Source organism: Perca fluviatilis, chromosome 1 (assembly GCF_010015445.1).
Source record: "Perca fluviatilis chromosome 1, GENO_Pfluv_1.0, whole genome shotgun sequence".
NCBI lineage: Eukaryota > Metazoa > Chordata > Actinopteri > Perciformes > Percidae > Perca > Perca fluviatilis.
In genome coordinates, this window is record NC_053112.1 from 4270366 (window position 1) to 4342454 (window position 72089).

The window sequence follows — 72089 nt, forward strand, 5'->3', positions numbered from 1 at the left end:
AGGTGGGAGACTCTGTCCATAGGACAACAATCAGTGATACTGCACAAATCTGGCCTTTATGGAAGAGTGGCAAGAAGAAAGCCATTTTTTAAAGATATCCATAAAAGTGTCGTTTAAAGTTTGCCAAAAAGCCACCTGGGAGACACACCAAACATGTGGAAGAAGGTGCTGTGGTCAGATGAAACCAAAATCGAACTTTTTGGCAACAATGCAAAACATTATGTTTGGCGTAAAAGCAACACAGCTCATCACCCTGAACACACCATCCCCACTGTCAAACATGGTGGTGGCAGCATCATGGTTTGGGCCTGCTTTTCTTCAGCAGGGACAGGGAAGATGGTTAAAATTGATGGGAAGATGGATGGAGCCAAATACAGGACCATTCTGGAAGAAAACCTGATGGAGTCTGCAAAAGACCTGAGACTGGGACGGAGATTTGTCTTCCAACAAGACAATGATCCAAAACATAAAGCAAAATCTACAATGGAATGGTTCACAAATAAACATATCCAGGTGTTAGAATGGCCAAGTCAAAGTCCAGACCTGAATCCAATCGAGAATCTGTGGAAAGAACTGAAAACTGCTGTTCACAAATGCTCTCCATCCAACCTCACTGAGCTCGAGCTGTTTTGCAAGGAGGAATGGGCAAAAATGTGTGTCTCTCGATGTGCAAAACTGATAGAGACATACCCCCCCAAGCGACTTACGGCTGTAATCGCGGCAGAAGAAGGTGGCGCTACAAAGTATTAACTTAAGGGGGCTGAATAATTTTGCGCACCAATATTTCAGTTTTTTATTTGTTTTAAAAGGTTTGAAATATCCAATAAATTTCGTTCCACTTCATGATTGTGTCCCACTTGTTGTTGATTCTTCACAAAAAATTACAGTTTTATATCTTTATGTTTGAGGCCTGAAATGTGACAAAAGGTCGAAAAGTTCAAGGGGGCCGAATACTTTCGCAAGGCACTGTATATATATGTGTGTGTGTGTATATATGTGTGTGTGTGTGTGTATATATATATATGTGTGTGTATATATATATATGTGTGTGTGTATATATATATATGTGTGTGTGTATATATATATATATGTGTGTGTGTATATATATATATATATATATATATATATATATATATATATGTGTGTGTATATGTATGTATGTTAGAATTGTTCCTGATTGTAAAGTAAAGCGAAACAGGGACAATGGGAATGATGGGCCAAAAAGGATAAAGTCATTGGGGGCCTGGGGGCCGCTGGCCTCAGCCTGGTGTGGTCGACTGATTTTTAGGGGACCCCCTCAGTTTGGGCGGGGCCGGGACAAATCTGGGCCAATTTTTCGCTTGCAGCCGTGTTGTTTTCTTCCGAAGTGTCCTGCAAGTATTAATAGGGATTCAAATTCCTGAAAGATTTCCTGATTTAAGCGGTTTGGTACGACACTGTGTTCAGACCATGGTACTACATCAAACACAGATGGATTATTTAATTTAAAGAACACTCCAGTGATTCAGTATTGCACTTCCATTAAGTAGCCTGATAAAGATTATCGAGTGATTTGATGAAAGACAGCAAACCTAGTTCTGTAGGATTGATCAGCAACATGGGTTTTAAATTAGGATCACCAGAGGATTCTCCAGAGTTTAGTGTGTTATTGGAATGAAAAAGATAAACCAAACAAACAACATATGCAGTGGTGTTGATGACGTAGTAATGTGAAATGTTGGTACAGGAACTGACATGAAAAAGACTAACCATAATTACGCTTCCTAATTACGTTACAGACTTACAGACATGTAGCACCCTGACTGTTTCCTCATTCTTCACTTCCTGTTAACTGACTTGATCCAAACACAGCAGCCAGACTGCAGAGTGAGCAGACTTTGACGTTGTCGACACATTTTATTGTTCTCCAACCCTTCAGGTGAGAGTTTTTTTTTTATGCTTCAGATCATCATGTAGATAACTTTGTAGAGACCTGAGACTGGAGTCATGCAGCACTCTTTAGATCTTCAACAGGGGGTCCGGGGCCCCTAGGGTGTCCTCAGAGTTACTGCAGACGGGCAGCCAAATTAGTTCTTTTTAAAAGTTTTTTTCAGTACAGAAAAATACAAGGTGCATCGGAGAGGGACAAGTAGTTCAAATGTATACTATATATGCTATGTATGCTACTGTATATTCTCAGAAGGTGAAGCACTGCTACTTGGGCGGAATGATTTGCTCGCAGCAACTGAGAAGCTCCGTGGTGACGAGCAGAGAGTTCGCCTGGAGTTAATCTATGGCTACTTGCTCTGGATATAGATCCAAACACATCTGTAGCCATCATCAAGTACCATTGTGTTTGCTCAGTGTTGCGCTAATCACTTCGCCCAAGTAGCAGAAGTAGCAGTGCTTTGCCTTCTGAGAATATAGTTCCCAGTATGTTTACGGTTAGAAGATGGCTGTGTGTCATGTGACCTTGTTATCTGTACACGCTGTGACTATACAAATCACATGTAAATAGAAACATGTTGGCGTTATTTTGTCACTTATTGGGAGCAGTAGGCTAGATGGAGCCGGTTACCTCCAGGATCTGTGCTAAGCTAGGCTAGATGGAGCCGGTTACCTCCAGGATCTGTGCTAAGCTAGGCTAGATGGAGCCTGTTACCTCCATGATCTGTGCTAAGCTAGGCTAGATGGAGCCGGTTACCTCCAGGATCTGTGCTAAGCTAGGCTAGATGGAGCCTGTTACCTCCATGATCTGTGCTACGCTAGGCTAGATGGAGCCGGTTACCTCCAGGATCTGTGCTAAGCTAGGCTAGATGGAGTCGGTTACCTCCAGGATCTGTGCTAAGCTAGGCTGGCGGTGGGTGCGCCAGACAGAGTTACGACACATACGGAGATGAGAAGGGTATGTATGGACTTATCTAACTCTGGGGGATATTCTGAATAAGACAAAGTCCCAATAAGTCGGCGTGTTCCTTTAAAGGGCCTGAAAGTACTTTAAAACCATTTTTCTTTTGTGCATTGGGTGTCAGAGAGCTTGGTTAGTTTCCTCCCAGTCAGAGCTTACGGTTCTCCATGTCAGAGCTGAGCACTCAGGCTACATCCACACTGCTCCGTTTGGGTTTGAAAACAAATATCTTTTGCTAAGTTTACACCTCGTATCCACACTACTAATGATGTTTCCAAGCCCATAAAACGAAGACATTTGGAAAACAGTTATGGAGTTAGAATCATGCCAAAACCTCACACACACACAAAACGTGTTTTACTCACACCCAACGATTCACAAACAAACTCAGTGTGGTTTGCAAATACAAAACATCATTCACAAACTAATGCATTTTGTTCTGCAAATAAGAAACCTACCTATCAAACAAATACAGTGGGCTAGATTTATCAAGCCGTTTGCGCCTGTTTCCAGGCGCTAATTGGTCGCAAAGACGGACGTAACCGATGCGGGCTATTTACAAACAGGGCGCACTTGGGTAAAATCGCAGATTGTCTGCCACATGCGAGAAGAGACAAGTTGCGCTTTCAATATATCGTTGATGGGGGGTCGTGGGGAAAGTGGGAGTTCCACCCAAAAGGTGGGAGGATAAGCGCAAAGTGCACCTAATTATATATTCCGTGGTATTTACAAAGACTGTCAGTAAGGCCCGCCTCTATTCTGCGGGGAAATTCTCCGCCTCTTTAAACCAGCCGCAATCGTATCCTCGTAGAACTTTATGCCGCTGGTGAAATGCGCAAGCAATTTGAGCAAAGGCGAGGACATAAGCGGGGAAAATATTTTAACAGAAGAATCACACTTTGTCAGTGAACACAACATCATTTAGCGTTACAGATCAAGCAGCCATGCAATATTAGAGTTACTGGAAGAAATCAAAGATGAAATTGAATCTCCCACTCAGCGTTCACATCCCATTCCACCAGTTGTTAAACTCCCGCTACATTACAAATATTGGCATCAGGATCATTTCAAACAGTCATAGCATCAGCAGTGGGAATATCGCGAGTCTGCACTCAGCCATATCATATGCACCAGTACCGCTTTGCTACAGCGCAATTTACGGTATAGTGGGCGGAGAAAGACGCTGATTGCCTGATGGGTGTCAGGGTTGATAAATACTACGCAAACTGTGGAAGCATAGCGTGCGCTATTACCGAACTCGCATAAACGGACGCAGCGCAAACTGCGCTAGTGTTAGTAAATCTAGCCCAGTATGTTTTACACATACAAAGAAACGTATTTCTTTAATGACAAAAAATATCCTGCAAGTACAAACTAAAATCTTTCAAGTACAAAAAAAATTCCTACAAGTACAAAAACAAATCCTTCAAGTACAAAAAAATATCCTTCAACAGCAGGTGGCGCTGTTAAGTCAATTTAAGCCTACCAGGACCATAGATATATACACACCGATTTTTTTTAAACGTTATTACGGTGCATAACTTACTGGAACAAAGCTGAGCAACGTGTTGTGGCTGGTGACAAAACCACTGATTATATATACGTACGTTGAAGCGATACTGGCGTTAAAGACCCGCTGATCGTTGTCTGATTCTCTGTAATGAATGCCGGCATTGCATTGTGGGAAATCGGCTTTGCATGCGCCCAGCTCTGATCATATCGTGTTCTGTCTGACAGCATACTGTAATATTTCACCAGTAATAAGACCAAAATAATATTAATAAAATAAAGAAAAGCATACTATGATAATATCTACATATATGTTGCTAGATGTAGTATTATAGTTTAAAAAATATCAAAACAACAAAGCAATCCAGCTTCCCTGGCTTAAATAGACCGAAATAATAACATTAAAAGAAATAAAATTAAAACATGATAAGATCTGGTGAATAAATGTTGATTAAAACAGCGGTTATTGGGCTAAAAATACCAATAATAGAGACCGACAACCCTGTTAACATTCCCTGATGGGTATTTTTATGAAATATATAGGCTAGATTTTAATGGGAGGGAATTGCATATCCGCTAGGCTATTTGTCGGCTTTTTGAGCCGTGTGTTGCCAGTGTGCACATCGGTTTGAATTATGTTTTTATATATTTTATTTGCTCTCACGATCGCTTCCACTGCCAGGGTTGCAACTGATCATATAATAGGCTAGAGCAACGACAGTTTATGGAAAGCACAAGTGTAATTATGGTCAGATATTGTGCCTGACTGATGGGGAAGTGATATTGATAAGCCATGTGATTTAGGCCTACGCATCTAGGCTACAGCGTCCGCTATTTTTTTTGCCAGCTTTCCTCCCTGTTTTAGGAAGCAGCGACTGTATTGCGGTTGTTAGGTTAGGTGAAGCCGGGTAACTGAAAGAAATCCAGCATGTTGATCTTGCTTCGTAGTAGCCTACAGGCTGCCGGTCTCACAGAATTCCGTGAAATGAACACTGCCCCTTAACTGTGTCAGTTTCACAGATTCGCTGAAAATTCTGTGACGGGCCCACGGATGCGATGCCTATGTAGGTCTGTTACGTGTGTGTTTTTTGGGGACGTAACAAGGTCAATGACAGGCATCATCCGTGGTCTACGCACAGATTCCCTGATCACAGCACGTTTATTTCTGTACAGAGAAGCTGTATACAGCTTTGCTATTATTGGTATTTTTAGCCCAATAATCGCTGTTTTAATCAACATTTATTCACCAGATCTTATCATGGTTTAATTGTATTTCTTTTAATGTTATTATTTCGGTCTATTTCAGCCAGGGAAGCTGGATTGCTTTGTTGTTTTGATATTTTTTAAACTATAATACATCTAGCAACATATATGTAGATATTATCATAGTATGCATTTCTTTATTTTAATAATATTATTTTGGTCTTATTACTGGTGAAATATTACAGTATGCTGTAAGACAGAACACAATATGATCAGAGCTGGGCGCATGCAAAGCCGATTTCCCACAATGCAATGCCGGCATTCATTTCAGAGACTCAGAGTAGGTCTTTAACGCCAGTATCGCTTCAATATACGTATATATAATCAGTGGCTTTGTCACCAGCAACAACACGTTGCTCAGCTTTGTTCCAGTAAGTTATGCACCGTAATAATGTTTAAAATAATCTGTGTGTATATATCTATGGTCCTGGTAGGCTTAAATTGACTTAACAGCGCCACCTGCTGTTGTGGAGTGCAAATTACAGGACATTTGTTTGAAAATGTACTGGCATTTGTGTGTGGATCTGAGGGCATTTGTGTGTGGATCAGCAAGGCGGAAAATTTGAGTTACGTGACAGTTTTTCGTACTTGTAGATTTTTTTTTGTACTTGAAGGATTTTTTTTTGTACTTGAAGGATTTGTTTTTGTACTTGCAGGATATTTTTTGTCATTAAAGAAATATGTTTCTTTGTATGTGTAAAACATACTTTATTTGTTTGATAGGTAGGTTTCTTATTTGCAGAACAAAATGCATTAGTTTGTGAATGATGTTTTGTATTTGCAAACCACACTGAGTTTGTTTGTGAATCGTTGGGTGTGAGTAAAACACGTTTTGTATGTGTGTGAGGTTTTGGCATGATTCTAACTCCATAAACAGTGCTGCCCATGTTTGGGTTTGAAAACTCTAAGGTTGCTTCGTAGTCTGGACTGACCCAAATGGATACCTTTGGAAACAGCGACGCACGTCAGTCAGTCTTATTGGTTAGGCTTATGTTACACCTTTCCTAGTTTCAGGCTCCCAGACCGTGGTCTGGAAGCGGCAGTATTGGCAACAGATGATGCCACCGTGTCTTGAAAGCTTGATCAGTCCAGCATCATGATTCAGCCAGAGCTCTGTGTGTTGTGTTGTGTTGTGTATTATTGATGAAGCCCACAACAAAAAAAAAAAAAAAACACAACCACAACAACAAACCCCCCTGCCAAACACCACCAACAACCCCCCCATTAATTTTTATTTATTAATTAAAAAAAAAAACCCACAAAAAAAAAAAAAAAAAAACAAAAACCCAAATTAATTAATAATTAATATAAAAAAAAAATAAAAAATTAAAAATTTTTTTTTTTAATTTTTTAAAAAAAAAAAAAAAAAAAAAAAATAAAAATAACATATTTAAATAAATAAACTTTATAATTATGTTTTTTATTTAAAAAAAATAAAAAAAAAAAATAAAAAAAAAAAAATCGAAGCCCAAAACAACAACAAAAACAAAACTCTTTTAAACTTTTTCCAACCTTTTTTTCTATCAAAACAAACATTTATTTATTTATTTTTATTTTTTAAAAAAAAACTTTTTTCAAAAACACAAATTAAAAAAAAAAAATTTCTTTTTTTTATTTTTATATATTTTTTTTATATAAAAAATAAATATTTTTTTTTTTTTTTTTTTTTTTAAATTTTTTTTTTTTAAAAAATATTTTTTTTTTTTTTTTTTTTTTTTTATTTTTTTTTTTTTTTTTTTTTTTTTTTTCTAAAAAAATTAAAAAATTGGATTTGGAAAACCGGAGCTCTTTAGAAAAAATGAAATTGAGACCAATGTTGGCTTCCTGATTGGGTGGTATTGGTCCCGCAGTGTCCTTCCCTGATTCGTCACGCCCCTATCACTTGACCCTTTTCCAAAAGAACATCAACTTTGACTACTGATGGTTTTCCTTATCTTGTTGCTGTTGCTAGCAGCTGTTGTGCAGTTAAATTTGTCATTTAATAACGCTGCTGCTGCCTAAATGTCCTCAACAATGCACAAGAGGGAAGATATTATTTGAGTCATTTGCAATAATTCCTGTGTCCAGTGGCATAACCAACCTTACACTGTGTTTCATGTGGATGAGGACTAAGAATGATTTTGTTTTCGTTAGAAAACGCCCTTCATATCTACATAGGGAGCAGGTCTTCTTTACGAAGTCTGCCATGAGGGAAGACCACCGTAGGTTTTTCTACTCGCTTGGAAAAGGGAGGTGTGCAGGTATTCAGTTGGTCGCAATCTGCAAACTCACCACTAGATCCTACACACTGGACCCACAGAGCAACAGCAGGAGCTCTAACTGGCCAGACTCTGCACATAAATCCCACCAACACAGCTCCTGTGTTGACCAATCAGAACTCCTGTTGCTGCTCTGAGCTATTTGTGTTACAGTTTTACTTAAGTTTGACAAAACTGTCTGATTTTAGCAGGAAACCACAATGACAGCAGTGGACCTTTTAAACACTTTGAAGCATTTAAGAGAAGATGACTTTAAGGAATTCAAATGGCATCTGCAGCAGCAAGACATCCTGGAAGGCTACCAAAGCATCAAAGTGTCCAAGCTGGAGAACGCAGAAAGGCAGGACACAGTGGATGTGATGGTTAACACCTTTCATCTTCATGGAGCTCTGAAAGTGACCAAGAAGGTTTTAGAGAAGATCAACAGGAATGATCTGGTCCAGAGTCTGCCAGACACCAGCTCAGGACCAGAAGGTCAGTCACACTTTTTAATATGTATTTTCAATTCAATTCAATTTTATTTATAGTATCAAATTATAACAGAGTTATCTCGAGACACTTTACAGATAGAGTAGGTCTAGACCACACTCTATAATTTACAAAACCCCCAACAATTACAGTAATTCCCTCAAGAGCAAGCATTAGCAGTGGCTATGGGGCGGGCGGGCTATGTGAGCGGAAAAACTCCCTTTTAGGAAGAAACCTCGGCAGACCCAGACTCTTTGTAGGCGGTGTCTGACGGGGCCGGTTGGGGGTGTGATGAACAGTGGCGATAATAGTCACATTAGAGATAGTGGAACAGTGACTTCGAAGGTAGTCGTTGTAGTTCATGTCATAGCAGGGCACATCGTGTCATACTGAGTAGTGCAGTCTCCTATACCGGATCCTGACTACTCTGTGCGTATGGACATCACAGCAGGACGATGCGGGATAAAACGTGACGCTGCAGAGCATGGGTGGATGCGGCGGACGCAGCGGGACGCGGCTGGACATTGCAGGGAATCGCAGAAGAAACATAAGGACTCCGGGGAGTAAACTCCCCAGAGCTAGGTTAGTAACAAGCAGTTCTGGGACAGGATGCATACAAAAGGAAACAAATGAAAACATTGATGAGAGGCTGTACTGGCCTGCCTCCCTCTACTCTCACTATATTATTGATTATATGATAAACAAATCTGATGACTACGAAGAGAAGCAGGTGGGCCGGGTTAGGCGGACGCTCACTCCTCACTCCTAACTATAAGCTTTATCAAAGGGAGAGTTTTTCAGTTTACTATTAAATGTGGTGGGTGGTCTCTGCCCCGAACCCAGACTGGGAGCTGGTTCCACAGGAAAGGAGCCTGGTAGCTGAAGGCTCTGGCTCCCATTCTACTTTTAGAGACTCTAGGAACCACAAGTAACTCTGCATTCTGGGAGCGTAGTGCTCTAGTGGGACAATAAGGTACTAAGAGCTGTTCTAGATAGGATGGTGCTTGACCATTTAGGGCTTTGTAGGTCAGGAGAAGGACTTTAAAGTCAATCCTGAATTTTACAGGAAGCCAATGCAGAGAAGCTAATACAGGAGAAATATGATCTCTTTTCTTAGTTCTCGTCAGAACACATGCTGCAGCATTCTGGATCAGCTGGAGAGTCTTAAGGGACTTATTTGAGCAACCTGACAGTAGGGAATTACAATAGTCCAGCCTGGAAATGCGAATGCATGGACTAGTTTTTTCAGCATTCGTTTGAGACAGGATATTCCCTAATTTTGGCAATATTTTACAAAGATGAAAAAAAGGCTGTTCTCGATGTTTGTTTTAGATGGGCGTTAAAGGATATATCCTGATCAAAAATAACTCCTAGATTTCTGACAGTAGTGCTGGAGGCCAGGACAACACCATCCAAAGTAGCTATATCTTTAGATAATGAAGTTCGGAGGTGTTTAGGGCCCAGCACAATAACTTCAGTTTTGTTACAGTTTAACATCAGAAAATTATAGATCATCCAGGATTTTATATCTTTAATACATGCTTGAAGTTTAGCTAACTGACTGGTTTCGTCTGGTTTGATTGATAAGTATAATTGGGTGTCGTCCGCATAGCAGTGATAGTTAATTGAGTGTTTCCTAATGATATTACCAAGAGGAAGCATATATAAGGAGAATAAAATTGGTCCAAGCACTGAGCCTTGTGGAACGCCATGGTTAACCTTCGCGTACTTAGAGGATTTATCATTAACATTAACAAATTGAGATCGATCAGAGAAATAAGACTTAAACCAGCTTAGCGCAATTCCTTTAATTCCGACTAAGTGTTCCAATCTCTGTAACAGGATTGTATGGTCAATAGTGTCAAAAGCAGCACTAAGATCTAGTGAAACAAGTATGGAGACAAGTCCTTTGTCTGCAGCAGTTAGAACGTTGTTAGTAATTTTCACCAGTGCCGTCTCTGTGCTATGATGCTTTCTAAATCCTGATTGAAAGTCTTCAAATAAACTGTTGCTATGCAGAAAATCACATAACTGATTAGCAAGGCAGAAAAGATTTGGGAATGAAGTGTGCTTTTGCATCACAGTGACATACTGTATGTAATGGGTTGACAGACTGTGAGGAGTATTTGCATGTCTTTTAATTTAAGTTAATTTAATTGTAACAGTACATCCTATTTGGGTGAGTGCTGATGCTGTTTATGACAGTAATTCATCAATAATAATTTAAATGTTACTATGCATTTCCACACAGAGTCAGTGGATGTCACTGATGTTGGAGAGACTTCAGAGAACAGAGGAACTCCCTCCTCTCAGAGCAAAGGTAAGCTGCTGTATTCTCTGGTAAGTATGGAAGCCCTGAGTGACAAAGTGTACTTTTAAAGTTTGAAAAAATATAGTCCAAGTAAGTTAGTGACTCCATTCTCCAACAAGTTAAAGGTGCTCTAGGTAGGATTGGGAAGATCCAGGACCTAGCCAAAAAATGTGAACATCAACAACTTCTCAGTCCCTCCCCCCTTTCTGCTAAAGCCCAAAACGGTCTCCTAAGCCCCTCCCCCCCAAAAGGACACACAGTTAGACACCCCCCTGGCCATGACTGGTGCATCTGAACAGCGAGCTGTGGATTTTTGGTAATTGCACTACAGGCTGTAGGTGGTGCCAGAGGAGCCAGCTTTTTTGTTAATGACCTGCTTCATGTAGTTCTACTGGAACATAGGGTCAGTTTCAGCAAATATGACAGAAAGTTTGTTTTATAAGTCTTACCTACTGCACCTTTAATTATGGTGTACTACAATTTACTTGAAGAACTTTAGCTTTCTGAGCTAAGCTATGTGAAAGTGTTGACATATGAAAGCATCAAACATGCATTTTAGATGGAGATAGGCAGATATCCAGTAGTTCCTCATCCCTGTTTGCTCAGTGCCGTTAAAGTTTATGCACGGGACACAGGAGGTTTCTACACGGAAGGTATTGGAAACAAACACTGTGACTGGATCGATAGTGAAAAGAAATGATCTCCATTTCTGCTAGTGACCCCCTGGAAGCCCCCACTTTGGGAACCACAGTCTTAAGATCACATAATTAGCTCTAAACAGGGGTTCAACTATAGATTCCATTATGATACGAACATTCCCTGGTGATCAGCTGAATAACATGCATGAGCAAATGACAATAATTCATGCTCGTCACATATTGAAGCTGAAGGATGAGAAACGGCCAACTATTTAGATATGACAGAGTGAGTCTGAGAGAGAGGTGTGTGAATTGTAATGCTCATTGGATCAATCAAGTAAAAACAGTAATAATCACATTATTTATCTCTGTTTCAGTGGATGCCAGTTGTGACAAAGAAACTAAAGGTACATTAGCAAAAATTCTAAAAGTGTTTGCTTTGTCCAGTTTGTGTAAAAATATTGTTAAAAAAGTCCATCTTAAATATTTAAATATTTGAATATTTTCTAAAGCCACTGTACGTCAGATGTGCTGTGCAAAGAAATTTAACACAAAGGGCCTTTCTATTAGATGCAAATAAAATCGGTAAAAGTTGGGAACAATAAACCCACTTGGAGTAGGCGGCTCAGTGTTGAGCTAACCGAGGATCAGCCATAAACTGTGTTGTACAGCGACGAGCAGCTTCACAGCTTCCTCAAGTTTAACCCAACTTCATTTATACATATGTTGGGGACAAGCACTTGAGGTGAAACCAAATAGGCTTCCTCCAACAGACTTTGCATCTGTATCATACAAAGTGGAATTGACAGGATAAATTCAATTTTATTTATAGTATCAAATCATTACAAGAGTTATCTCAAGACACTATACAGATAATTTACAAAGACCCAACAATTTCCCAAAAGCAACCATTTCGGTGCAACAGTGGCGAGGAAAAACGGGACAGACCCAGGCTCTTTGTAGGCGGCATCTGCATCGCTGCCGGTTTGGACACAGACACTGATACATAGAGAGAGAAATATGACTGATAATAATTATAGAAGTTGGAATGATGAACAGTGGCAGATAATAGTAACAATAAAGATAGTGGAACTATGACTAGAAATAAAAGTTGTAGCAGTTCAGGGCGTTGCGGGGCGTAGCAGGGGCGTTACGGGGTACAGTAAGGCATAGCAGGGTCGTAGGGGGGGCATTGCGGGACATAATAGGGCACAGCAGGGCGTCGAGCAACACCACAGCGGCAGCTGCAACCATAATTTCAGTGCCACCCAAATCCAAGGAAAACTGTGAGGCGAGACTCTTGGGAATAAGCTCCCAGAAGATAAATTAGTAACAAGCATTTCTAGAACATGAATGCACAGAGATGGAAAGAGAGAGGAGATCAGTGTGTAAAGAAAGCCCCCCGGCAGTCTGGACCTATAGCAGCATAACTATGAGCTGGTCCAAGGCAAACCTGAGCCAGCCCATCAAGCTCTGCATTCACACAAAATCCGGCAAATCCGCACTTTCCTGCTGTGTGTGTCTGTGTGTCTGTGTATGTGTGTGTGTTTGTGCGTGTGTTTCTCTTTAGCTTGCTCCACCACATACCGTGCTCATAGAATAGAACATAATGCCTTTTATTGTCATTTTACACATGTACAACGAGATTGAAGCAACTGCTTTCCAGTGTCAACATGTATGTAAGAGAAATGTAACCACATGGAATAAAATAAGTAGTGCAAAGGAAAGGGGGAGGGGGTAAGGTGCACAGTTCTGAGACGCATTATACATATATAAAAATAGAAAGATAAATATGGTTTGTATACAGTGTGATAAGCATTGTGAAATAATGATATTGCACAGTAATGAAATTGCACAGAATTATCGGTGTTATCAAAGGTATTAAATATAAAATATTGCACAGTAATGAAATTGCACAGAATTATCAGTGTTATCAAAAGTATTAAATATTAAATATTGCAAAGTTGGTGGGTAGAAGAAAGTCTGGGGTTGGGGCTAAGACTGTGAAGTGAAGTCAGTGCATGTGTGAGTTTAAAGTGGTTATAGCTTTTGGGAAGAAACTGTTCTTGAATCTCTTAGGCTACGTTCACACCGCAAGTCTTAATGCCTGATTCTGATTTTTTGCTCAGATCCGATTTTTTGTTTGGCTGTTCACATGACCTTTTAAAATGTGGCCTATATCAGATTCCAGTGTGAACTGTTTGCGGTTTTGAAATGACCCGCATGCGCAAAAGAACACTAACAATGACATCAGACGCAGCACGCTGTTGCACTAAAGTCATGGAGGTTATGGAGGAAGTCAGCATTTTCGCTTTTATTTATTTATTTTATTTTATTTTTATTAAAATGTTTGTGTAATGGCAGCCATAACATTAATGCGCGGGTGCTGAGGAGGAGAAGACTGAAGAGAAAGAGAGACAAATTTGCGGGGTTATGGCTGCAAATTCACTAAAGAGGTCTGTGTGACCGGACTGCCAATTTGCACGTCAGGACCGCTACGGGCCTCCACCACTCTGGCTTCGCCCTCGCACACGCTCTACTCCCCGGCGGTGCAGCGACTTCGGTCGGTGGTGCGCCCCGACCCGAGGGACCGGGATCCCACCTCAGCCGGGCGCACGCCGGCTTTACTTCATTGCACCAGGGGGTGACCCTGACTCGCTTAGCGCGTTAAACTCCTTGGTCCGTGTTTACAGACGGGTCGGGGGCTTGCGCATCACCTTTTTACGTGAGTCGATCGGGGCCGGTTGGGGAACACTGAGGACAGTCCACCCCGGTTAACAGCCGCACTAAAAGCAGGGGGCCCCGCCCCTCCCCGCGGGGAGAGTGGCCGCAGCAAGGGTTTTTGAGGTAAAAGTCACATCAAATCCGCCTTGGCTGTTCACACTGCGGTCGCATTGAAAAAAATCTGATCTGGGTCGGATTCAGGACCACATGTGGAAGTGGCCTGAATCTGATCTGAAAAATTCAGATCTGGGCTAGATTGGATCGGATTTGGGCCACTTTGGCCTGCAGTCTGAACGTAGCCTTAGTCCTTGTTCTGATGCACCTGTAGCGCCTCCCTAAGGGCAACAGGTCAAACAGATCAGAGCCAGGGTGGGGGCTGTCCTTGGTGATGTTTTATGCTCTGCTGAGGCAGCGGGAGGAGTAAATGTCCATCAAGGAGGGGAGAGGGCAACCAATGATCTTCGGTGCTGCCTTTACTACTCGCTGAAGTCTCTCCCTGTCTGCCACGGTGCAGCTGCCGTACCATACTGTGATACAGTACATCAACAGGCTCTCCATGGAGGAGCGGTAGAAGGTCAGCAGCAGGTTGAAGTCCAGGTTGTGCTTCGTGAGGACCCTCAGGAAGTGGAGCCGCTGTTGAGCCTTCTTGATGACCGCTGTGATGTTGTCTGTCAAGGAGATGTCAGCGGAGATAAGGACAGCGAGAAACCAGAAGGTGTGGACCCTCTCCACACACTCGCCGTTGATGTACAGGGCGGCTAGGTCGGTGCTGTTCTTCCTGAAGTCTTTGTTTTCTTGGTGTTCAGAGCCAGGTTGGGCACTCATTGAGCCATCGTCTTAAACTCTGACATTTCCACCAGCTGACTTTTTTGTAACAGAAATAAATGGATAATTGATAATTTTATATCTATAGTTTGTAGCTGACTTGACCAGCTGACTTCTCTATTGGCTGTTGAAACAGGATACCTCTCTTATGTTCTAAATCCAGCCTCTGGAGACTCGACCAGCTGACTTCTCTATCGGCTGCTGAAACAGGAGATGTCTCTTACGTTCTCAATCATCAGCTGTTTTGAGTCGAGCTGAGATGGGCCCGTTCAGACCGCTGAAACTTTTCCTGCAAGGTTCTAAAACAGTTTTGTCACGTCATGAATCTTTGGTCTGAACTGGGCTTTATGTTTACAAATTGATACCAGAAAGGACAAGTTAGCTGTTAGTAAGCTAAGGCACTTGCGGAAATAATACTGAATTGCTTCAGTGTTTCCTCTAGGATTTTTTTTAGCAGTGGGGGCAGATCTGTCCAACCCCCATGTGCGCGCCCCGCCGCAAAATGTTTTACGTATTTAACGGAACTGACACTTCGCTGCAACACAAACAAATATTTATTTACCTCTGTTCACACACAATGGGGCATATTTTCATTTCGTTTTGATTGCACTGTATTTTTTAAGGAACTGTAGGTCTACAAAATGAATTTTCCAAGAAATTCTTCAAACTAAAAATGTGCAAGAACTATAGACTAATACAGGCTTAAATGAACTGACAATATAAGTTATACAACTTATAGTTCTCAAGGATGCACACATGCCATCTCAACCGGAGGACAGCCGGTATCTTTTTTCTTTCTCCCTTTTCCCCCGAGTGGCACACGTGCCCACTCGCGGTGTGAAGCGCGTGTCTGCGCTATTCTCCGACTCAATAACAATCACTGCTGATAGACGGCTTTTTGTACATTTCTGATACCGTGGCGGGAGAAATCTAACCGTGGCGGACCGCCACTTGCCAATCAACATAGAAGAAACACTGGGCTAGATTTATCGAGCCATTTGCGCCTGTTTCCAATTGGTCGCAAAGACGGACGTAACTGATGCGGGCTATTTACAAACAGGGCGCAATTGGGTAAAATTGCAGATTGTCTGCCACATGAGCGAGAAGAGACAAGTTGCGCTTTCAATATGCGTTCATGGGAGGGTCGTGGGGAAAGTGGGAGTTCCACCAAAAAAGGTGGGAGGATAAGCGCAAAGTGCACCTAATTATATATTCCGTGGTATTTACAAAGACTGTCAGTAAGAGCGCGCCTCTATTCTGCGGGGGAAATTATCCGCCTCTTAAAAGCAGGTCTAAACCAGCCGCAATCGAAGTTTCCTCGAGACCTTTATGCCGCTGGTGAAATGGCAACAGTAATTTGAGCAAGACGAAGACATAGGCGAGACTGAAAATATTTTTAACACAAGAATCACACTTTGTCAGTGAACACAACATCATTTAGCGTTACAGATCAAGCAGCCATGCAATATTAGAGTTACTGGAAGAAATCAAAGATGAAATTGAATCTCCCACTCAGCGTTCACATCCCATTCCAGCAGTGGTTAAACTCCTCGCTACATTACAAATATTGGCATCAGGATCATTTCAAACAGTCATAGCATCAGCAGTGGGAATATCGCAGTCTGCACTCAGCCATATCATAGCACAAGTACCGCTTTGCTACAGCGCAATTTACGGTATAGTGGGCGGAGAAAGACGCTGATTGCCTGATGGGTGTCAGGGTTGATAAATACTACGCAAAATGTGGAAGCATAGCGTGCGCTATTACCGAACTCACATAAACAGACGCAGCGCAAACTGCGCTAGTGTTAGTAAATTAGGCCCTCTGTGCTTTCCAATTTATTCACATTTCACTATAACAGCCCGATAAACATGGCTAGGAATTATTCAGGTTACTACAACATGTAAACGAAGAGTAAACAAAGTTGTCAACTGATGGCTGTTGTTTGAATTAAATAATTTTTCTTTAAATATCAGATTTGTATGTTTCATAATTTAAGAACAATAATTAATATATACCAAAACCATATCCCAAAAGTTATCAATGTTAAAAGTTATCTTTTTTAACCAAAATACACAATATTGATTCATAACAATCATCCATATTGGGAGTTTACAAGGAGTGAGTGAAGGCAGCAGCGAAACTGTAGCCATACTCTGGCATTTCAACGTAAATTAAAACAAGCATTACTGTAGAATAACTATGAATTATTAGAGTGCAAATCCAACTAAATTGACTGAACTCATATTTGTAGATGCAGAATAGTTTTTTTGATTGTTGTTTGGATGAATCGTTACAATGTATATTTGATTAGTTAATGAACAAGAATCAGTTTTTTTGGTTCGCCAGCACACAAAAACTTTGTAGGTCATCCCACCAAACAGCATTTTTATGTTTTTTACTAGCAGATGGCATTGACAAGAAGGAACCTTCAGGCAACACAAAGTCAATGGAGAACAGAGAATTATTTCGCCTGGAATTAAATGCGCTTGGTCTCTATTAGGGCTGAACGATTTTTTAAAATAATCTAATTGCGATTTTTTTCCCAAATATTGCGATTGCGAATCGATATTCAATTATTTTTTAAAGCTTTTTGTCTTCTGTATTATTCAACAAAGACAATCAATAAATCATTGTATAGTATGAACAACACGCGGTTACACAGTAGACAGTTAAATAAGTAAAAATATAATATATATACAGTACAGGCCAAAAGTTTGGACACACCTTCTCATTCAATGCGTTTCCTTTATTTTCATGAATATTTACATTGTAGATTCTCACTGAAGGCATCAAAACTATGAATGAACACATGTGGAATTATGTACTTAACAAAAAAGTGTGAAATAACTGAAAACATGTCTTATATTCTAGTTTCTTCAAGTAGCCACCCTTTGCTCTGATTACTGCTTTGCACACTCTTGACATTCTCTTGATGAGCTTCAAGAGGTAGTCACCTGAAATGGTTTTCCAACAGTCTTGAAGGAGTTCCCAGAGATGCTTAGCACTTGTTGGCCCTTTTACCTTCACTCTGCGGTCCAGCTCACCCCAAACTATCTCGATTGGGTTCAGGTCCGGTGACTGTGGAGGACAGGTCATCTGGCGCAGCACTCCATCACTCTCCTTCTTGGTCAAATAGCCCTTACACAGCCTGGAGGTGTGTTTGGTGTCATTTTCCTGTTGAAAAATAAATGATGGTCCAACTAAATGCAAACCGGATGGGATGGCATGTCGCTGCAGGATGCTGTGGTAGCCATGCTGGTTCAGTATGGCTTCAATTTTGAATATATCCCCAACAGTGTCACCAGCAAAGCACCCCCACACCTGACACCTTCTCCTCCATGCTTCACGGTGGGAACCAGGCATGTAGAATCCATCCGTTCACCTTTTCTGCGTCGCACAAAGACGGTTGGAACCAAAGATCTCAAATTTGGACTCATCAGACCAAAGCACAGATTTCCACTGGTCTAATGTCCATTCCTTGTGTTTCTTGGCCCAAACAAATCTCTTCTGCTTGTTGCCTCTCCTTAGCAGTGGTTTCCTAGCAGCTACTTGACCATGAAGGCCTGATTTGCGCAGTCTCCTCTTAACAGTTCTAGAGATGTGTCTGCTGCTAGAACTCTGTGTGGCATTCATCTGGTCTCTAATCTGAGCTGCTGTTAACTTGCGATTTCTGAAGCTGGTGACTCGGATGAACTTATCCTCAGCAGCAGAGGTGACTCTTGGTCTTCCTTTCCTGGGGTGGTCCATTTTAGGTGACTACCTCATGAAGCTCATTGAGAGAACACCAAGGGTTTGCAGCGCTATCAAAAAAGCAAAGGGTGGCTACTTTGAGGAATCTAAAATATAAGACATGTTTTCAGTTATTTCACACTTTTTTGTTAAGTACATAATTCCATATGTGTTCATTCATAGTTTTGATGCCTTCAGTGAGAATCTACAATGTAAATGGTCATGAAAATAAAGAAAACACATTGAATGAGAAGGTGTATCCAAACTTTTGGCCTGTATGTGTGTGTGTGTATATATATATATATATATATATATATATATATGTATATATATATATAAATACATACATACATACATACATACACACATACACACACACACACACAGGTGTATTTTTTTTACAGTGCACAGAGAGGAGCTGCCTCCAGCCCCTCCCCCTTGTGAAGTTGCGTGCCGTGTGCATGACACAGTCAACGCTCACTTGCTCAGAGAGGCTATCGTTACGTTAGTTGCTGGTGGTCTTGCCGTGGGATTAACTGTACTAATAAAACTGTTGAAACACCGCGGCCACGCTGCTGTGAAAGCTGCCCGAACGTCATTTATCAGTCTGATTGTTACCGCTCTCAGTGGCAGCTCCTCCACTCCATATCTTTATAACGGAGCTAACCGGAGCTAACCGCTAATCAGAGCTAATCGTTGCCAACCGAGCCTTCAGTTCTGTGTGCCTGTATCCATTAACTGCATGTATGGACTCGAACCCGAACAAAACCCTTCATTTTATTAAAATGGCTGTAAAAGTTTTAACTCAGAGTTGTTTGAATGACAGAGATCAGCTCAAGGTACGGCGTAGTTAGCGTGCCAAGTTGATGCTTTCTCTGCAGAGTGCAGACTGATTTGCTCGCGAGTCATGTGACCGAATCGCAGCCTTTGCGATTAGGAAATCGCGTTTTAAAATATCGCGATATTATTGCAAATGCAATTAATCGCTCAGCCCTAGTCTCTATATAGTTCTACTCTTTACAGTCACTGTATCATCCAGGTTAGTGAACAAACATTACAACATTAATACAACAGACATAATATGTAAAATCTAACCTATGTCCTAAGATACTGATATTTCCTTCAACAATATCACTAAATTCACCACAACAACCACAACTAACTATGCACCTGAACAGTTTATGATGTTCTAGTCATTTACAATCAAAACTCACGTATTCTGTGTTTTCATATGTGGTTAAGGAGATATGATGCAATATGCATTATTTGGTTATGGCGGAAGAAAATGGAAGCCATGGCCACCTCGAGGAGTCTTTGCGATGGCTACATTTCAAAAAAATTTCAGGGCCCCATTCTGCACAAGTGCATTCCATGCTTTTATGAAATAAATGAACATATCAATTGGGCTTTAATGCTTCTACATCTGTAAACAAACAGCCTCATACTTTATATGTTTTATATTTGTGTTCAACACAGACGGGATGGTTCCGGTACCAAAGCCAGCATGGCACATCTCAAAATACCAAGAAAAGATTCAGCCAAACCTCATAGACCGTTACATGCAACTACAAGAAGGGTTGACTGAGGTGAAACAACCTCTGGATGAGATGTACACACCTCTGTCTGTCACAGCTGGCGGTGGCGTACACATCAACACACAGCATGAGGTCAGGCAGATTGAGACAGTGAAGCCAGCAGATACAGAGACAGCAATTAAACCTTGTGACATGTTCAAAAACCCCTCTGGAAGTTACAGACCCATAAGAACAGTGTTGACCAAGGGAATCGCAGGAATTGGAAAAACATTTCTTGTGTACAAGTTTGTGTTTGACTGGTGTAAAAGAAAAACCAATCAAGATTTGCATCTCATTTTCCCCTTCACCTTCCGCCAGCTAAATTCATGGAAGGGAGAGAAGGTATGTTTGGCAGAGCTCATTCATGAATGTATCTGGGAGACCAAAGACATCAAAGAAGAAGCTCTCAATCACATATTTACAGCTCTGCAGTCATCAGGAAACACCAACTATGACAAGAGTGAATTCAAACTTCTCTTTGTTTTGGATGGACTGGATGAGAGCCGCCTTGATCTGGACTGCTCTACCAATAAAAACAAGGCAGTTAAAATTGATGTGACAGCGCCAACCTCAGTGGACAAGCTGCTGACAAACCTCATCAAGAAGAAACTGCTTCCCTCTGCTCGCATCTGGATAACCACACGACCTGCAGCAGCCAATCAGATCCATTCTGATTTTATAGACATCACAACAGAGGTCAGAGGGTTCTCCAACCTACAGAAGGAGGAGTACTTCAAGAAAAGATTCAAAAATGAGGAGCAAGCCGGTAGAATCAATTCCCACATCAAGACATCACGAAACCTCTGCATCATGTGCCACATCCCAGTCTTCTGCTGGATCACTGCGACAGTTCTGGAGGGAGTGATGAAAACCAGAGAGGGAGGAGAGAGAGAGAGAGAGAGAGAGAGAGGGAGAGAGAGACAGAGACAGAGAGAGGGGGAGAGAGAGAGAGAGACATAGAGAGAGAGAGAGAGAGAGACAGAGACAGAGAGAGAGGGAGGGAGAGAGGGAGAGAGAGAGAGAGAGAGAGAGAGAGAGACAGAGAGAGGGAGAGAGAGAGAGACAGAGAGAGAGGCTGCCCAAGACCCTGACTGAGATGTATGCAGAATTCCTGGTGTTTCAGATTCATCAGACAAAAGAGAAGTATGACCAAGAACAGTGCATTCAGTACATTGAGTCATTAGCAAAACTGGCTTACCATCAGCTGGAAAAGGGAAACCTGATCTTCTACGAGAAAGATCTAGAAGAGAGTGGCATTGACGTCATTGGAGCCTCGGTGTGCTCAGGAGTTTTCACAGAGATCTTCAAAGTGCAACGTGGGAGGAAGAATGGTAAAAAAAATATGTTTAGCTTCATCCATCTGAGTGTTCAGGAGTTTCTCGCTGCTTTTCATGTAGTGAGTGCAGTCATTAACAGAAATGAGAATGTGATGTTTGGGCAAAGTATCTTCAAAAAAGTGTGGGAAGTTTTCAGCAGAATATCTATGACAGAGGTCCACAGTTTTGCTATTGACAAGGCCTTACAGAGTCCAATGGCCACCTGGACTTGTTCCTGCGCTTCCTCCTGGGTCTTTCTCTGCAGACCAATCAGGATCTCCTCAAAGACCTGCTGGCTCAGACAGGAAGTAGCTCACAGACCAATCAGGAAACAGTCAACTACATCAAGAAAAAGATCAGTGAGAATCTGTCTCCAGAGAAAAGCATCAATCTGTTCCACTGTCTGAATGAACTGAATGCTTTTTCTCTAGTGGAGGAAATCCAACAGTACCTGAGTTCAGGAAGTCCCTTCACAGATGAACTGTCTCCTGCTCAGTGGTCAGCTCTGGTCTTCATCTTACTGTCATCAGAAAACGATCTGGACGTGTTTGACCTGAAGAAATACTCTGCTTCAGATGACGCTCTTGTGAGACTGCTGTCAGTGGTCAAAGCCTCCAAAAAAGCTCTGTAAGTGCACCAACTACTGAAGATACTAACTGTATCAGATGTGTAGGGTTGTTCTCAACTAGTTGTTTTAGTCAACTGATAGTTAAGATTTAGTCAACAAATTGATTAGTTGATCAATTGAAAAACCTGCAAATTGTTTCTTCAGTTTCATTGTACCTCTTTGTACCTCATTGTACCCATTAATACAGCCAAATGAAGAAAAGAATATCTGCCACTTTGTAGTTCATTTGAGGCTGAAATTAATTAGTGTGAATGATTGGGATCCAACAGATGTGACTATATTTTTTGTAATTTCCTTTAATAGTTTTCTGACTCCAGTAATATACACAATACAAAGACATACATGTGTTGTGTTTGAATAATTAACTCAGTCTGGAAAACCGTAGAAATGTGATGTGTTGTAGATGTGTAAGTCATTTCAAATACAAATCAGAAGTGAAGTTGCTTTCTACTGCACTGAGGAGTCCATACTGTAATCTTGAGACTTTCAGGTCAGGAATAATAAAGCTATAAAGGGTGATCCATTATATTACATTTTATTTAGCTGATGCTTTTATCCAAAGTGAATTACAGTGACTGTTAAGTGCAGTCAAACATGTAGGTAAAACTAAGAAGAGAAAGAATCACATAGATGTACATTAGGTTCAAATAAGATAAAATACAACATGTAAGTGCAATTTCTTTTGTTAAACCATCATCTTCTTAAGTGCAGTTGGAAGATATATGTTTTAAGCCTGCGGTGTAGGATGTGTAGACTTACGGCTGTCCTGATGTCAAGGAGGAGCTCACTCGACCATTTAGGAGGCAAGACAGCAAAATCTCTGGATTTCGTTGAATAACTATAGGTGTCCCTCGCAATGAGGGAGCAGCAAGCATATTGGCCATTGACAAGAGCCTGAACCAGAACCCGGGGGTCCTTCTGAGGTTATGCAGCATGTATCTACATGACCGGGTTGTTGCAGCAGTGTTGGTAGTGAGGGAGAGTTGGCCATTGAGTGTCCCACCCAGGTTCCTAGCAGTCCTGGTAGGGACTAACACGGAGTTGTCGATCTGGGTGGAAGAGACCTTCCCTGGAAGGAAAAGCAACTCAGTCTTGTCAAGGCTGAGTTTCAAGTAGTGTGTAGACATTCAATGAGAGATGTCAGACAGGCAGAGATACTTGCTGGCACTTGTGTCTCAGACTGGTGAAAGAGAGAATTAGTCAGGTGTCATTGGCATAGTTGTGGTAGAAAAAAGCCATGTGAGTGAAAAAGTTGGTGTACAGAGAGAAGAGGAGGGGGCCCAGGACAGAACCTTGAAGGATCCCATTGTGAGTGGACAAGCTTCTGACACAGATTCTCTCAAAGTTTTCGTTAGGTGCGGTCTTTGAGGTAAGATATCAGCAGAGAGTGTGCAGAAACTGAGACAGATTCTGAAGGGTGAAAATTAGGTTCTGGTGTTTCACTGTTTGAAATGCAGCAGAAACATCCAGAACAATGACCACAGAGGGGAGAGAGGCTGCACTAGCCGTTTCAAGCCGCTCAGTGACAGGGATGAGGGCAGTTTTAGTTGAGTTGCCTGCCTTGAAACAAAAAATGTTGGGATCAAGATGGTTATTCTGGTGAAGATAAGAAGAGAGTTGGTTGAAGATAGCATGTTTGAGTGTTTTGGAGAAAACGGTAGAGAGGAGACAGGTCTGTTGTTGTTAAGTTCAGACATGTTGAGTGTGGCTTTCTTTTGGAGAGGGGTCACTCTCGCTTCTTTGAGAGAGTCCAGGAAACAAGATGAGTGAGAAAAGCGTGACCCAAGTCTATCAGAAAGTGTTGTCATTTTTTCCTGATATTTCCTGATAGTTACCTAAATATAAGTGTAAGTCATATCAAATACAGATAAACATGTTTGCACTTATGTTCTGTTCATATGTTTAGGCTGAGTGGCTGTGATCTGTCAGAGAGAAGCTGTGAAGCTCTGTCCTCAGTTCTCAGCTCAGAGTCCTCTAGTCTGAGAGAGCTGGACATGAGTAACAACAACCTAAAGGATTCAGGAGGGAAGCTGCTTTCTCCTGGTCTCAAGATTCCACACTGTAAACTGGAGACTCTCAGGTCAGGAATAATAAACCTGTAATGGGTGAACCTGATCTGTTACACAGTGTCTTTTGTATTTTTCTTCAATTACCCACTTTATTTTATGATAATAGTAATGCATACCTAAACATAGGTGAAATTAATATCAAATACAGATAGATGTTCTTTTTAAGGATTCAGGAGTGAAGCTGCTCTCTGCTGGACTAAGGAGTCAACACTGTAAACTGGAGACTCTCAGTTCAGGAAAAATAAACCTGTAAAGTGGGAACCAGATCTGTCACACCATGTTTTCATTTTTCTTCAGTCAGTTAACCATTTTTCTTCTATAATAGTAATGCCTATCTAAATATAAGTGTAAGTAATATAAAATAGAGATAGAAATGTTTTTAACATATGTTCTGTACATATTTTTTAGGCTGAGTGGCTGTAATCTATCAGAGAGATGCTGTGAAGGTCTGCCCTCATTTCTCAGCTCTGAGTCCGCTACTCTGAGAGAGCTGGACCTGAGTAACAACGATCTGAAGGATTCAGGAGTGAAGCTGCTCTCTGTTGGACTAGATAGTCAACACTGTAAACTGGAGACTCTCAGGTCAGGATTCAGCTTCTGTTAAACAATAAACCATTTAAATGTTTCTTAATATACAAGGTAATGTATGTTAAAAAAAGATACCCAACATATTTTTGCCAATTGTTGTGTTTTCACGGCCACTAACCCTAACCTAGTATGTTTTGATTCAGTCACACTACTCTCATCAGCACCTTCTCTATCAGCAGCATGTAGCTGTTTCCATCCAACAAGCTCTGATAAACCCACTGTACACTACCTGTCCAGCAGCCAACAGCAGACAGACACATTTTGACATTAGCTGGTAAAGAAAGGTCAACATCTAGCAGCTAAAGAGCCAAATATTTTTCTTAAGGGTTTGTGGAGACTTAGGCCATTTTTTTAACCTCAGAACTCTATATGATACCCAGTGATGCATTCTAAAGATTTTTTGTGATCTTACAGACGTCTGCTGTCTACCAGCCGTGATAGAGAATTTTTTTTGGGTATACCAACTTATGTCAAATTACTTTGTCGGGTTTCATGCCAACCTTAAAATCCAATATTTCCACAGACTCTTCTGCTTTATTTTGCTCTTTTGTTGGACTGGCTTTGGGCCACTGCAGAAGTTTGCAAGTTTTGTATGTGGTCAAAAATAAATTAATGCAGATTTAAGACAAATCACTTTGTGTGAAATTCTGGTGGCATTTGACTGTTTAGCAACAATGTATTTCAAAGAAGTGGACTGATGAGACAATTTAAAGGACAATTCCGGCTTAATATGAACCTAGGGGTTAATAATATATGTGTACCGAGTCAACTGTTCTCTGGGACATGTTTTCATGCTAACGTAATGCATCTCTACCTTTTAAACAACCTACTGCAAAACCAGTGGTTTCCTGCTACTGATAGCTTTCGGAACACTTGGTAAATCACTATTTTATACCACTAACAAGGCTCAAAATAGCACCACATTTCCACGGTAGCAAACTGAAGCATTGAGAACTTTGTAAGTAACGCTGTGTTTGAGCTATGTTACTGGTTACTGGTTGCACGGTGTTCGTGATTCAACTGCTCATTTTCTAAGATGGCGCCCGAATGTAAACGTGAACGTCTTTATAATCTATCTTTTTAATAAACTGTCTGTACACTTACAAAGTTCTCAATACTTTGGTTTGTATGTAGGGAGCCTCATTATGCTACTGTTTAAGTGTGGTGCTATGTTGAGCCTTGTTAGTGGTATAAAATAGTGATTAACCAAGAGCCCCAAAAGCTAGTGTTAGCAGGTAACTACAGTTTCAAACTACAGACACATTCGATTAGCATGAAAACAGATCCCAGAGAACGTTTGACTCGGTACACATATGTTATTAACCCCTAGGTTCATTTTGTGCCGGAATTGTCCTTTAACATTTAGCTAAAATTAGGAAATTTACACTGAAGAAGAAAGACATGGTGAAAATGAATTAATTATTATTATTGTAAATTCAAGTCATTTTCTGTGTGTGTGTGTGTGTGTGTGTGTGTTTGTTTGTGTGTCCAGTTTGTCAGGCTGTCTGATCACAGAGGAAGGCTGTACTTCTCTGGTTTCAGCTCTGAGCTTCAACCCCTCCCATCTGAGAGTGCTGGACCTGAGCTACAATCATCCAGGAGACTCGGGAGTGAAGCTGCTTTCAGCTAGACTGGAGGATCCACACTGGAGACTGGACACTCTATGGTATGAACAGACAGCAGAGCTCACTGTTGGTTCACAGTGTGTACCAGCAGCCGTTACTGTTACTGATGTGCTGAAAATCTCGTCCCCGCTGAGACTCAACTCCTATTAATAAGTTGCATTCTTTTTGGAGCACTTTGAGGACGTCTCAATTATGTTGATGTTCAGAGTTCATCTTTGACCTTAGAAACCTGTGATGTTTGATATATTTTGAAGATGAGAGTTGAGGAAGCTTCTGAATGTTCATTCTGACTTTGTTTCTTCCTCCAGGCTGGATCATTGTGGAGATGCTGAAACCTGGCCTGAGGAAGTGTGAGTGTGCTTTCACTTTGATTCATAAAAACAAGGCACAACATCTTGTAGTAGGATTAATTCAATTCAATTCAATTCAATTTTATTTATAGTATCAAATCATAACACGAGTTATCTCAAGACACTTTACAGATAGAGTAGGTCGAGACCACACTCTTTAATTTACAAAGACCCAACAATTGCAGTAATTCCCTCAAGAGCAAGCAGTGCGACCAGTGCGACAGTGGCGAGGAAAAACTCCCTCTTGGGAAGAAACCTCGGACAGACCCAGGCTCTTGGTAGGCGGTGTCTGACGGTGCCGGTTGGGGATGCGTTAGTATTGTGTTAGTATTTTTTTAGATTGCTAACAAGCATCAGTTAAAACGGAAGTCACATTGTCAAAACTAGTCACACACAAATTGTGGATCATTTTTCATTGCTTTAAAACAAAATGCAGTAAACTACCACATTCTCCAAAATCCTTGAACTCTTTTCTCATGCAGACTCCACCACATTTCTGCAGCATATTGTTCAAATGCTAAGACACTTGTAACCCCTGGGGCCAGTTGTTCAAAACATTTAACCTGAATCAAAATTATCCGGATTTGTAAATCCCATTTTTTGCTATTCAGGATCAGGTAATCCGTTTTACTTTTATGCCGTTTTTTCAAAGCAACATTGGACTGGATCACCCTGATCCTGATACACCGTTTTCAAGATTACCAAATCCGGATTACCAGTGCTCTAAATGGGACAACATATCACAATGTGGGCTACCAGCTATGTAAAGAACAGGTAGATTCTGATTCTGTTGTGGCGTTGGGTCTGCCAGACCTCTTCCTGTCAGAGTTCTCCCAGTTTCTAAGTGCCTTTTGAGTGTGAAGAATACTGTACTCACTGACACCTTGACTTTCTTCGCAATTTCTCTGTAGGAAAGACCAACATTCTTAAAGTGTAAAGTGCAGGTTAACCACCACAACCAATACATATGTAAATAAAGTGCTCAATATGTATATATTTAAACATTTCTGTCTTAAAATGTGTTAAAATAACATTTATTGGGGTTTCTTCAAAGGTAGCATGTTTTTTACAGTAACTGGGTGATGACGTCATAAGAGGGAGTAGCAACTCATAGCAGGTACATAGACAAGCCAACAACGGAACAATTTTATCCATTTTCGCCATCTTATTCATCACTAAATTCACTTCTGAGAACGTTTTAGGTGAGAAATTAACTGTTTAGATTTTGAATATAGGCAGTCTTGCGAAAATCATTGCCGAATTGCCGCCTGCCTGAGGTTAACTGTCTTTTCTGAGTTAAACTCAACAAGCACCTGACAACCTCGCTGGCCAGCCGTCTCTCACACACACACGGCCACACACACGGCCACACACACACACAGCGCAGCAGGCAGAGGAGAGAGTGGGTCACAGAGGCAGCAGTAAAATCAGCCCACTTCGTAGCCACAAACCTCAACCAGGCACGAATCAGCCGTTTGTCCTTGTGGACCCTCTGCCCTGTTTCTGATGTATTCGTACAAACACAATAGTTTACCATTTTTGCTACAGTACAGGCCAAGAGTTTGGAAACACCTTCTCATTCAATGCATTTCCTTTATTTTCATGACTATTTACATTGTAGATTCTCACTGAAGGCATCAAAACTATGAATGAAAACATGTGGAATTATGTACTTAACAAAAAAGTGTATGAATAATGAGATCTTTAGCTTGAGAGAGCTCATCCACTGTGTATGCCGTCTGGCAGTAATGCCAGCCTTTGCATTTACTTGGTTCTAATGATGAGGTTTTCTTGAAGAGTCGAGCCACATGGAGCAAGCAAGTAACGGCACGAGTCAATGACCTCCAGCTTGAAAACTTCTCGAAGCGTTGTGATCCAAGCTGTGCATTTGAGGCAGCGGTGCTCAGAGTAGACACTTGAGGTCGAACTTCTGGATCCGATTTTGGATCTGCAATTTCAAAGATATCCTCCTCAGGAAGACTAGGTTCAGGGTTTGTCAAAAAAGCTGGCCCTGTCAGCCATGTGCTGTCCTTTAATAGAGCTGTGGAGACGGCCCTCGTTGCATAGTCTGCTGGGTTGAGCTCAGTGGGAACATGGTGCCACTGTTCAGGTCGTGTTGATCTTCGTATGCGCTGCACTCTACTGCTTACGTGGACATAGAACCGTCTAGTCTCATTGTAGATGTAACCTTACACGACTTTGCTGTCCGTGTAGAAATGTGTGGCATCCAGGTCAACATTGATTTCTGAAGTGACGAGCTCAGCTAGCTCCACTGGCAACACTACTGCACACAGCTCCAATCTCGGTATTGTGTGTTCTGGTTGTGGTGCAAGTTTTGCCTTACCTAGAACAAACCCTACTTGGCGGTCTCCTTCAGCATCTATAACTTTGATATAGGCAACGGCGGCTATGGCTTTGGTTGAAGCATCACAGAAGATACAAAGTTCTTGCCGTTGAGCTCTGGAGAGGGAGACTGGTGCATACGTTCTTGGGATACGGAGACTTTCCAGATCTTTCAGGGAGTCTCTCCATGCTGTCCACAACTTCCCTTTATCAGAAGGTAATGGGGAGTCCCAGTCACCCACTTCCATGCTGAGCTCACAAAGGATAGCTTTGCCTTGGATGGTAACTGGAGCAACAAATCCCAGGGGGTCGTATAGACTGTTAACTGTAGACAGGAAACCCCGACGAGTGTATTGCTTATCTTCGTCTACAACCTTGAATGTAAACGTGTCCGTCTCAAGCTCCCAAATGATTCCAAGGCTATGTTGTGTTGGCAACGTGTCTGTACCAAGCTCCAGATCCTTCAAGTTGTTTGCGTAGTCTTGGGAGGGAAAGGCTCTCATTACCTCACTGCTATTTGACGCAATCTTATGCAACCTGAGGTTCGAGCAAGCAAGTGTCTTGTGTTCTTTTGAGCAGGTTGATGGCAGCTTCTTCGCAGGGCAGTGACATCAAGCCATCGTCCACATAGAAATCCCGATCTATGAACTGCTTGACATCCAACCCGAAGTCAGCCTCGCCATCCTGCGCTTAACGTTTAAGGCTGTAGATAGCAACAGCTGGAGAGGGGTTGTTGCCAAAAACGTGTACTTTCATGCGGTATTCAATGATGTCCTTGTGAAGGTCGCTATCCTTAAACCAAAGGAATCTCAAAAAGTTCCTGTCCTCCTCTCTGACCAGGAAAGAGTGTAACATTTGCTCTTTATCCGCTGTAACTGCGATGGACTCTTTTCTGAAACGAATCAGGACTCCGAGAAGGGTGTTTTTAAGATCTGGACCTGTTAAAGTACATGGTTCAGCGAAACCCCTTCGTATTGTGCGCTGGAATCGAATACCACCCGTATCTGACCTGGTTTCTTTGGGTGGTAAACGCCAAAGGTTGCAAGGTACCAATGTTCCTCTTCTTCCCTCAGAGGAGGATCAATCTCTGCATGGTCATTTTGGAATATTTTTTCCATGAATGAAAGGAAATGGTCTCTCATTTCCGTTTTCCTGTCGAAGTTGCGCCTGAGCCGTTTTAGTGCCTGTGCTCAATTGTCGGGAAGGCGGCGTCTCTGTGACTTGAAGAGGAGAGGCGCTACCCAATTGTTAGCATCGTCCTTTGGAGCCCTTGTTCCATTATATTTAGGAAGGCCTTGTCTTCAATCGAGAGAGATGTTTTATTATCGTCTTTTGTCCTTTGTAATACAGTACACTCAAGGTGATTTTCCTCCTTGTCACAGTTGGTATCATCTCTGAGGTATCCCCTGAGGAGGTCTTTTGACAGAGAGTCGCTGTATCTTTCTTTGATGAGCAGCCGGTTGGGACAAGGTTGAAAGAGAGATGGGCGACCATTTTCTAGCGTGCTTGTAAAGAGGGTGTTGATGGTGGATGGTTTATGAACCTTTCCCAAACAGACATCTCCAACGATGACCCACCCTAAGTCAAGCCTCTGAGCATAGGGGGCATTGTGAGGCCCATTGATCTGTTCCCTAACCTTGTGCACTCTTATACGATACGATACGATACAACTTTATTGTCAGCCAAAGGCTGAAATTCTTTGTACATGATGTCCCTTCCTAGGAGAAGCAAGATTGGGGCTTTGTGGTCGATTTCAGGAATCTGAAAAGCTACAGATGTAAGGTGAGCATGGTGAAGTGCAGCATCTGGAGTGGGGATTTCTGATCTATTGTTAGGGATCTGATTACATTCGATCAGTGTAGGGAGAGGTAGATACACATGACCATCCAGAGATTTGATTTGGTAATCACTTGCCCGTCTTCCAGCTGTCTCTGTTACTCCTGCACATGTCTTCAGGGAGTAAAGCCTGGTTCAGACAGCAGGATAATTAGGCCAATTTTAGCCCCGATTCACCCCTCCCGACAATCTTAAGGATGCTCCGATAATCGTAAAATAATCTGATCAGATATTCCTGCCGTGTGTGGTGTGTTAAGACTGCTCTCGTCTGCTCGGAAGGACGTCGGGATCGCTCCGATCTCAAATCGGGGATATCCAACATGTTGGATTTATTTGGCCCGATTTCTCTTCGTGTGTGGTGTCCCCCAGGGACAAATGAGCACGCAGCCTGTGGACTGTGTAGCCAATCAGAAAGCGAGGTGACGAGGCGGCAAGGAAAGCACCAGGAAACAAAATCAAAACAGCCGGCGGCATGGCGCACCAGAAAGTCCGGTGGACGTCGGAGATGGAGGACCAACTTGTCGACCTGTGGCAACACCGTGAATGTTTGTACAACGTTTTGTGTAAAGAATATCATAACCAAAATGACAAGGAGAGGAATTGGGCAGAAATTGCTGCTGCACTTGAGATACCAGGTAATGTTTATCTACACTACCCATCGCTAGCATGACGATAACATTCATTCATATAAATGTCTCATGTTTGTTCATGTCAGTGGAAGAAGGGAAGACGTGGGCCACAACTTTAAGAACCCAGTTCAGCAAGCTTCTGAAAACTAAACCAAGTGGGACTTTTGAAAAGCCACTAACAAGCCAACAACGATGGCTTATGAAGACACTGATGTTTCTGAGGAAGCATGTCACCCAACGTGCCACTGAAAGCAGCGTATGTAGCCTAATTGTTGACTGTTCATCAATATTTAAATTTTATGTCTAAAAAGCCATTCATATATTTTTATATAGCTGCCTCAATCAATTAAATATGGCCTGGCTGCAGAGTGGGACCCCTTGAGTGATCCAGATGACGACGTCTCTCTGATGTCAGACGAAACATCTGCTGAGGAACCATCTATTATCCAGAATGATGACGACCTTTCCCCTCCTGTACCTCGTACACCTACTGCGAAGAGACTAAAGAAAAGCCAATCTGCTGATGCCATTGAAATGGAAAAATTGAAACTTTTACAGCAGATGTCAACTGCTTTTACGGCTGGTAGAAGCAAATCTATTGCTGATAGTGACAGCAACTTTGGAGTAAGTAGCTGAGGAGTTGAGGTCAATTAAAAACACTGTGGTAAAGACAAGACTAAAGAGAAAAATAATGAATGATGTATATGAGGCTCAGGAGAATGATGCACAGGCATCTAACTCATACCAGCTGCCACCTAGTATTTACCCTGTACCCTCCTCTGTACATATGCCCAACACACAACCAACCCCTCTACACACATATACAACTCCACAAGAACCACCTCACCACATGCCTCTACCCATAGGAACACAACTGCTACCGAATCAGTACCAGCTTCAAAATAATGAGACTCATAGCTACAGGAGAATGCTAGAAGACAATGAGTGAATACAGATTTAAGGGTAGATTGTCAGTCATGGTTCTCAAGGTTTACTACAACTACCTCTGATTTTTGTGGTTAATCAGAAAAACAATGCATTATAACTGCATTATAACTGAAGATGCATCAAATGCATCTTCAGTTATAATTGTATACATCCTTTATTGATGTCTTTTGTTTTATTTACATTTCGGCCTTTTTGTTATATCAAGGCCTTAAGTTGTATTTTACCACACAAATGCTTAACCATTTCACCATAAGTGACATGAACAAATGTTTTATTGGATTGCTTATATCCTGAAGTTATTTATTTTTCCAAGCAGTCTGTTTTTTGTTTTCAATTTTAATCTCTACCCAATTGTTGTGAATTAACTTCCAAGATTGAATTCTGTAATGTCATAGTAATACTACAAGGAGTAGAAAAAGTAACAACATTATTTCATTAAAATATGATGATGCTAAACCATTTGGTTATACAGACAGTTTAATTTGTTGCTCAGGGAATTTCAGGTGGCACTAAATATCAAAATATTAATGTTGAATACAAACAAAGTTGTGAATATACAATTTTGTAAACCTTAAAATATTGCAAAGTTAAGGCAGTTCAGTGTCAATTTGTTATTCATGTTCCATTTCCAGACACTTACAATTTGTAACTTATACTGAAGAAACAAGGAAAAAAAGCTGTATTTGCAGAACTATACATCTGTCAATCTTGTCTCCAGGTACCCTCCACAAATCTGTGGTCACCGTCTTCTGGGTCAATCAGGGCTGGAGGTGCATATGTGTCAGACCGAATCCCACACAAATAATTGTGGAGACACACACAAGCTAAGGCCACCTTCTGTACCTTGTCTGGGTTGAGCATTATGGTGGTGAGGAATACTCTCCACCTGTTTGCAAGTATTCCGAATCCATTTTCCACAACTCTGCGTCCTCGAGAAAGCCTGTAGTTAAAAACTCTCTGCTGATAGTCCATCTGACGAAATGAGTATGGCTTCATGAGGTCTGTGCGCAAAGGATAAGCATCGTCGCCCAGGAACACAAAGGGTGCTTGTATGTCTGATTGTGGAAGTGGTTTTGCTGCAGGGATATTAAGAAGGCCCTGGTCCAGTGCTTTCTTGAAATCTGACTCATTAAACACTCCAGCATCTGATGCTCTTCCCTGTGCTCCCACACTGAAATACAGAAACTGGTACTTGGCATCAAAAATAGCCATCATTAACACAGAAAACCGCCCCTTGTAATTACGGAAGATACTTCCACTATGAGCTGGGGGAAAAATGTTTATATGTTTCCCATCTAGGGCTCCAAGGCAATGGGGGAACTGCCACTTTTGATGAAAATCTTGTGCTATGTCCAGCCATTCCTCCTCTGTAGTTGGTGTCTGAAATGACAGATTTATGCATCAGGGCAAAGCTCTTAAATAATTCAACTTTCAGTGAGGACCACTGTAATATTTGAAGTGATATCAAATATTTGTTAAATACTTTAGACTATTTAAAATATATATATATATATATATATATATATATATATATATATATATATATATATATTCAAATGTTTTATTACTGTTTTTATCTAAATACTTGTTTGATAAAACAAAAATAGACCACAAGCATTATGTGTTTAATTTCATTTGTGTGTATTTAAAAAAACGACAACAAACATTTCATTAGTAATGTAATCAACTTTAGACATTACCTTGAGATAATCCTTAGCTAATGCTCGGTACAGGGCTTCACATGTTTCAGTGACAATCTGGGACATGGTTGACTTTCCAACTCTAAACTGGAAGGACTCTCCTACAAGATAAAGAAACAACATTAAGTGGCATTCACCCGATTTAGTAAAAGTAAACACAATAAACGAAACAGGCTGTTGCAAACAAACCTGTTGCCAAAAATCTTAGTGTTAACACCAGTCTCTCCTTCGCAGAAATGGACAGCCTCATGTTTGTATCCTGCTTTGTGATCAACGGGGCTACTTTATTGAGGACAAACTTAAGCTCCTCCACATTCATGCGAAGTAGCTCCTTGACCCCTTCTCTGTCAGAAACCTGTAAAATATAACAATACAAATAAAGTCGATGGACATAACTACATCCACAACTGCAGTCCACCAGAGTACATGGAAACGAATATATGAACGTTATTTCAACGGTAATTAATCTGTGTAGTACGTAACGACATGTCTATGAGAAAAAACAACAACTCACCTCCATGTCAAATCGGTTCGTGTGTGATGTGTTGATTTTGCCGTGTGCTGCGCACCACACACTGTACGACCAAAACTGTTAGATCCGTGATTTTTTATCGCCGTGTGTGGGGTCTCTCAGGATTGGAAAATCGGCCGACAATTTTAAAAGCGTCCCGTGTGAACCAGACTTAAGGTGACCTGGGCCCTTCTTCCTTGAAAAGATCAAAGAACTCTGGCTGAGCCAATGACCTGTTACTTTGGTCATCAAGGATAGCATACAGGCTTACTGCTCTGTCTGGATGACTTGACTTAAAGACTCTAACAAGACAGATCTTCGAGCAAGACCTGCCACTTAGGTCTCCACCACAGACGCTAGTACACAGGGCATGCAACACTTTGTTCCTCCCCGCCATGCTCTATGGCAGGGTCTATGGTCTTAACGATCCAGGGCAGAGGTCCAGGATGTAAAGCTGTGTGGTGACCTTCACTCTCACACTCTGAGCGTTTCACACTGACCTTGCAGTTTCTGCCAAGATGTGATTTTGATTCGCAACATCTGAAACATATCCTGTTGTCTTTAAGAAAGGCTTTTTGGTCTTCAAGAGATTTCCCTCTAAAACTGCGACATCTTTGCAGAGGGTGAGGCTTCCTATGTATGGGGCACTGCCTGTCAGGCTCCTCAGTCTTCTTTTCGGTCCTCTCGACATTGGAGGGGTAAGACACTTCCGTTTTATGGACTGAAATAGGCGCTCTCTGAATGCTTTGTTTGAGGGCAGGCTTGTCTGATTTGGACAGGGCCATGTTGAACATGGTGAGGTCGAAGCTAGGGTCATTCCTAGTGGTTGCTTGATGGCTGACAAAGTCCACGAAAAAGGGAAATGGTGGAAACGGTACTCTGTTTTGTTGTTTGTACCGCGTGCCTTCATTTATCCATTTCTGTTACATCTTATAGGTGAACTTTTGTGCAATGGGGTTGACCCCACGTGAAGTATCCAGGAAGGCTAGGCCTGGCAGATCTCCCTCAGCCTTGGCGGAAAGAACCTCCATCAACAGATCCCACAGCTCTCTCAATTTCTGAGAATCTTTATTATGTATCGTGGGAAACGCATCAAGTCTCTTGAAGAGTGCACTCTCTACGGCCTCTGGCGATCCATAACAGTGCTCCAGTCTTTCCCACACCATTGTAAGACCTCTTTCAGGTTGATTTACATTAACCGCCCTGATCCGCCTTGCATGTCCAGCAGACTCATTTCCTAGCCTTTTGACTAAGAGGTCTATCTCTTCCCCAGCTGATAGGTCTAGGCCTCTGATTACATTGAGGAATGAAGCTCGCCAGGCTCTGAAGCTTTCGGGGCGATCATCAAACTGTAGCAGTCCGGTGCTGACAAGTTCACAGCGAGCAAAGAACCTTACAAAGTATGTCATGCCTTGACTGTCATGTGGGTTACCTGCTATTGAAGTGCTGTGGTGTGGAGCTGGTGGATGGTTGCGGTCATTCATTCCTCCTCTCCTGATCCAACCATCGCTCTCTCTCCCTTTAGCAGTATAGGTCTGGTCTGTTCTAGGTTCAACCTTCATTGCCTGTTGCGTAGGAACATTACTTGGAAGGAGGGTGTTGTTGTCCTTCACTTGGTTAATGTGGGGAGCTGGAACAATTCTATCTTGATGTGGCATAGAAGTTACATATCCTAACTCATACTCATTAATGGGTTCCATTTCCGGCATTGACTGAAGGCTTTTGTGTGATACGGAATGTTGAAGCACATATTCAGAAGTACGCTCTTCAGGGTCTTTAGGCTTGAGTGGGAGGTCTATTTTGCAACTACGTTTTTCCCCATCGGTGTCTGTGGCTGCCTCAAGGACCTCTGCCTCAGCAATGGCAGCTGCTGCTTCTTTCGCCATTTTCAATATGTCTAGTGATGCATCTAAGCGTGCCCTCTCTATCTTCATTTGCATTTGTTTTTCAGCAAATGCAACTTGTGCTTTTGCTGCTTCTGCCTTAGCACGTGCAATGGCTGCTGCTTTACTTGTTGATGAAGTGCTTGAGCTTTTCCCAGAGCATGAGGCGGCAGACCTGGTCTCAAACGTGGTTGCCAATTTTTCTTCCATGTCGTGGCAATGGATGAAGTTGTCTGTGTTAGTGTTGCCTTAGTTGTAGCCTTCTCTCTTAGCTGTAACGTACAGGCAGTAACTCCAATCAGCTCAAACTTGTTGTCCAGCCCGCTAGAAAGCTCTCATTTCACTGTCTTGTCCTGCATGTACGTAACCCTGTGCAGTCTGACTAGCAGCTAAACACCTTCCACCATCAACCACTGGAGACTGGGATCGTCGTAACTCGGTTTATTTGATTTAGAAAGGGTGAAACTGGGAAATTAAACACAATTACCTGTTACTTACATATTGATAAGTCCCAAACATTATACAGTGATAGTTGTAAAACAATATAACTACACGCCACTGTAATGCGGTAGTATATACAGTAGCTAACATGTAAGCTGAAATAAAGGCAATATGTAATGTATTGTTATACAGTTTACGTAATGTAACCTATATTGTTTATCTAAATAAACTAAAATACACTTACATGTAGCACAACCCAAGATAATAGTGGCAAACTAGCTTACTAAAGCATACTGTCAGTCTAATATGAGCTATCAATCATCACCAAAAATATACATAGACAATACTTATACAAATATATAAGAACAGTATGTCAGCATCTATTTAACATACCGAGAAACCCTTCTGACCAAGAACAGATCCAAATTTTCTTTCGTACCACAAGCCATAAAAGCCTTAAATCAGTCAGAATAAGCTAGTCGTCCAGCTGGTCTGACCATACCCAAGGGTGTATAGTGTATTGTAGTGTGTGATGTATATTCTTCATGTTTTGTTTGTCGGTGTCTGATATAAGAATTATTTTTTTGTATCATATGTCTGATGTCTTGTTATAAAGTGCCTTGTGATTGTGCCGCAAACCCAACTGCCCCACGGGGACAATAAAGTTATCTACTACTTTGAATGCTACCAAAGGCATGGAACGTGGAAGATTGACGTGGATAATATGGAGAGATCATAACACAAAACCATGAGGCTGTCCTGCTCACATACAACTTCCTGATTAAATCCCATGGTGCAATGGTCCTACAGAAAAACATTTAAGTGAACTAATGTCCTGATGGGGACAGAACAATAAGTAGTATATAATAGTATAATAAGTATAAACTGCTGCTATGTTGTGTCTCATTCTCTCCCTCAGATTCCTGTGAACTCACATTGGACACAAACACAGTGAACAGAAGACTCAAACCGTCTGACAACAACAGGAAGGTGACACGGGTGGAGGAGAAGCAGCCATATCCTGATCATCCAGAGAGGTTTGACTCCTGGTGGAAACAGCTGCTGTGTAGAGATGGTCTGACTGGTCGCTGTTACTGGGAGGTCGAATGGAGAGGAGATGTTTTTATATCGGTGAGTTACAGAGGAATCAGGAGGAGAGGAGACAGTGAAGACTGCAATTTTGGATGGAATGATCAGTCCTGGAGTTAGAGGTGCTCTGATGATCATGGTTACTCTGTCTGGCACAATAAGAGAAGAACACCCATCTCCTCCTCTTCTGTCTCTGATAGAGTAGCAGTGTATGTGGACTGTCCTGCTGGCTCTCTGTCCTTCTACACAGTCTCCTCTGACATGCTGATCCACCTCTACACCTTCAACACCACATTCACTGAACCTCTTTATCCTGGGTTTAGGTTAGATTGGCCTGGTTCAGTGTCTCTGTGTTCTCTGTAGGACGGAGAGTCTCCTCCTGTGCACAGAAACACTCACACTGCTGACCAAACACACACAATCTCTTTGTCAATCAAACTCTAAATTACAAGAGAACAACACATTAAAGGAGTCACTAATATATACACTTTATAATAACTGCCACTGATTAATTGTAAATTGATAGTTAAACTTTAGTTAATAGTTATTTTACTGTCAACAAACAATGAAATGGTGATTTATAATGTCTACTAATAATTAGTATTAACCAGTGTTGGGAAGGATACTTTCAAAACGTATTTCGTTACAGAATACAGAATACATGCCCACAAATGTAATTTGTAACGTATTCCGTTACGTTACTCAATCTGAGTAACGTATTCTGAATACTTGGATTACTTCAGGATTACTTCCACATTGAATTGCGTTTTATAAGTGTAGGAATGCAGCTATCACATCCAGCTTACTAAACAGGCCTATAATGGTGTGTTCTTTTTATTCCAACTAGCTGAATGTGTACCTGAACAAGCAGATAGATTATTGTATTGGTAGTCCCGAAATGCATACTACAAAAATCTAACCGCAGTCTTGCTACCACGAGCTAATTTTAGCTAACGTTAGCTAGCATGTCAAACGGGGCTAGTCAGTCTTTAAACGGCTCTGGAGCTAGTAAATCAGCACGTAGGAGAATGTAAAGTCGCACGTCAATGTTAAAATAGCAAGGTGACCAGTAAAACTACAGCAGACGACTACTCTTGGCTAATTAAAAAAATAGCTTACTTTAAGATGCTTCTTCAGGTTGGAGGTGGAGTATGATCGATTTAAATATTTTCTGGGAGTTCTGGAAAATGCATAGAGTTGCCTTAATTTAGTCAGAGAGAATAAACTCGTGAAACAGAGAAGTATCGTCATGTAATCCATTGATTTCAACGATGTAACTGTATTCTAAATACCAACGATTTAAATTGTAACTGTAACGGAATACAGTTACTCATAATTTGTATTCTGAATACGTAACGCCGTTACATGTATTCCGTTACTCCCCAACACTGGTATTAACTTAAGTTTAGTTAACTATCAATTTACCATTAATTAGAGATAGTTATTATAAAGTTTTACCAAATAATAGACTATATAGACTCACGACACGGCTGTGGTTTGAAATACCTTTAAATATGGTTCCTTTCAGGCTTTTGCGGCACTTCTGTGAAACTTTTTACTACATTTGTTTAAAAACTTGAGCAAAGATGATCTCTAACTAAAGATAGGTTAGGTTAGGTTACTTTATTGGTACCCATAGGTAAAGTAGTTTCACAGTCTAAGAGGCATGACATCCTTAAAACTTTGTAGACCATACAACACACAACACACAAACACACAAAACATTAAAACATATAAAAACAGGTAGTAAAACATAGAAAAAAAGAGGAATAGAAAACAGTACATGACCAGAGTGCTTGTGCATTTTGTGCAAATAATTTTACCGTTTGTTTAACAGAGTGATTGCCGCTGGTACAAAACTATTTTTAAATCTTGTAGTTTTAACTTTTAACCTCCGTCCAGAGGGAAGATATTGGAATTCCCTATTCAGAGGGTGTCTTCTTTGATAGCCGTAGCTAGCCGCTGTAGTTGTTTAGCATACAGGGATGTAGGGTGTAGCTGGGTCTCCTCAGTCAGCTTACTTGACATTTTAGCTCATCACACACAGCGCCAATGGTCTGAAACGGTACCCACTTCCTGTCTCCTAAAAGGGTCGTGGCCTCGTTTGAAAGTGTAGTGAACGTCGTGTGGATGAATGAAAAGGTATTTGTATAGTTAAGTAATTTTTCTCAAACAAAGTTAATTTTCTCCTCATGTGTCCGTCTGAAACATAACATGTTAGTGTCAGAATGTTCTTGAGATATGAAACTTGTTGAAGAATGGCTCCAATATTTACTTTGGTGATTACAAGGATAAAGAATCGCTCATAATCTGTGTTCATGTTCACTTCTCCAGTTGGAATCAATCCACTCAGGACCTGCCGCTAGTCTCCTAAAGAGACAGACAAGAAATAACTTTTGAGTTGGGGTAAACCATCTCTTACTTTAGTATAACGTTTGCTTCAGAAAGCTGCTCACCATTGGTTTAGATGGGTTTGCTTCCAGCTGGCAGCCAATCAGAGTGTGGGCCTGCAGAGTGACCAGCAGAAGGCAGCAGATCCACAAATACTGAAATATTCAAAATGGAGAGAAACACTGAAGACTAAAGATCAAAAGTGTCACATAAAAAATGTGTTGCAGAAAAATGTTTGCGTCCTCTGCAGCTGTTTAAACTTTTAAATATATAAATAAAGGAAATAATGAGATTGCTTTCTGTCTGGCTCATTGAGCTTTTAATCTCATCTGATGTCTGTATTAAAAACACTGTGTAGCAAGAACAATGATTTACAGTTTGAGTTTAATCTGATAATTGTGAAAATGAGATGAATGTTTCTGTGATTCTGTAAAGAAAGGCTTGTTAAATCACTTTTATTCTGTCTATAATTAATGTAATAAGTTGAACGTTTTTGATTCTGTAATGAAGAGAAAGAAATATAAAGTGATCATTTCTCTGCTGTTTGTTCACAGCGCATGAATATGTTAAAGGAAAGTTCCACCCTATAATAAGTACGGCATATTAGTCTGATCAGCAGTGTGTTGTATTTTATTCACATCACAAGAAAATCAAACATTTACTGATGATTCTGTTTTTTTATGAAAATATGACCCATTTAAAAATCTGTACATCATTTGGGAAAAACATCATAGTTTTCAAGTAAAGTCTTCCTTTTTAATGAAAACATTTGAGTCTGGAGGCCCAGAAGTGCTGTGTATTTCCTTCTCATAGGATAAGTAAATATAATATATAATAAATAAAGGAATTCCCACCATAAATTGGTGCATAAAAGTGTATCAGAATGCAGGAAAGGAAGTCTTTGACGCTCAAAATAACCCCATATATATATATATATATATATATATATATATATATATATATATGGGGTTATTTATATATATATATATATATATATATATATATATATATAAAATTTGTTGGAAATTCAGCAAGAAATTATGTTTTTAAGTGTGGATAAACCCCCTGCCTCCATAGACACACATGCATTGGGAGGCGTGGCTTGTCCGGACCAAGATGGCGGCGCGTGGACGTACCACTGCTGCGGCTATAATGCGCTATCTATGTATGGAACATAAACAATGTGTGTCAAGCTAAAAACAATAACTCCCGTCAGTGGTTCTGCTCTTTAAACGCCTCTCCCTCTCCGTTTCCGTTATCCTGCTGCTGGGAGTCACATGACGCCTCCTGCTGCCTTCACTGTCTCCCGTAAAACAAAAGTCCGAAAAAAAGAAACGTTGACTGCAACAGACGAGCTTCCTTCCGTCAAAAAGGAAATACTATTTAAATTGAAGTGAAATAAAGACATTAAATCAACAAAATATAAAGTATTAAATGAGTAAATGGAATAAAAAAGAAACAACACCGGCCAATTCATTAGGTACACTGCTGTTTAAAAAATTAAACATTAACTTTAAAAACCCTGGGAGTAAAATCTGATTTTTTTCTGTTTTTAATAATTCCACCTTCTCTGGGTTTTGAAAATGATTTCCATGACCGGGTTTATTCTTCAGAGTCATGAGCCTGTTGCCCATGCTGTTGCCAGTTTCCACGTCGCAGTGTGTGTTTTTTTCTCCAACGGTCAGTGAAGGCAGCACGAGTCCAGGTTTATTAGAGGCGCACAAACAGCCGCTCGGATCAGTCCCGAGTCAGTCCGACTGCAGCCAGATGTTTGTCCCGCTGTCCCGTTAGAGAGCAGCAGGCAGGCGGGGAGGGAGGAGACCTGGGATGTGGACGGTTACAACTCAGACCAACACCGCTAAGACAAGTCTGGACTTCTGTCCTGCAGAGACACAATCCCTCCGACTCCGACTGGCTGTCTGGAAACTCTTCACGGAGCGTTACAATCACTTCTCCAAAGTCTAGTTGTTGTTTTTGGTGGGGTGGGGGGGTGCACGAGTCGTGTCGGAAGTTTGAGAGATGTCCGAGCCAGAGAAGAGCGAGGACATTCCTGATGAGTCTGCAGGAAAAGAAAAAGGAAGTCCAAACGGAGGGAGTCCTGCGAAGAGCGAAGAGGTGAGAGAGAGAGTGGAGCACACATGACAGCAGTAAACCTGGACTCTTGTCCTTTTTATGGGACATAACTAAGCTCTTAAACAGGGACAGGGAACTCCTGACAGGGTAGAAGCCACTGCTGATATAAGGCTACGTTCACACTGCAGGCTGAAGTGGCCAAATCAGATTTCTTTTTTGGGGGGTCCAGTGACCAGGTCAGACTTCTTCAGAAGTAGGCTAGTGTGAACACTCAAATCAGATGTAGACCACTTCCATACGTGGTCCTGAGTCCGACCCAGGTGTGATTTTTATCAATGTGACAGCAGTGTGAACAACCGAGGAGGATTTGATGCGACTTTTATCTCAATCTACATCGACATTTGTCCCAATGATGCTCCAGCAGAAGTTAGTCCGAGACAGACAGGAATATTAAAAACCTGACTAGGCTACAACATGGAGACCAGTGATGGAGCAAGTCAATGTCAAAGTCTGCTCGTTAATGTTACGGCTGCCATTACACAAACATTTAGAAATAAAAGTGAAAATTCTTACTTCCTCCATAACCTCCCTAACTTTAGTGCGACAGCGTGCTGCGTCTGATGTCATTGTTATTGGTCTTTTGGGCATGCGGGTCAGTTCGAAACCACAAACGGTTCACACTGGAATCTGATATAGGCCACATTTTAAAAGGTCATGTGAACAGACAAACAGAAAATCAGATGTGAGCAAAAAAAATCTAAATTAATCATTAAGACTGGCAGTGTGAACATAGCCACAGACTTCAAAATGTTTAAAGGGGAGATCATTGATTATAAAGCAGGTGGAGGTGCTGTGTAAATACTGTGGAGGTATCAGAACGCTCAATCAACAGACTTCTATAGCAGGGGCGGGACTAGAAGCCCCCCCCACACTCCATTGGGCTACAGTGCTGTCAATCTGACAGTTGTGATTTCCATTGGATCAGAGTACAGTCACTTGTTGGCTCGTTCTGACAATTGTGCCAGCCCTTGTCACATGACCAATTCATTTCCATGGTGACCGTTTCCTCTGGTCTGATGTGTTCCTGTAGAAGTTCTCTCACCATATGGTGTGTTTCAGGATTTTAACCTGGCTGCCATCTACGTGTCGGACGCTCAGTACAACAGGAACATCTACTTCGACACGTCGCCACAGGCGGTCAGGTGAGACGCTCATGTTACTCTGCTGATATTTATATTATATTATTGATATTTCTCTTCTCTCCTCTGGGACAGGAAACTGAATATCTTTTGAGTTGTGGACAAAACAAGACATTTGAGGACGTCATCTTGGGGCTTTTTGGGAAATACTGATCCACATTTTAGAAACCAAACAACTCATCCAGACAATAATCCCCACATGAATCGACTATGTGCAGTCCTAACTCATCCCCTCATACACCCCGTCCTGCTGCAGCACATACTCATTAGAGCACCAAAATATGATCCATCCGCAGCTTAAAATAGTCCCTGAGCAAAGTCACTGTTTCCCTCCTCCTGTTAGTTTGATAAAACCTACTAACAGTGAGCAGTTGTTTTAGGGAATGTCTGATGAAGCTACAGTGTGTATCTCTATATATATATATATATATATATATATATTGTGTGTGTTTCCAGACTGTATCTGCGCTACAACCACTGGATCCCTAAGGTGCTCCTGTACTTCTTCATCCTGGTGGATCTGTCTCTCGCCCTCTTCGAGGACCCGGCAATGTTTCCTCTGCCCATATGGGTAAGATGGGAGCCACTGACACACATACACACACACACACACACACACACACACACACACACACACACACACACACACACACACACTCTGTGCTGGTTTCACACTTCCTCTTTTCTTGACGTGTACGTTATTGACAGAAAAAGATCCTACACTCATTCTGTAGATAGCAGAACAAGAAGATTTGTATATTTTTGATTTCTATAATTTGGACCAAAAAATGTGAACAGCGGGCGGAATGTTTCCCCAAAAGCCCCAAATCTTTTAGGCCGCCTCTGCTGTCTTTGAGAGGCTGTAGCGAGCTCCGTTTTCTATCTAGAAAAGAAGATTACATTCCATTTCATTTCATTTAACTGATGCTTTTATCCAAAGCCACTTACAATTACTATATATCAGAGGCTGCATGTCTCTGGAGCTACTAGGAGTTAAGTGCCTTGCTCAGGGACACATTGGTTGATCTATGGCAGTGGGAATTGAACCCTGATCTCCCACACCAAAGGTATGCATCATATCCACTGCACCATCCCCCCCCCCAGATCATTTGAGTTGTGTTGTTGTGTGTGTTGTGTCGTTGTGTTTCCAGGCCACCATGCTGGTGGAGCTGCTCTGTCTGCTGGTCTTCACCCTTCGACTCGTTCACTACGCCCAAGTCATCCCTCGGGACAAGTTCTGGAAAGATCCCAAAAACATCTGCATCATCGTCATCCTCGTGGTAGGACCCCTCGGCAAACATTTCCATAATGAGTTTTTTGTATCAATCACTAGTTTCAAGTCTTCTTCACTACAGCACGATGTCCATTTAGTAAATGATGCTCCCGTTTATTTTAAAACAGACGATAAAGCAGGGGAGGCGTTAGGACCAATCAGGACAGAGGCTTAGCCATGCTAACCAGCGACAACAACTTTTAATAAAGGGACAGAAAACATCGATGGAAGAAGCAAAGAAAACTTTTTTTTGGTGTTGTTTTCAACTTAACCCTCCTGGTGTCCTCAGCTCAAATTTGACCCATTTTTAAAAAGTTTCCATATCAGAAAAGTTTTTTGTTTTTTTTTCCCCGACCAAATTGTCAAAGAAACTAGCGTGGATGGTTCCCTACAACCGTTACTCTTCACAGGTCAAATTAATGATTAGTTCACTAATTTTATTGAATTTGGGTGTTTTATTCAATTTTATAGCGTTTGAAAAAAATAAATGACAAAAGAATGTTGGGAAAAAAGTGACAAAATTGTTGGAAAAAACTTCAAAAATTGCAGAAAAAAATCGACAAAACATTAAAAAAAATCGCTAAAAAGGATCTACAAAAACATGAAAAAAATTTACAAACCTAAAGAAATTGATAAAAACGTCAAATATTGACAAAACAACTGGAAAAAAATTGACAAAAACATCGGGAAAAGTGACAAAAAGAAAAAGAACAAGAAAAGGTTGAAAAAAAAAGTTTTAATTTAAAATTTTGACCCAGAAAAAAACCCCAAAAGTTGCGTGTTGGTCAACAGGAAGACAACTCGAGGGTTAAACTTGGACCGTGTCACTACGTGGTTTCTGTTAGCTGGAACATTGGGCTCGCCTACAGACCGGGGCGGAGCACTAAGTCCTGGGCCCTGTAGGAAGGCCTTCTCTGTGGGCCCCTTTTAGTCAGACCGAGAGAGTTTAGAATCAATCATCAGATTTATAAACTGCATGGCTTCTGTGTGCAGGAATCTGAATGTGTAAAGTAACTAGTAACTAAAGTAACTAGTAACTAAAGCTGGAACAGATGAATGTAGTGGAGTAACTAAAGTAACTAGTAACTAAAGCTGGAACAGATGAATGTAGCGGAGTAACTAAAGTAACTAGTAACTAAAGCTGGAACAGATGAATGTAGCGGAGTAACTGAAGTAACTAGTAACTAAAGCTGTAACAGATGAATGTAGCGGAGTAACTAAAGTAACTAGTAACTAAAGCTGTAAGAGATGAATGTAGCGGAGTAACTAAAGTAACTAGTAACTAAAGCTGGAACAGATGAATGTAGCGGAGTAACTAAAGTAACTAGTAACTAAAGCTGGAACAGATGAATGTAGCGGAGTAACTAAAGTAACTAGTAACTAAAGCTGGAACAGATGAATGTAGCGGAGTAACTAAAGTAACTAGTAACTAAAGCTGGAACAGATGAATGTAGTGGAGTAAAAAGTCGAAGTAGAAGTAGAAAGTGGCATGAAGAGAAAAGACTGTGTTGGGGAAGACGTCATGTCCTGGGGAGTGTGTGTGTTGTGTGTGTGTGTGTGTGTGTGTGTGTGTGTGTGTGTGTTTGTGTGTGTGTGTGTGTGTGTGTGTGTGTGTTTGTGTGTGTGTGTGTGCTCCAGAGGCGTAAAGTGCTGACGAGCCCTTCTGTATGTTGTTGTGAAACAACCTTTAGCCGGACGGAGAAGTCGCCCCGTCAGCACCTTCAAGGCTTCCTGGTGACTCAGGGACTCAGGCCACCGACCCTCAAACCCTTACACACACACACACACACACACACACACACACACACCCTCAAACCCTCCGTCTCTCCCCTCACACACAGCTTTTATTATACACAGTGTGTTATATTCTGTAGTCTGTGAACATTTCTCTGCTTATTCCGATGCCCATCTTCATTTACTGAACAGATGTGTCTGTGTCCTCGTGTGTGTGTGTGTGTGTGTCTGTGTGTGTCTGTGTGTGGCGTGCAGCTCACTCTGGTGGATATGATCATCTACGGAGCGCTGAAAGCGACCGACTGTTACGGCGTCCGCTGGTCCAGAGTCCTGCGCCCGCTGCTATTGGTCAACGTCACAGAGGGACGCCAGGTAACTGTCTCACCTTAGCTGGTCGTATCACGCTACAGAGAAAGAAATACTGCCAGCGTTGTGGCAGTTTGTCTTCTCTTTTGAACCAATTACAGTATAAATGAAAAACCATGATGTCTAAATCCCAAAATGAAACCGTAGATAACCAAAGTTAAATAGCGGGCCAAGTTCGGTTTGTGCAAATGCTTTTTTGACGTCATTCATGCATAAACAGATACAGAAACAACTCATCCAAAGGATAAGATGTTAACGTGGAAATGTTAGAAGACCCAACCACTCAGCATGGTGAGAGCAGATAGTTATCAGAAAGGTCAAGAAGCCTCCTTCTGAGAAACAGGAAGTTGGGTCTGCAGCAACAGCTCCACAGGAGAGTGACGGTGCCTTTATTGTTCCTGAATATGAGATAATGTTCAGCCTCATTACAACAGACGCTCCACCTTTATTAATAGTTAGGGTTCAGCCGATACTGTTTTTTAAAGGCCAATATTGATTATTAGTAGTTAGTGAAACAGATAAGAAGTGGAACTGATATGCCTTTACAGTAAAAAATGAACATCTTTAAGTCAAAATGAATATTTTGGAAAACTTAGTTTAAATGCTTTCAAGGTCTCATACAGAACATATTCAGATGTAACGCCCCCCAATGGAACCATGTTCAAAGGTAACCGTGATTTAATTACACATATTTTCCCGATCAGGAACGGATTAGTTATCTTTTATTTTGTAATTAAATGACGTAACTAGTTACATGTAACTAGTTGCTCCCAACCCTGAGGATCAACGTGTAGTGGTATTTTATCTCTGTCATCTGCTGTTTACACTTCCTGCTGCAAATGTTTGGCTTTGTGAGCCGATGGCGCCTGAACGCATCGTGTGTGTGTGTGTGTGTGTGTGTGTGTGTGTGTGTGTGTGTGTGTGTGTGTGTGTGTGTGTGTGTGTGTGTGTGTGTGTGTGTGTGTGTGTGTGTGTGTGTGTGTGTGTGTGTGTGTGTGTGTGTGTGATAAACACAAACTATCTCTGTGTGTTTGTTTGTGTTCAGCTCCGCCGAGCGTTCAGAAGCATCCGGAACGCTCTGCCTCAGATCTTCTACGTCTTCCTGCTCTTCATGTTCAGCCTCCTCATCTTCTCACTCATGGCGCTCAAACTGCTGGGCAAACGGTGAGAGTCGGTGTGTCTGTCTGTCTCTCTGTCTGTCTCTCTGTCTGTCTGTCTCTCTGTCTGTCTGTCTGTAAAAGGTATCAAGAATATGAAATGGACAGATTGTATGTTTTTCCCGTGCAGAGGTCTGAAGACCATCGACGGCTCTCCGTACTTCACCAACTACCTGCAGATCCTCTTCGACCTGTACGTCCTGGTCACCACGGCCAACAGCCCCGACGTCATGTAAGACTTCAGCCTCTGTTATCAATCACACACAACATGTACACACTGGGAAGGGTTTTAAACTGCTTATTTTTATTATAATTGGTACGGTGTTTCTGCTGCCTACATGCTCAGATTATTACTCTGAGTGTCTGACAACATTATGGGATGGATCCCTACAGAGATAGACCTTTTAGTTAAAGAGTAAGATCCTTTTAGTTTAACATGAAACAGCCCCAAAATCACCATCACCAAACTCCACCAGACTCCATGTAAATAATCAGGACTTTTAGCGTGTATAGAGCCAGCATATCTCCACCAGACTCCATGTAAATAATCAGGACTTTTAGCGTGTATAGAGCCAGCATATCTCCACCAGACTCCATGTAAATAATCAGGACTTTTAGCATGTATAGAGCCAGCATATCTCCACCAGACTCCATGTAAATAATCAGGACTTTTAGCGTGTATAGAGCCAGCATATCTCCACCAGACTCCATGTAAATAATCAGGACTTTTAGCGTGTATAGAGTCAGCATATCTCCACCAGACTCCATGTAAATAATCAGGACTTTTAGTGTGTATAGAGCCAGCATATCTCCACCAGACTCCATGTAAATAATCAGGACTTTTAGCGTGTATAGAGCCAGCATATCTCCACCAGACTCCATGTAAATAATCAGGACTTTTAGCGTGTATAGAGCCAGCATATCTCCACCAGACTCCATGTAAATAATCAGGACTTTTAGCGTGTATAGAGTCAGCATATCTCCACCAGACTCCATGTAAATAATCAGGACTTTTAGCGTGTATAGAGCCAGCATATCTCCACCAGACTCCATGTAAATAATCAGGACTTTTAGTGTGTATAGAGCCAGCATATCTCCACATGTAAATGGGTGAATTAAGGGTTTATTTCAACCAAACCAGAGTGGTGATTGTTGGAACAGTGGAAAGATGAACCAAGACGGCTTTTGATAGTTTTTATTTAGTTTCTGTCCACTTTGAATGAAGTGTGTTTTACAATGATAAAAATACTGATTATTTACATGGAGTCTGGGTTTGGTGATAGTGATTTTGTGCCTTTTAGTGACTCTAACTGCTGCTGAACATTAGTCCTGTAGGGTTACATTACAGCTTGGTTCTGGTTTAATACTGGACCAGTTTCAGAGATTGTTGTTCCATCAGACACTCAAACACACACATGGAGACAGAGAGTCCAGGGTTATTTCTGAATTATGAAGTTTCTACCTTTGTTTCCTGCGTTTATCGACACATTGAGGCGTCTGCCATCAAAAAAGACGTGACTTGTTTATCTGCCTGTTGTGTTTTCTGCTTCTTGTTGGCAGGATGCCGGCGTACAACAACAGCTACGTCTTCGCCATCTTCTTCATCCTGTACATCCTCATCAACACCTACATCTTCATGTCCGTCTTCTTGGCCGTCGTCTACAACAACTACAAGAAGTATCTGAAGGTACGGCGCTCCCATGGAGAGGCTTTAGTCTGGAACATGTAAACGTCGTGTTAAAGGTATTAAAACCAGTTCCCTCGCTCCGCCAGGAGGAGGTACGGCAGCTGGTGAGGGCCAAAAGGCACAAGATGGTGCAAGCGTTCGGCGTGCTGCAGGAGCAGAGGGAGGGGGGCGGCGAGCCCGTGGTGACTCACCACAACTGGAACCAGCTGATCCGATTGGTCCAGCCCGACATCGGGAACGCCCACCGGGAGCTGCTGTGGAGCGTCGCCGACGACAACAACCAGGGCTGCATCGGTGGGTCGCACACACACACACGCACACACAGAGACGCACGCAAACACACACACATGCACGCTCACACGCACGCATGCACACACACACGCGCACACACACACAGATGCAAACACACAAACACATGCACACATGCATGCACGCACACACGCAAATACACACACACATGCCAAGTACACGCACGCACGCACGCACACACGCGCATGCACACTAGCCGGAACGCAGATACGCACACAAGCGCACACCAAACACTACCGCAGTCGTTTTCTTTTCTACCATTTTCTTCTCTCAGATTAAGGTTATTTTATTTGTATCCGTAGGTCAATGTGTGGCTTAGTAATAAGAAGTTCAGGTCATCCATGACACACAGTTCAGAAAACAGACAACACACAACGGGACATCGCAGTAAGCAGAACCGTAGTCACGTTAACACGCCGAGTCACTATCTGCGCGCTCATCTTCCACATCTCGCTGTAAGTCAAACTGCTTCATCATCCAGTTCAACTTTGTTCAGAGGAACAAACTGATATCGCATGCAGCCAGACTCCATTAATACTTCTGCTTTTCATTTTCTTTTAACACCCTTTATGTCCAGTTATCTAATGTGGTCAAGTGTGTCCAAGTACTCCAGTACTAGTATATTTACCATAGAAAGCAGGGGGGTTAAAGAACGCAACAGGACGTCGCATAAGCGATGTTGGAGATGTTCTGATACCACAGCATCTGGAAAGCCTCCCATTTTAGAAAGTGGAAAGGAGCCAAACGTGTTTTGTGTGCAGAAATCTTAATGTGTGAAGTAACTAGTAACTAAAGCTGGAACAGATGAATGTAGTGGAGTAACTAAAGTAACTAGTAACTAAAGCTGGAACAGATGAATGTAGCGGAGTAACTAAAGTAACTAGTAACTAAAGCTGGAACAGATGAATGTAGCGGAGTAACTAAAGTAACTAGTAACTAAAGCTGGAACAGATGAATGTAGTGGAGTAACTAAAGTAACTAGTAACTAAAGCTGGAACAGATGAATGTAGCGGAGTAACTAAAGTAACTAGTAACTAAAGCTGGAACAGATGAATGTAGTGGAGTAACTAAAGTAACTAGTAACTAAAGCTGGAACAGATGAATGTAGTGGAGTAACTAAAGTAACTAGTAACTAAAGCTGGAACAGATGAATGTAGTGGAGTAACTAAAGTAACTAGTAACTAAAGCTGGAACAGATGAATGTAGTGGAGTAACTAAAGTAACTAGTAACTAAAGCTGGAACAGATGAATGTAGCGGAGTAACTAAAGTAACTAGTAACTAAAGCTGGAACAGATTAATGTAGCGGAGTAACTAAAGTAACTAGTAACTAAAGCTGTAACAGGTGAATGTAGTGGAGTAACTAAAGTAACTAGTAACTAAAGCTGTAACAGATGAATGTAGTGGAGTAACTAAAGTAACTAGTAACTAAAGCTGTAACAGATGAATGTAGTGGAGTAACTAAAGTAACTAGTAACTAAACCTGGAACAGATGAATGTAGTGGAGTAACTAAAGTAACTAGTAACTAAAGCTGGAACAGATGAATGTAGTGGAGTAACTAAAGTAACTAGTAACTAAAGTAACTAGTAACTAAAGCTGGAACAGATGAATGTAGTGGAGTAACTAAAGTAACTAGTAACTAAAGCTGGAACAGATGAATGTAGCGGAGTAACTAAAGTAACTAGTAACTAAAGCTGGAACAGATGAATGTAGCGGAGTAACTAAAGTAACTAGTAACTAAAGCTGGAACAGATGAATGTAGCGGAGTAACTAAAGTAACTAGTAACTAAAGCTGGAACAGATGAATGTAGCGGAGTAACTAAAGTAACTAAAGCTGGAACAGATGAATGTAGTGGAGTAACTAAAGTAACTAGTAACTAAAGCTGGAACAGATGAATGTAGCGGAGTAACTAAAGTAACTAGTAACTAAAGCTGGAACAGATGAATGTAGCGGAGTAACTAAAGTAACTAGTAACTAAAGCTGGAACAGATGAATGTAGCGGAGTAACTAAAATAACTAGTAACTAAAGCTGGAACAGATGAATGTAGCGGAGTAACTAAAGTAACTAGTAACTAAAGCTGTAACAGATGAATGTAGTGGAGTAACTAAAGTAACTAATAATTAAAGCTGTAACAGATGAATGTAGTGGAGTAACTAAAGTAACTAGTAACTAAAGTAACTAGTAACTAAAGCTGTAACAGATGAATGTAGTGGAGTAACTAAAGTAACTAATAATTAAAGCTGTAACAGATGAATGTAGTGGAGTAAAAAGTCCAATATTTCTCTCTGAAATGTAGCGGAGTAGAAGTAGAAAGTGTCATGAAGAGAAAAGACTCAAGTAAAGTACAAGTACCTCAACATTTGGACTCACGTACAGTACTTGTGCAGTAAATGTAAGCTACATGGAGCTACAGGAGAAGAGCATTTCCAACACATGCTGCCCTCTAGTGGCAGCATCCGAAAAGACACAGCAGTGCCCAATGCCTCCCTACCTTACTGTACGGAAAGAATAATTAGAAGGAAGCTGTAATAACATTTAAATTATATTTTTTTGATCTCAGGGAAGGTGGCGTTCGTCCAGATGGCCGACCTGCTGAACATCGAGGTGATCACGCTCAAGTCAAGGCCACACCCACTCCACAGTCTGTGCCCCGCCCTCTACCTGTCGGCCCCCAGCCGCCTCCTCTGCCGAGTGGTCCAACACCGGTCAGACAGCCTCACACACACACACACATACAGACACACACACACACACACACACACACACACACACACACACACACACACAGACACTCAATCACTTCCGGGTAGACAAATGGTTTATTTGAATTGTGGAGATATGTGAAATCTCACAAACACTTAGTGAATTACTGTGTGTGTGTGTGTGTCTGTGTGTGTCTGTGTGTGTCTCAGGGCCTTTGGCATCGTGTACGACCTGATCATCCTGGTGAACGCCGTGTTCATCGGTCTGGACGAGGAGAATCCGCTGATCGCTAACTCGGAGTGGGCCTTCCTGGCCCTGTACTTGCTGGAGATCCTGCTGAAGCTCTACGTGTTCGAGCCCCGAGCGTTCTTCTCCCGACACAGCTTCTGGAACTGGTGAGCACGCGCGCCGTCCTAACACGGAGTCCGAAACGATCGCCGTTGCACTTTGAATAACCAGTATGACCTCACGTTTTGACGATCGTGTTCACACGCTGAATGTTGTTCACACTGTGAGGTGTTTTGGCAAGGAGAATCCAGAAATGCAGAGAGACGCTTGCGGAGTGCAACATATCGTTTCATAACTCAGATGGGGGAAATGGTAATATTCAAGAGGGGAATGGAATGGGGGGGGGGAGGGGGAGGTAAGATGAGTGAATGCAGACAGAAAAGGAGAGCGACAGTGTCGTGATGGAGACAGAGAGCGAGGGAAGGGCAACTCCTTTAGGTAACGTTAGCCGCAGTGCCAAACGCAAGAGGACGCACACCGGCTATGTGAGAAGGCGCACCCCGCCCATTTGAGAAGGCGCATCCCGGCTACACGAGAAGACTGTAATGGAAATTTTATGTGTAACTGCATGTATGCTTCAGACAGAACAACTATGCAAACCTTTTAATAACGAATACAGTATTTCTCTTGTCGCTGTACAGCGATGAAAAGTACAACTAAGGAAGCTGTTAGAATAACACCGTACAGTTTGTCACTAGAGTTCCCCTGTTGCTAGCTGATGTCAAGTAGCTGTTCGTGCTAGGACACGCCCCCCCCCTACGTACATGCACACCGTTGCTAACTGATAACAAACAGCCATGCCATCAAGGACACAGCTTTTGCAACGGATTAATTGATACACATCAGACTCAGTGTGCGTGAGGAATCTTTAGTATGACAAATTTAGCTTTACTGTTGCTGGCTGATACAATTATACTTACAAGAGTGTCTGATACAAGAGTTTTGTAGTATTGCATTGCAAAGGACTCTGACAGGCAGCTGGAGATGAAGTTTAACAAGCGCTGCAAAGATTAATGGATTAGTTGTCAGCTATTAAATTAATCGGCAACTGTTTTGATCAGTTTGAGTCATTTTTTATGTAGTTCTCTGATGTCAGCTTGTTCTCTCCTCTGGGACAGGAAACTGAATATTTTTGAGTTGTGGACAAAACAAGACCTTCTAGGACATCATCTTGGGACTTTTTGGGAAACACTGATCGATGTGTATGACTTGGTACAAAATAATATGTATTTCAATATTTGTTTGAAACTGTGTTTGAAACTCAAAGTGTTTTGCAGAATGTCCTCCGATATGAGAGGAAACATTCACTGATAAAACTAACAATGGAATCATTTCCCAAAATCTAATATCAATGAGCTGTGTCACGTCCATCTCACACAGCCTATCTACGGCCCAGATAATAAGCACGAGGTATGTGACACACGTTTCACTTTTCGTCATCTGCTGCTTTTGTAAGCGCTTGGACCAGCTTACCGATGCTTCAGGCGGCTTTTTTTATTATCACAAGTGCAGCGCCTGTTTGGAACGGGCCGATTGCTTGGCCTGTGGTATCGCTGCTTGAAGCTTTCTCCAGAACCATTGTAGCCCCAAATTACTTATAGAAGGATCCCAAAGCACTTTAAGGGTAACTTGAGTTTTTTTTTTCAAAATGTTCCTATGTTTTTGTGTGTAAGTGACTGAGCTGTTGCAGCTGACAGACTCAGATTATTACGCTGCGTTCCAGACACAATTTTTAGCCCGCAAGTTTCGACTTCAAGTCACGACTCAAGACTTGGTAGCGTTCCAGGCAAAGTCACGACAAACCTTTCTAGCTAGAGTTAGCTAGCGGCTACCTAACGTTGGCGTTAGCTAGCGTGTATTGTGTATTGTTTTGATTACAATGTGCGGAATTACTTATCTTACCTACTTGTCTATTTATTTCTATTTCTTACCGTTAATCAGCGGCGTCTGTACAGCATCAACAGGGGTCACCATTGTTGTTTATGTGAGTGTGTGTGACGTCAAAAACTGTAACTGGGAGTACAACAATCTGGTACCAGTTCACGGGTAGTAAGTTACGGATTTGACTGCCGTTCCAGGGCGCTTTCACCGGGAGAAGGTTGTGAAAACACGAGTTACGGGTTGCCTGGAACGCAGCGTTTTTCTAAGTTGTGAATTACAGTGCTTAACTTTTCGTAGCTTTTTGAAGGAATGGTTCATGAGAACAGGCTGATGTGAGCAGCATTGCAATGCATTCTGGGTGTGTCACGGGGACTTTGGAGAAGCGGGGCGCTGAGGTTCCCGCTCCTCATTTGCATAAAGTTGAATCCAGGCAACTTTATGTAAATCAGGGGCGTCCAGATCGAGTCTCCGCCTCTAGAAACCTCCTGAAAATCTTTTAAAGTGACATTTGGTGAGCTTTAGCTAAAGCTTTAGACGCTATATTTTTGTAAGTTTCTGTTGCCTTTTTTTGATATTTTTTATGCTTTTTCAAAAACATTTTATGCTTTTCCCGACGTTTTGTCCGTTTCTAGGTTTTTGTTTATTTTAGCTTTTTTTTTTTTTGTCTTGACGTTTTTTTCTTCACATTTGAACGGACGATTTTGACAGCTTTTTGGGTGTTTTTTTGTCTCTTTTTTTTAGACTTAATGTTGCATTTTTTGGATATACTGTATATTTCATATCTGATCTATTATTACATCCATGATGATGTTTTTGTCGTTCGACATGTTGGTGACGTCAGAGCCACATTGTGTGAAACCTTCGGCTTCATTCTCACCACTGCTAGCGCTCGGTTTACTTTCAGCAGCGTCACCGCCGCAGCGCTCGTTCTCTGACGTGATTTGTGTTTTCAGGTTCGACACCGTCATCGTGGTCTCGGCTCTCATCGCCACCATCATCAACTCCGCCGTCACGTCAAGTAAGTTGGTTTCCTTTCCGTTTGAACGTGTGAAACACAGACTCACAGAATCACAAAGGTTCAATGCAGTGCTGAAACAATTAGTTGATCAATTGATCGACAGTAAAATACAGTTATGAACAATTAATTAGTGAAGTTGTTTATCAAACCAGCGTCCATTCTCTGGTATCCGTTTCTCTCTGTTACATCTGCAAGACTTTACGGCACTGACGTTATTCTTTATTCTTTTATTTGGATACCTGTTAGCTGCTAACAATGTAAAACATACAGTAAAATTTTACATACATTTAAAAGAAGATATAGGGCCCTATCCTGCACCCGGCGCAGCACGGCGCAAAGCACGACGCAAGTGTCTTTGCTAGTTTAAGACCGACGCAGTTGTCAGTTTCCTGTCCAGCGCCCACGTCGTTTAAATAGCAAATGCACCTGCACCCAATTGTGGCCCATGGGCGTGCTGGTCTTACAGGGAGGTGTGTTCAGGTGCATTCTGGGCGTGCTGGTCTTACAGGGAGGTGTGTTCAGGTGCATTCTGGGCGTGCTGGTCTTACAGGGAGGTGTGTTCAGGTGCATTCTGGGCGTATTGCTATCTTGAGGCAGCGGGAAGTGATCGCGCCACTGACCAACCCAAAACACACCTCTGATTAATGAAGACACTAAGTACAACCCTTTAGAACCAGGCGCCCGGCGCACGGACCCCCCTTGTCAAACTAGCAGAAGTGGATTTGGACACGCCCTAAACACACCTGCACCAGGCGCTTCACGCCGTGCGCTCAGATCGTTAGAATAGGGGCTATATTGTGCAAGTAAAAGAATACCGCTTTGTGATGTTGCGTACATTTCTGTTAAATAGAATAACACCACATTCTGACAATTCCAGTCCATCATAGTTGGATGAAATAATGTGTAGTTATTTCTGAAGTGTTTTCTAAGTAGTCTTTTAAAACTGGCCTTGCCGGGTGCCTCCACTATGATAGTTATGATAGGCAAGCTATTCCACATTGTGATGGCTCTAAACATCAGTTCATTGGTTGCAAACGGACCAAAAACATGAGCCTGTTCAATGAACCAGTTCCAACCGTTTTTGTACCGTCAAATATGTAGTCTGGAAGTCCACGGAAGTACGTTTCCCTCCGCTCTCTCTGTGTTTCCATTTCTATTTGTCTGTATCAGTAAATATGATCAAGCCATTTAATTCAATTTCAGCTAAATTCTATTTTATTTATAGTATCAAATCGTAACAAGAGTTCTGTCTTCTCAAGACACTTTACAGATAGAGTAGGTCTAGACCACACTCTATACTTTACAAAGACCAAACAATTCCAGCAATTCCCCCAAGAGCAAGCATTTGGTGCAACAGTGGCGAGGAAAAACTTCCTTTTGGGCAGAAACCTGGCACAGACCCAGGCTCTTGGTGGGCGGACATCTGTTGCTGCCATTTTGAACACAGAGACGGATACAGATATAGAGAATTATGATTCATAATAATTATAGCAGTTGGTATGTTGAACGGTGGCAATTATAGTAACAACCAAAGATAATGGAACTCTGACTAGAAATAATAGTTGTAGCTAGTTCAGGGCGTAGCAGGGTGTTGCGGGGCGTAGTAGGGCATAATAGTGCGTTTTACATATGAGGGTTCCCATGTATCTTCTTCCCCTGCCCCCCTGCCAAGATCTCTCGCTACCCCTTTTCCACCCCATGTTTTTTTTCAATCCCAGAATGTATCTGTGGTGTAGCCAGACCTTCCTCCACTGCGCTGTGGAGATAGAGCTGGACATATGAGACTAACTGTATAAGTGTTTTTCATGTGAGACATGCGGGAACGGCTTTCCCTTCTGGGACGGTAAAGATATGTCCGTCTGACTGTTGTAGCGGGGAATTACACCAGTCGTCAGATCCTGGACATCGTCTTCATCCTGCGAGTTCTCCGGCTGATCCGGGTGGTGGACAGCATCAAAAGGTTTGATCCCTAACTGCACATTTCACCCACGTTTTTATCAAATAACCTGCAGGAAATGGATCTCTAACTGCACGCTTCACTGAGGTGATATATAAAAACCTGCAGAACGCTGTTGCAATTATGGGGTGGACTCAGATGAGATGGAGGAAATGTCATGCATTACTTTTAGACAGAAGGACGCCTTGTTATTTCATTTCATATATATGTGTATTTGAGACAATGCTCCTTAATCAACAGCAAAGTAACTGTAAATGAGCCAGAGTTAGACAACATCTGTTGTCCCTGCCCAGTTTTATGGCAACTCAACAAACTTAAATGCAATAAAAATGAATTATTACAGTCAGCACGTGAAAGCAACATACAAAGACTAAAAGCAACTTACTCAGACAGGCACAATGCACAACAACAAGTAACAGACACAACACATCAGATAAAGACAGCAAGCAAAGAAACAGACAATCTGCAGCCAGGCAGCAAAAGTCAACAGGCAGTCAGCAGTCTGAGTTACTGTATGGATCAGCACTCTGTCTCCTGTTCCCTGTTAGGTTTCGTACTATCATCAACACTCTGATCCGGATCGGACCGGCCATTCTCACATTTGGACAGCTGATTATTGTAAGTAGCAGACTTGTCAATTTTCCTAAGTGTTTTAATTTCCCCCCAAAACTCTAAAAGTAGTCAAAGTTGTTTGAGATGCGCGAGTTAAGGTCTTTGTACGGTATGTATGAGGTGCCATCAGGGCCATTATTCACAATTACCTCACACACATACAAGTGAAATGCTCTCATATACAAAATATACACTCGCATACTAATACTGAAACCTCACGCAGTAAGTGAAATTCTCTCAAAAAACTACTGAAACACTATGATTTCACTTTCAATTGCGTGCGAGAGTGTTTCAGTAGTCTGTATGACAGCGTTTCAGTTTAACCGGAAGGTGGCATGGAAGTGGTTGCTGTTACCCACTGAGTTATCCAGCTAGGTTGTGGTATTCAGGCAATTTTGATACCTTATTTAATCCTTATTCAAATTTATATATTCTATTTCTTCTATCTGCCCCATGAGTCCTCCTTCTATCTTGCTCTCCAATCCTTTAAATATCCTCTTGAGGTCTAGTGACAAAGGCTAAAGCATATAATTCCATCTTTATTTTACCTGATCATGAGATAAAAAGGGGTCCTGCAACTGCGGTTTTGAAAACTGAAGCTACTTTTACCCCAAAAAGCCTAACGGTCGTCCATGTTGTTGCGTTGCGAGAGTTAGGTTGCTGCTAGCGCCACTGGCTCTGACCGTATGCTCGTCTAAAAGTGTTTTAATTTACCCCAAAAAGCCTAACCGTCGTCCATGTTGTTGCGTTGCGAGAGTCTCCTGTTGGTGGCGCTGTCTCTGACCGGTCTGTCCTCAGGTGGTGTACTACATCTTCGCCATGGTGGGGATGGAGCTGTTCAAAGGGAAGGTGAAGTTTTACGCCGAGGACTCCAGCGACCCGGAGAAGGCGTTCTGTGGAAATCCGCTGCTGAAAGGAAGTGAATTCGCACAACTCAACTACTGCAAGAACAACTTCAACAACGTGGTGTCGTCCTTCGTCCTGCTGCTGGAGCTCACCGTGGTCAACCAGTGGCACGATATCCTTTTACATTTAGAGCAACAAGTTCAATATTTAAAGAGAAATTAGTTCAATATTTACAGAGAAATAAGTTCAATATTTACAGACAAAAAATTTCAATATTTTGCCAGTGACATGATATCCTTAATCTCAACGCTGCTCCTGAACGCTAAATTATGTTTGTGTGGCTTTTTTCATAGTTTTTGTGGATTTTTTCGTAGGTTTATTTGTGCCGTTTTTGTCTTTCTTCTACAATTTTGCAGTTTTAAAAAAAAGTTTGTCACTTTTTTAACTTTTAACTTTTAATTTTTAACTTTACCTCAGTGCTAAATGCCTCACTGAACGTTCAACACTTCACATGAACGCCTCACTGTCAGCGTCTTATTGGTTTAATTAAAATTTGAGAAAAAAATTGAGAAACAAAAGTTAAATATTTAAAAACAAAAACATTAAAAAATATATAAATTTTGCCAGAAAAGAAATTCAATATTTTGCCAGTGGTACGATATCCTTGTAATAGCTGGAGAGAAAAAGTTCTGATTGATTCCAAAGGGAAACTCTGATTCCTTAACGGGACTCCACTGCTCAGCAGCGGCTTCGCCACCGTCACCCACGCGTCCGCCCGGCTCTTCTTCATCCTGTTCCACATCATGGTCGTCATCGTCATCATCAAGTACGATGCTAATGCCAGCAGACTCTGAAACATCTCACACCGTCTCACATCTAAAGACCATCTGTCATAATATCTCTAAGGTTTTAGTCACAAAGCAGAAGATCGTACTACTACTTCAAACTTAGGATAATATCAAACGTTTGATTTTGTCAGAACGTTCTGTGTGTAAATTAGAGAGACAGGATTTAGACAGAGAGGCTGCACAACTGGTTTTGAACTTTTCTCCAGTATCAAAGTTATTAAAGTGATGGTCGTCTGCTAACACATCACGACAAATGAAGGCGTAACACAAAAATGACTTCCTGTTTGTTAGCATCTTCGTGGCGTTCGTGCTGGAGGCGTTCTTCGTGGAGTACTCGGTGGAAAAGAGCGACCTGCAGACGTCTCTGGAGAGGAAGATCGAGGAGCTGGAGCTGGCTGTGGCACAGTGAGTCACACAAACATTACATTAACTAAGGACTTAAAGTTACACTAACATTACATTAACTCCAGATTTAAAGGCACACATATATTACATGATACTCAGGATTTAAAGTTACACAAACATTACATTAACTCATGATTTAAAGTTACACATATATTACATTATATTCAGGATTTAAAGTCTCTAAAGTCACTATAAAAATATATAAAGAGGTAGGTTATTTGTTAAAAAGGAAAGTTAAGACCACAAAACACAGGCATACTTCCACAAAAAGAAGACATTCAGTTCACAAATTATCCTTAAAACTCAAAACTAAAGTGGCGTATAGTTCAATTATGGCTCTTGGATAAAAACTGTTTCTGAGTCCTCGGAGATGGATCAGTAGGAACCGTAAAGATCATCCAGGGAGGGGAGAGGGCAGCCCAAAAAAGTCCCTAAGATATTAATGCGTGGAAAGATAAACCTGATTGGTTTATCTGTCTCTCTTTGAAGTTTGATTGACACATTTTGGGCAAAGGGTTAGTAGACATGGCGTCCAGATTACCGTGAGGGCTCACAGTATCCTGGATGGCTGGGATTATATATACGTATGTATTACCCATAAAATTAAGTATTCATTTAAAAAATGTAGCTTTTATTTAGCTTCGAATTAACTTTTGTGACTCAAAATATATAACAGGCTCATTTCTTTGTTGATGACACTCTGTTGTTTGTGTGTTTGATGATGGTCCATGTTGATTTTTCCACCAGGGAGAAATTGGAGGATAATTTGGTGAACGCCATGGAAACCATGGACAACGACCTGGAAGCCGGCCAATCGGGGAACACCAAACCCGCCCTGATGTTTAAAATCGCTTCAAAAAGTAAGAAAATAGTCCTGCTGGCAGAAGGTTATAGGTTACAAGTTAAAGTCCTGCATTGAAAAGTTACTTCAGTAAAAGTCTGAGTATCATCAGGAAAATGTAGTTAAAGTATTAGTACTTGGAGTAGATGACCAATCATAGAAGTCCGGCTTAGAGTTGCATAACACTTAGCTGAGAGTAGAAAAAACTGTTGAAACCGGAGCATTCAGAATAGTTGGAAATCTTTCTCTAAAATACGTTTACCTCATTAATTGAAGGTTTTAGCCACTGTTAACATGAAAATCCAACATTATAACATTGTAGATATGACATAATACATACATAAAATACGTTAAAGCATAATATGTAACTAACTTAAGTATCTTTTGTATTCCTGGATTTGTGTCTGAATAGAGCCTGAAATGATGAGTGCTCTGCTGATCACAGTATTATCATAATAATAATAAAATGGATAATCAGATTTGATGACTGCGCTGCTTGTTTTCCCGTCAGGATATCGGACGGTGGACGCTCTGCTGCAGCGGATGTTCGAGGCCGATCTGGACCCCGAAGACTTCGCTGAGAACGACGACCAGACCAACTTTGAGAACCCAACGTTTCAACCTGCGCAGCCTTGAACGCACAGATCCATACAAAGGGAACCAGATTCTATCATTTCTATCCAGTTTTATACTCGGCATCATCTCACGTGTGTCTAAATCGGATGTTTATCCAGTGATATATTTTTGTATTCCTGTCTTGTAGTGCTGTGTAGAAACACATAAAGAATATTTACACTGTTCATGGTTCATTTATTTCACACAAAACAACTAAAGCTGCATTTACATTGCTACGTTTTGGTGTAAAAAAGGAATATCTTCTGCTGCGTTTCCCCCTCTCGTTCCCCCTGCTCTGGTGTTTCCCCCTCTCATTCCCCGTGCTCTGGCGTTTCTCAGGAAGGAACTTGTTTTGGTGGAACATTTGCGGCCCCCGCAGAAGAAAACGCCACATCCAATATTAAATGAAGTTAACTGTTGACACAATACAATAATGTGAGCTATTTATTTACTAATTAGCTGATTCATGGTTAAACCTCATTGGCTCTTACCAGTGTATCTCTGTGTGTACTTCGTCCACAGCAATCCCACCAATCAATCCCAAAAACTCCCAGTTAGAGAGGAAATGACCTAAACATATTCTTTGTAAATCTTTACAATCATTCCCTGAAAGAACCAAGCAGACCGGTCTTGTTGCACCGTCCAAATGTTCTTTAAAACTTGACATTTTTAGCGTGTAGCTTGCTAGCTTGAAGTTTGTTGATGTTCACCGAAGAGAACGTAGTTAAAGTGATGGTTCGGGGTAATTCACCCTAGGGTCCTTTGCACCATGACCTGGAGCCAAACACCCCCCCCAGAAGCTTTTTTCACCTGGGTCTAACATTGGGAGAGTTATCTAGAGTAGCGTTATCAGCTGAATAGCTTAGCGCAGGGGCTAACGGACCCACGTTTGTATCTTGTAAGTTACCCCACTAATAATGCCCGAAATGATACCAAACGTCTACAAGTAGTACAAATAGGTTATGCTCTCATAAAACGATGGATTGGAAAGTTTGTAAGTACACCAGAAGTTTATGAACACTTGCCTGCTCTCTTCAGCTCTCTGTTGCTGCTGCTGCTACCTGCAGTTAAACGAGTGCTTAGGGCCGTCTACAAATTACTACACCGAAAAGAGTTACAACAAAAATATTTATTAATTCAATGATTAAATAACGTAATGTCTCCAAACTTACCTCAATTATTACTTGTCTCCTGCTGATTATACTACAGCACTTACTTTAAAAAAAAAAATGTAATTAATAAATATTTTTGTTGCATCTCTTTTCGGTGTTGTAATTTGTAGACGGCCCTATATGGGGTGCCGTTTGTAAAGCGGCTCACTCTGAAAATAACAGCAACATTTTGTCACATTAGGCTTCAAACAATGTTTAAAAAACTGGTATGAATTTTTGAGGGTCACATTTTAGCACATTTAGAACAATATTTGTCAACTTAGAGATATTTTAAATAGTTAAATCTAAACATTAAATGTTACACCTAAATGTTAAATCTAAATGTTAAATTTAAATATAAATCTAAATATTAAATCTAAATGTTAAATCTAAATCTAAATGTTAAATCTAAATATTAAATCTTAATCTAAATCTAAATGTTAAATCTAAATGTTAAATCTAAATGTTTAATCTAAATATTAAATATAAATATAAATGTTAAATCTAAATATTAAATCTAAATCTAAAAGTTAAATCTAAATATTAAATCTAAATCTAAATGTTAAATATAAATGTTAAATCTAAATCTAAATGTTGAATCTAAATGTTTCGGGTGAAACTAAATATTTAGCTAATATGCAAATTCCAAATGCCGGTAACCGGAAGTACCAAAATAAAAGCTCGAGGAGGTCAGTGTGTGTTTATAGTGTCAAATAACGAATAAAAAAACATCTTAACTAAATAATAAACATGTTTGGAGAAACTGAAGAGTACTTTGAGTTTTTAGTGTCACTTTTATGAAGGGGGCGAGACTTATGACCTGTAGCCACTATAGCCAGCCACGAGGGGGCTCACTTTGACTGATCTGTTATGTTCGCTTGCATGAAGGCCAGCAAGAGCCTGTCCCCGCCCGCCCCTGACCAGGTACGGTAGTGTCGGCCATGGTCGCGCTGCGAAAATGTCCAACGAACGTTAGCCGAGAACATTGGCAGAGCCGTCCTGGCGGCTATACAAAATTTTTCAACAGCGACAGCAACCACCTCAGGGCCACCACAGGCCACCTCGGTAAGTAGCTATGTTTTCCAAATCACGTAGCATTGGATTCTTGTCAAGGCTAACTTAACTAAACTAGCTAACGGTAGCCAGTAGAGATTTGCTACTAGCACCAATGCGCTTTATGTGTAGCACATTTGTTTCTATAAACCGTAAAACTCACACCGGTTAAGTTACGCAGTGGGATGAACTCATGAGTAAATGTGAGTTCAAGATTATGTGAAGATGTTCTGAGCAGCAAAGCATAAATTATATAATTTAGCGTTACAGCTAACGGAGGCTACTTGCCACCCCTCAGGCCCACAAATGACACTGTAAATTGTTGGTCAAATGGAAATCTGCCTCTGTCCTCAGTCAGACATCTCACCTTGGCTTACCTGCTGGCCTTTACTCACAAGATAAAACCGTTCTCTGCTTGGCTAGAGAGAGAGCAATGCTGATGGAGGACAGAGGCAGTCACAATGATAAAGACATTTAATTTAATGTGAATAAGGTACCAGAGGGTATACTGTAAAAAAGCCTAAAATGTATCTCCCTTCGTTTCTACATTTTCCTGCTTTTTTGTCCTTTGCCAATCTCATCCCTGTTTTTTAGACTGCTGGGCATATAAACATTAAAAACACATGAAATATAATGTTGCTAATCCATCCATCCATCCATCCATCTTCGTCCGCTTATCCGGTGTCGGGTCGCAGGGGGAGCAGCTCCAGCAGGGGACCCCAAACTTCCCTTTCCCGAGCAACATTAACCAGCTCCGACTGGGGGATCCCGAGGCGTTCCCAGGCCAGGTTGGAGATATAATCCCTCCACCTAGTCCTGGGTCTTCCCCGAGGCCTCCTCCCAGCTGGACGTGCCTGGAACACCTCCCTAGGGAGGCGCCCCAGGGGCTCCTCACCAGATGCCCGAACCACCTCAACTGGCTCCTTTCGACGCAGCGAGCAGCGGCTCTACTCCGAGCTCCTCACGGATGACTGAGCTTCTCACCCTATCTCTAAGGGAGACGCCAGCCACCCTCCTGAGGAAACCCATTTCGGCCGCTTGCACCCTGGATCTCGTTCTTTCGGTCATGACCCAGCCTTCATGACCATAGGTGAGGGTAGGAACGAAAACTGACCGGTAGATCGAGAGCTTTGCCTTCTGGCTCAGCTCTCTTTTCGTCACAACGGTGCGATAGATGGAATGTAATACCGCACCGCGCCGCATTCTCTCCGACCAATCTCCCGCTCCATTGTCCCCTCACTTGCGAACAAAACCCCAAGGTACTTGAACTCCTTCACTTGGGGGGTAACGGCATCTCCTACCTGGAGAAGGCATTCCATCGGTTTCCTGCTGAGAACCATGGCCTCGGATTAGAGGTGCTGATCCTCATCCCAACCGCTTCACACTTGCGGCTGCGAACCGATCCAGTGAGTGCTGAAGGTCGCAGGCCGATGATGCCATCAGGACCACATCATCTGCAAAAGCAGCGGTGAGATCCCCAGCCCAACCGAACTGCAACCCTCCCCACCCGACTACGCCTCGATATCCTGTCCATAAATATTACAAACAGGATTGGTGACAAAGCGTGCAGCCCTGGCGGAGGCCAACCCTCACCTGAAACGAGTCCGACTTACTGCCGAGAACCCGGACACAGCTCTCACTTTGGTCGTACAGAGATTGGATGGCCCTGAGTAGAGACCCCTCACCCCATACCTCCGCAGCACCTCCCAGTAGTATCTCCCCGGGGACCCGGTCATAGCTCTCCAAATCCACAAAACACTGTAGACCGGTTTGGTGATACTCCCAGGCCCCCTCCAGGATCCTTGCGAGAGTGAAGAGCTGGTCCGTTGTTCCACGACCAGGACGGAATCCGCATTGTTCCTCCTCAACCTGAGGTTCGACTATCGGCCGAACCCTCCTTTCCAGCACCTTGGAGTAGACTTTACCAGGGAGGCTGAGAAGTGTGATACCCCTGTAATTGGCACACACCCTCTGGTCCCCCTTTTTAAAAAGTTGCTAATATTTTGCTAATGTCTCTTCAGGCTCCCACCACCTACAATAACCCACCAGGGCCAGCCACACCCACCACCTCCACTAGGACGTCATACCGCTCGGTATACTTTCATACTCATGTAACCTAAGTGGCTGTTTGTTGGTTATTTAATTTGTGTGGTGTAATGTTTCGGCATTAGTTCCAATCATGGTGGCATATTTTACACAACAATAACATGTGACAAGATAACAATGTCTTTGGTATTTTGTTTATATTTTAAAACTCCTCAGGGCTCCAGCACCAGCGCTACCATACCTTTACCAACAACAGACTTTGCTCCAGTGACCTGTCTGTCAGTAAGTACTCATTAATATTCATGTTCATATTATATTTGTTTGATTTATTTCTCATTTACCTCTCAGTAACCTCTCATCTTTTGATTGTCCATTTTATTTAAATACTCCTTAAATAAATGTACAGTACAATCTATAATTCTCTTCAATCAGAAAGCTAATGAGTGGATGTGAATGCTCATCTGTTATAATGTCTACAATTCTCTCTTGAATAACCCTTGTTTGTTATAGAAACATGCCAAATGTCATATTCTTTGCTGTGTTCTAGAATGACTACCATGGAAGACATCAGATTTCCAAAAAGGAGCTTGAACATGTTCTTTCACTGAAAACCACCTTTACAGAAGCGGCATCTATTTTTTCAATTTCAAGGCCAACTTTCTACAAGTTACTGCAAGACTATAATATCCCAACGTCAAAATTTAAGAGCATCAGTGATCAACAGTTGGATCTTGAAGTGTCACAAATAAAAACTGAACACCCAAATGTTGGAGAAGTGATGCTTATGGGGCATCTCCGCTCCAAAAACATTGTGGTTCAATGACAACGTGTAAGAGATTCACTGCGAAGGATGGACCCAATTGGTGTCCTAGCCAGGAGAAGAACAGCAATAGCTCGGCGAGTATACTCTGTCCCACATCCAAATTTCATATGGCATGTAGACGGAAACCATAAGTTGATTAGGTGGAAATTGGTTGTTCATGGAGCCATAGACAGCTACAGTAGGATGTTGATGTTTCTTCACTGCTCCAACAATAATCGTGCTGAAACTGTAAGAGACCTCTTTACTGCAGCTGTTGGACAGTTTGGCAGACCCCTGCACATCAGGACTGATCACGGAGGAGAGAACGTTCAGATTTGGGAAGACATGCATGCAAGCAGGGGGGAAGGCTCTGTCTTAACAGGAAGTTCTGTACACAACCAGAGGATCGAGCGTTTTAACCGAGACTTGAACAAAAACTGCAGCCATATTTATGCACCCATTTTTTATGAACTGGAATCCCTGGGTATCCTAGACATAGACAATGCAACAGACCTATTTTGTCTCCATTATGTCTTTCTACCCAGAATCAACCGCACTTTGGAGGAATTCAAAGCTGGATTTAACAATAACTCTATGTCATCTGAAGGAAATAGAACACCAGTTCAGCTTTTTAGTCTGGACAATGATTTGCCTCATCTTCACAACCCAGAACTCTCAACAGCAGGGTTAGTTTTTTGTTCCTCACCAAACTCTCAAAGAGGATTTTCCCCATTGAATGACAGGGATTTGCAAGAACTGAATGATGCCATTAACCCTCTTCAAGATGACAACAACAATGGCAAAACATTGTTTCAGAGAACACAACAGTTTATTTTTGATAAACTTGTAAATGTGTGATCTTAGCATAACATGGACAACTAGGTAACATTAGCCTTATTGTACTTTCATAAGTACACTGTGAAACAAATATTGATGTTTTGTTGTGCTTCTTGAACTGCAAGATTTAAAGCCTCTTGCCAGCTTATACAGTCATGTTAAAAAATTAGGACACCTATGCTAAAGTTGACTAAAAAGAGCAATAAAAATCTTTTGCAAATTGATCTTAATGTCTTAATTAAAAAAATGAGGAAAACTCCAATCTTTAAGGACACCAATTTTCTTTGTGAATGAATAATGTATCGTAAATAAATAAATAAATAATAAGTATATCGTATACATACCCTTCACCATACCTAGAGATTGACATGGGGTACTTTACATAAAATCATCTCTCAATGCAAACCAAACCAGCTATTAGGCTAACTGAAATAAAACCATGCTAATCTCTAGGTATGGTGAAGGGCATGTGAAGATGTGGGGCTATTTTAATTCCAAAGGCCAAGGGAACTTTATCAGGATGCATAGTATCCTGGATCCATGAAATAACTGGCCTTTAAAAGTAAACATCTGCCTGCCTCTATGGGAATTTAACATAGGGGTGTACTCACTTATGCCCCCTGTATTTTAATGAAGAACATTTATTTATTTACGATACATTATTCATTCACAAAGAAAATTGGTGGCCTTAAAGGTTGGATTTTTCTTCATTTTTTTAATTAAGGCATTAAGATCAATTTCCAAAAGATGATTTTTTTTTTTATTTCTCTTTTTAGTCAACTTTAGCATGGGTGTCCTAATTTTTTCACACAACTGTAGATGTTTAAAAATTACATGATTGCACATACTTGATGTCAGTGTTAAAAAGGCTGCAGATGCACTTTGGCAACTGTTAAAAGTTTTCTGTCAAGTCAAAAGCAATGGTACTGTGGATAAATACAAGATGACTCCTGTTATGTGAAAGAACAATGAAATACTTTTCAGGGCTCTACAGATGTATTGATACATAACTGTCTTCCACAACATTGCAGTACATTGTTCCTGATTTTTAAATTACCTAAATATGCAAAGTAAAACTACTCAGTGAAGTAAAACGATATCTGTCATTGTTTTATCTTATACATTACATACATAACTATTGTAAAAAAACTGTTTTCAGCTTTGTGACGATGCATTTTGCAGCTAATCCAAAAGGTTTTGTAAAGTGCTTGAGTAGGAATAGGAGAAGGATTTTTTTTCAACACATTAACAAATACATTCTTCAGTTTATCACAAAACATTCAACATCAATACATCTGAATATACATGGCTTTCAATGGTGAGGAGGGGAATTAAAAATTGGAATCTGAAAAGTACTTTACTTTTTTTAGTAGTAAATTTCTACTGAAGTACCTTACTTGAGTAAATGTACATAGTATATTCCTTCACTACTGTTTCAGTATAAAAACACTGGTAGTTAAATTAATCAATCATTGTTAAAAACACACACACACATCACAAGGTTAAAGTAACTACATTAGTGATTTATTACTCCGATGACCGATTCCATATCCTTCCAATCATACAGTACAACATTTTACAGAATAAAGGGTCAGATACAGTCTTCAGAGGTAAACACTTTTTGTAATAAACATCCACAAACAGGAATAGAGTATATACAATCAGAAACCACATGGAAACTAGAGCCGATAGCTCTATCAATCCTTTCATACTAATACGTACAGCCAAACCTTAGTCCTTAAACTATAATGAACTCAAAGGGGCTACGGTTGCACACTCTTGTTCAAGTACAGCTACTACATTTTTTTGTATTATTTTTCATTAGGCTATACTGATTTCATATGGCTGGCTGTTGATTTACAGAAATCAGGAAGTGATAGATGTGTTTACATAATGTGTATATCACAATGTTGCATTTTTATTGCAAAGGAGCTCTTAACAGAAAATTTGACAAGATAAAAAAAAACAGGGCAAAGAATGTGGAGCAAGATGGAAAACACAAGCTAAAGTATTTATTTTTCAGCTTTCTTATGTACTGCAATTGAAACCACTGGCTTTATAATATGGACAAACTATGTCCTCTATGAAATACACTTACACATGGACAATCAACCACTGGGCTGTAGTGTAAAGTTTTAGGGTTGTTACCATGAGGGGGGCAGAGGTTACACAGAACACCACAGCAGCCTGGTTTGACGAACATGGGGAGTCCTGCACTAAACAGTGGTGTATTACACTGCAGCGGTTCTTTTACAAATTAACTGATTTCAGTAAATTAGTAGTAGATTTACAGTAAAAATCAAAACTAGGACAGTACACTTATGCTCCAGTTGTGCTTGCAAAAAATAAGCCTTGTACTTTTAATGGTAGCTGTTAAACGTCTCGTTGTTTAAATGGTGCTGAATAAAGATCCATTCATTAGTGCTACTAGGAAGCAGTAGTTAAATTCATCATTATCAGCCATTGTTGTTGTGTTCACAAAAAGGAGAAGCTCATTTGCACAAGTGTGCGCAATGGGAAGATGTTTTTTTTCATCATGGATAAATATTAATTTAGGAGTTGGATGAAAACCAATGGCTGGGACTTTGCTGCTCCCTGTAGCAAACGCCAGGATGTGACCAGGGCTTAAAGTCTTCAGGAATGCCTCCTCATCGTAGGTTAGAGTCCTGTCCCCATATGTGTCTCTCAGCTCTTTATCTAAAAGGAAAGGGAAACCAGTGTTGACTTGGAGACTGGGAAATACTCAGGTTTAAGTAAGCCTGAATCAGTGAATAATTGAGTGACTAATGGATTACTGTATAGGTATTTTGGTGAAAAAGCAAAATTTTATTCTGAAAAGCAATCAGATAACTGTATTCTTGTTTGTGGTACATAAACATTAGATAGGCATAGCTTCATGAGTTTTAAAGAATAAAATGAATCTGTAAATTTCCTGGATTGCCTTATTGTATAATATACTGAATTACAAATACATACTTACTTTCAACACATTGGAGAAACTCCCTAAATTTGACCACCATCAACTCCTCCTTAGCTCTTCTGTTGCTCCCCAGTACGGAGTAGCTTGGCTTGAGAATACCAGCTACAAAATCAGCTTCTTGACCTTTGTCCTCTCCTGGTATGTCAAGTAGCACACGCAAGCTGGGGTTCTCTCTCAGGAGGGCTAAAACCTAGAGGGAAATTCAACACCATAAATGAAAGGCCATAAAGCTAACCAAAGATGATACAGAACTGTGAGGTAAATCTTACTCCATAGTGGGACAAGCCATCAATGAGTTGATCAAGACAGCTCTGCCGTTGCAGAACAGTATGGTATAGAACTGCATTTTTCACAAACGCATCTCTGTTGGCCATGGTGACTGTGAGTGGAAGCCCCTCTACTTGATATCGCCATGAGTCACAGCAGCTGACTGCTTTCTCCAAATCAGCCTGCAAGGTTGCATGTTGAACCTAAATATTACAGATCAAATGTTATTTTCTCAAATTACTGCATTTAATCAACATTTACAGAAGTACTATGTAGACTGTGCATTTCACTTAATAGTTACTTACCTATGACAAGAAAAGTTGGAATTTTTAGTTATTTATTTGGTAATATGAAACCCAAATTATTTTGATAATGCATTCCACCAAAATAAAAGTTACTGTACTGCTGTGGAATATTAAAAAAAAAGCAAAGGCTTACTACAATAGTCTTCAGATCAGAACATTGTGCATTACCTTATTGAGGTTCTCCCTTAAATCAGGGTCAAATATATCATCAGGTGTCACATGAGCTTGAAGGATGTCCCCAGACACAATGTAGTCCACTACACTCGGGGACAGGAATGCAGGTGGTTCACCCCCTTGC

General features: G+C 41.4%; 2 protein-coding genes, 1 long non-coding RNA gene and 1 pseudogene across 3 annotated transcripts in view; 3 read left to right on the forward strand and 1 right to left on the reverse strand.

Moving 5' to 3' along the window:
- The first annotated feature begins 8117 nt into the window (after positions 1–8117).
- LOC120563103 lies at positions 8118–38551 on the forward strand (annotated as a pseudogene).
- A 3690-nt stretch (positions 38552–42241) lies between these two features.
- On the forward strand, positions 42242–62535 carry tpcn3 (two pore segment channel 3). The gene is made up of 19 exons (XM_039815719.1): positions 42242–42652; positions 43730–43812; positions 44266–44380; positions 44961–45089; positions 47072–47188; positions 48228–48346; positions 48470–48571; positions 49900–50026; positions 50113–50320; positions 52897–53041; positions 53249–53434; positions 56162–56226; positions 58099–58186; positions 58732–58801; positions 59594–59813; positions 60377–60467; positions 60781–60894; positions 61642–61754; positions 62247–62535. Exons 1-19 carry the CDS (start codon positions 42557–42559, stop codon positions 62369–62371), a joined length of 2313 nt encoding a protein of 770 aa, XP_039671653.1. The 5' UTR covers positions 42242–42556; the 3' UTR covers positions 62372–62535.
- Positions 62536–66498: 3963 nt separating this feature from the next.
- Positions 66499–68400, forward strand: LOC120568418. Its single transcript, XR_005640723.1, has 3 exons — positions 66499–66647; positions 66817–66882; positions 67148–68400. It is a non-coding gene; the product is annotated as an uncharacterized LOC120568418 (long non-coding RNA).
- Positions 68401–69835: 1435 nt separating this feature from the next.
- LOC120568341 (G2/M phase-specific E3 ubiquitin-protein ligase-like) overlaps positions 69836–72089 on the reverse strand; it is a 4617-nt gene continuing 2363 nt past the window's right edge. Inside the window, exons 6-9 of the mRNA XM_039815761.1 lie at positions 71960–72089; positions 71489–71689; positions 71220–71409; positions 69836–70936 (exon numbers count right to left, since the gene is read on the reverse strand). The exon at positions 71960–72089 is cut by the window's right edge and continues 94 nt beyond it. Of these exons, the coding sequence (XP_039671695.1) occupies positions 70629–70936; positions 71220–71409; positions 71489–71689; positions 71960–72089 (829 nt within the window). The 3' untranslated portion in view covers positions 69836–70628. The remainder of the gene's footprint in view (positions 70937–71219; positions 71410–71488; positions 71690–71959) is intronic.

What these genes read in the sequence shown, in the direction of transcription:
- tpcn3 (XM_039815719.1), top strand. Translation starts at nt 42,557, where the DNA reads ATGTCCGAGCCAGAGAAGAGCGAGGACATTCCTGATGAGTCTGCAGGA. An exon ending in GCCAACAGCCCCGACGTCAT is followed by an intron (nt 48,572 to 49,899) that starts GTAAGACTTCAG and finishes TCTTGTTGGCAG; the next exon opens with GATGCCGGCGTACAACAACA. An exon ending in CAACAACCAGGGCTGCATCG is followed by an intron (nt 50,321 to 52,896) that starts GTGGGTCGCACA and finishes TTTTGATCTCAG; the next exon opens with GGAAGGTGGCGTTCGTCCAG.